Source organism: Carettochelys insculpta, chromosome 5 (genome assembly GCF_033958435.1).
Source record: "Carettochelys insculpta isolate YL-2023 chromosome 5, ASM3395843v1, whole genome shotgun sequence".
NCBI classification, from domain to species: Eukaryota; Metazoa; Chordata; order Testudines; family Carettochelyidae; genus Carettochelys; species Carettochelys insculpta.
The window spans coordinates 88,311,010-88,365,891 of record NC_134141.1 but is presented as its reverse complement, the minus strand read 5'-3'; the positions used below and the strand labels follow the sequence as shown (position 1 = coordinate 88,365,891).

General features: G+C 43.3%; 1 protein-coding gene across 2 annotated transcripts; it reads right to left on the bottom strand.

The window, feature by feature from the left end:
* Window positions 1–1,424: 1,424 nt before the first annotated feature.
* THBS4 (thrombospondin 4) lies at window positions 1,425–54,496 on the bottom strand. Of its 2 annotated transcripts, none has more exons than XM_074995473.1 (21): window positions 54,406–54,496; window positions 48,313–48,556; window positions 47,116–47,221; window positions 41,599–41,681; window positions 40,679–40,730; window positions 38,728–38,900; window positions 32,652–32,789; window positions 26,638–26,715; window positions 24,386–24,538; window positions 21,604–21,708; window positions 21,250–21,357; window positions 16,850–17,009; window positions 14,983–15,101; window positions 14,004–14,056; window positions 10,425–10,618; window positions 8,518–8,696; window positions 8,114–8,162; window positions 7,806–8,002; window positions 6,579–6,751; window positions 4,873–5,012; window positions 1,425–1,635 (listed from the first exon to the last, which is right to left on the bottom strand). In XM_074995473.1, the coding sequence occupies exons 2-21, from the start codon at window positions 48,409–48,411 to the stop codon at window positions 1,574–1,576; spliced, it is 2,421 nt and encodes an 806-aa protein (XP_074851574.1). In that variant the 5' UTR covers window positions 48,412–48,556; window positions 54,406–54,496; the 3' UTR covers window positions 1,425–1,573. The 2 variants fall into 2 exon arrangements, with proteins under 2 accessions (XP_074851574.1, XP_074851572.1); XM_074995471.1 differs by lacking the exon at window positions 54,406–54,496 and adding an exon at window positions 53,415–53,472 and having other exon boundaries at window positions 48,313–48,560.
* Between the last annotated feature and the right edge of the window lie 386 nt (window positions 54,497–54,882).

Here is a 54,882-nt window from a genome sequence, read left to right as displayed (position 1 = left end):
TGCAGACCCTGTGCCTGCAGCATAGATCCTCAGCTGCCACAGAAGCAGCCAGAAGCCCTGGGCTAAGGGCTGCTGCCCATGGTGACCATAGAGCCCCGCAGGGGCTGGAGAGAGCATCTCTCAACCCCCCAGCTGATGGCCGCCATGGAGGACCCAGCAATTTCGACGTTGCGGGACGCGGATCGGCTACACGGTCCCTACTTCGATGTTCAACGTCGAAGTAGGGCGCTATTCCTATCTCCTCATGAGGTTAGCGACTTCGACGTCTCACCGCCTAACGTCGAAGTTAACTTCGAAATAGCGCCCGACGCGTGTAGACGCGACGGGCGCTATTTCGAAGTTGGTGCCGCTACTTCGAAGTAGCGTGCACGTGTAGACGCAGCTTTAGAAATACGAACCTCTGGTTTTCTTTTCCCTCCCGTGGAATGGATCGTAGCCAAGAGAATGACCCACAGTTCTAACAGGATCCTTGCTGACAGAGAGGGGGAAAGGGGTTGTGTAACATTCAGAGGAAGAGCAGGGAAACCGTGACCATGCCTTCACAGTCTTGTGAGTTGGGCTTAAACCCTCCCCATAAGAGAAATCTTCAGCAATTGTAGAAATGTTCACCAATGCGTATGGATTAAATGCTGCCCCCTTGTGGGCAGTTAAACTACATGCTTATCTGCACTAGGAATTTTCCCTTAAGGCTGCTGTTTTGAAGATTTTTCCAAGTGATCCACATGGGATAGCTGAGCTCCTTTTGAAAGCAGACCATTCTCTGTCCTGTTTTGTCCTTTGAACAGACAGCAGTGAATTTTGAACTATGTAAATGCCTTCCACAGGAGCATGCAGCTCAGAAGTGAGAGGATATGTGATTACGGCTGTTTGCCAGACATCTTGGAGGATGCAGAGCCTGAGGCCAGGCCCAATTGTTAGTGGAATTATTTTGACATTTTTGTGGGCAGACAGCTGGATTTTCATTGATGGAATCAGAAAGAAAAGTTAGACTAAATTAGGAAAAATTCTCAGAGCAGTCCACTGGGGAGTAGTCTGGAATCCAAAAAGGGGAGGGGGGCACTATTCTTCCTCAGTGGACACACTAAAATCCAGACTGGAAAAGAGCATGAGAAAGCTACCCTGGAAACAAATGTGCTGTTATAGGAGTACAGGCTACATGACCTAACACTTTGTCTCAAGCTTGGACTTTTATGACTGAGAACCATTGATTAGTTTTCTGCTGGTTGCGTGTACGTGCACAAAAATAGTTCCTCCCAAACGTACGAGACGTCTATTGTTTCAGCTTACCAGTCTTTCAGTATCTGAAACCATGGTGGCAAGAAATTCTAATCCAAGGTTAGGATAAAAACTTTGTAACATAAGCATTTTTAACATTAAACTCCATGAGACGGACGCATAGCAAGCAACTTCCAAAGAAGCCCCAGCCTACTTTAGCTCCTTTTTATTTTCACATTTACATTAAAAAAGTCTGACAGTTATATCAACCAGAAGAAGCTGCAGTGTGCGTTCTTACAAAAAAAAAATATAAGTATTGCTTTGCGTTCAAAATAGCAACATCAGTTTGCTTTCTGTGTTAAATATCTCCAACTCCAAGCCGCTGAGCTTGAAATTCCTGAAAGTCCTCTGGGATGGTATCTGAAAACAAGAAAATATGCAAAGGTTAGTTCTCTTCCAGTGTAGCTGTGTAGCATGTTTAGAACTAGAGCAAGGTGAGTAATTGGGAACGAATAGCTTATTGGCAAAATTATGGGGTTTTTTTTTCCCAATCAGCAGTTGCTTGTAAGCAGACTGTGGATGTTCCAAGCTGTATTGTTAATTTGATGAACCACTTCTGTGACTAACTTTGGGTTGCAGATCATTCAAGAATTGGGCAGATTTGTTATTTGTGGCATACACAGAAGGGACTGTGTAACAAATTCCTGCTATGTTATAACTGAATGAGCAACTGGCAATTTGCTGCCAGTGATGAGTCAAGCTTCAGGTATGTGTGGGCTAACCAACTGAGTATTCAATTGCTTAGAATCACAGAGCCATAGGATTCTAGGGCTGGAAAGGATCTTAGAAGGTCACCTAGTCCAGCCCCTTGCCTAAAGCAGGATCAACCCTAACTAAATCATCCCAGCCAGAACTTTGGCAAGCCAGGACTTGCTGGCTGGGAATGCGGTTGAAATAAAATACTCTCTCAAAAATGATGTGGACATTCACAAGCAGTTTTTCTCTGTTCTTTACCCAGCTGTAGTTAGATGCTATGAAGACCATCTGTCTACTGGGTTTAAGTATTGCACAGGCTTTGTTAGTCTGGGGCCAGTGAGAATGAGGCAGTGGGTCAAAGGCCCTTGCAGTTGTGTCAATTTCAAAATAAAATTTTTCTGAAAATGACCCCCCCTTTCCCTTTTTACAAACTGCACCTCACTGAGAACATAAAGTGACAAGAAGGCAAATGTGTGTCCTTATTCTGTGCCTTTGTTAGCTCTTTGTACAGGCAGGAGCACCGCTTCCTGCATAAAACCAGCTGGCGGTCTCCGGTAGGTGTTAGCTTGTCACACAGGTACATACAAGAGAAGCATTAAACCAATATGGTAGAAATATTTAAAAAGGGGGTGAGTCCATGTTGCGAAAATAGCTGGTTGGTTGGTTGGAACTAGACTAGTTTCACATGAACAGTGTCTCCTTAAGACTTGTGCAGCTCCCTCAAAGTACAGTGGGAGCTGATGCAAAAGCCTCATTCTGCAGAAAAAAAACAAAAAACACTTATCTGAACGAGCAGTTTGGGCCACTGAGCTGTATGGGGCCTGAACACAGGGGCACGGGAAGCGTTTTTAGAAGGGGGATGCTGAGCTACACCTCTCGCTTACCTCACTGCTCCTTGGAGCTAGCAGCTGGGACCCCACATGCAGGGCTGGTGGCCAGGTGGGAGCTGGGACTAGGAGCACAGAGGCTGACATCCAAGCCCATAGCTATCAACAGGCCTGGCCACCAGGGTTTCCGGCAGCAGGGGCATGCCTCTGTTGCTCAGGGTCTTGGCTGCCTGCCGCATGTAGCTGGGATGCCCAGTATCTGGGTGTGCTGTAGTCCCCATGCCTAAACTTGAGACCTAAGCCAGGCACCAGCTCCAGTCCTGCAATGTCAGCCGTAAGTATTCAAAAATCATGATTCAATCACAAATTTGGCTTAAGAATAAATGAGAGCAAAATGGGTGGGAGGGGGCAGGGTTTTGTGTGTTAATGGGCAATTTGGGTGTGTTTAGGTTTCACTGGGGTTCAAGCTGACCTGACTCCAGCAAGTGAGGTGTGAGGAAAAACATTGTGCCACAAGTGTTACAACTGTGAGCCTTGGCACCACAGCACGTGCCCATGTATTTCCATAAGGGAAGGGGCCGCTGAACATGTGGCAATACTCTTTTCTTGTGGAAGAGGTGGGGACTTAGCTAAGGAGCCCGGCTGTTGCCAGTCGGCAGTGTAAGCCCGTTTACTCTCCACCCTCCTCGCCCTCTGCCAGTGCTACAGCTGCAGGGGAGCAACGCTTTGTGGAAAAATCAAACTTCTGGTCTCTTTGTGAAACTGCCAATTACACTTGCCCCCACCCAACCAAACCACAACATTTCTGAACACAGCCCTATGCTTTGTTGCTGATAATAGAGGCAGAGCCACTGCAGCAAGGGCAGGCAACTGAGAGGCCTGTTCAAAGCTGGCAACTCTCATTAAACGTGTGACATTTCACTGTAGTTCTGGGCTGTAGCTTTGTATTTAATCTCACAAAAATTGGAAGTTACCAGCCCAGTACATGGATTTTCCTCAATACAGCAGTGGACTCAATAGTGATATTAAACAGTGGGCTGCAGTGTCCTGTGGCCAGGCAGAGAGAGACAGAGTCTGAAAAGAGAGGCATGACCGTGTTCCACTTCTCTAAGGCAGATTGACAGAAGTTGCCTCATATGAACAGCTCCTCCAAAGCTGTGGTGTCCAACCCACTGGCCACATGTAGCTTTTTGGCTGGCTGAGTGTGACTAGTTGGCTTGAACAATAAGTATGTTTTCCAGATCAGTTGGCTAGTTTGCAATTGCAGTAGGCACTATAGACACCATGGCTTCATGCGATGAGAAAAAAGTGCAGTTGTCATCTAAAGAGGAAGCACAGCTGTGTAAGCGAGGTACACAGGAGCAGCAGGATAGGGTGGCGGTAAAGGCAACGTAGGGGATGCAGTCAAGGATTGTGTGTTATTGTAAAATGTGCCCAAGTTTTAAAATTAATTCAGAGATCATCCTTCTGATTCACTACACTAGAGAGCTGAGTCTGCTTGAAAGCCCTGGCGAAAACTCTGGAGAGGTGTAACCTGTCTAAATTCACTCTGCAGGTGAAGCTGCCCTCTGAGCCATGGTGCCAAGCAGAGAAAGCTCCCAGTAATTACTGTAAAGAATGGTACAAAAACCTGTTGACTGATTAGGGCAGCAGCAGAGTTCAGGGGGTGGGGCTGGGTTGGCTAACATCTTGTATATTAGATACATGCGCATATGCAATGTGGGCTGAGACACATTTAATTTACTGAGGACAGTACCCTCACTTGCTGTGCGGTTAGTGGTTCATCTTATTTAGTAACATTTCTAACTGCACTTATGTGCTATAATTGGTATGTAATGGCAGGACTGTGCTGGCAGATTACATGTATTGCAGAGTGGAGGCAGCTGAGCTGCTCATTCTACTTCCAGCTGGATGTGTGCTGACCCCTACTAAGACAGTCCACATCAGGCATCATGTTTCACAGATGTATTTGCTGGTGAAAGGAAAGGTTGCAAAGTGGTTAATAAAGCAAAGCCGAACTACTTATTCTCTAGGACAGCAAATAATGTGGTAATCATGAGTTGAGAAATGATACCGTTGCAGCGATATTTCAGGTTGGACCAGATGATGTTTTCCTGAGAGAAGCAGAAAACACCAAGTCTTCCTCCACGCATGGTAGTGTCTACAGTTACTCCAGAATCTGCCACCATTTGAGTACCTTCATAAAATCTTGCCCTTCAGAATAAAACAAATGCAACCCCAGTTAGTTCTCACCTAGCCACTCTGGCTTTAAAAAAGTGGTTTGCTGTTATCCTATTCTGTAACAAGCTCATTAGATTGGTCTCAGGACCATCCCACCATAAGCTTGAACAGAAGCCATAGCCATAACCCTGAGGTGTGACAGGGCTGTACTAGTGGGATAGAGAAGGCTCCAAATTAGCTTAGCTTCTTACAGCTCAATAAGAAGCCTTACACATTTTGACTACACCCACATCCCAGCATGCCTCTCCCACAGGGGGGTGTCAGCGGGCTATCCTAGCTCTATATCAGCTGTACCAAATGTCCACGTGTGTACTTGCCTGTAAATATCTGTATTTATTATTTACATTCACGTAGCGCCCACTGGGACCCAATCAGGATGAGGAGTCCATAGTGCTAGGAGCTGTACATGTGTACACACACAGAGTCCTGTGGCCTGACTGGTGGTTGCTTGTAAGATTGCTGTCACATTTGTGTCTCTTTTTACATTTCTTAGACATTAACAAGCTAATATGCCCTGTTTTAGGAGCTCTGCAGTCAGCCATAGATCAGCATTGCTCAAATTACAGCTGTTAATCCAGATCTATTGAAGAACCAATTAAAATCAAGAGCAATTTGTAAAAGCTTCTCACTGACTGAACCATGTACTTAGGAGCTGGGCCATCCTCTCTTTTGCCTTTTAATACTTAAACAGCTGACTATAGTAATGGATTCACTATTTCCAGACTTTGCTCAGTGTGACTTGTGCAATCATAACTCATCACTGGCAATTTATAAACGTCACAGGGACAAGAAGAACTTCTAAGCTAGCACGCGGTTAGTGAAAATACTGAGGTCCTGTATCATCTACAGAAGGTGACTTGAAGAAGAGCTCTGTGCAAGTTCAAAATCTGGTGTCTCCCACGAGCAGAAGTCGGTCAAATAAAGGATATTACCTCACCCATCTTGTTTCTCTACCATCCTGGGACCAACACAGCTACTCCCACACTGCTTACCCATTGTATGTCATCTTATCCTACTTACTGAGAGTTTTCTTTTTTTTTTACCATCTTTATGCTTTCTGTGTAAGCAGCTTTGACTGATTATTTCTGTCACTGCTTACGTATATAGATAAACTGTAACAGTTTATACAAATTCTAAGGGCTCAAATTACAGAATATTCATACAGAAATCGTATCTGTGGAATGTTAAGGTTTGAATGTGTTTGTGTGTCTTAGTGGTATTTGCAAACACTTCTAAAGTAACAGTGAGCAAGACAGTGTCTTAGCTATAAAACCCAGAAAACATTTGAAAGTATTTTTAATTATATGTGGGGTTAGTTTTTATTAAATAAACATACCCTCCTGCTCCTACTAACTAGAATTTCACAAAGCTTTAAAAAAAAAAAAAAAAAAAAAAAAAAAGAAAAGTTGTTTAGCTCCACAAAATTTTAAACAAGCCAATGAACCCTGAGGTTTTTATACAGTCTCAGTCTATCATCTAAAATGTCACAAAGTAAGATAGGCACGTTTCTATTCATTGTTCCTGGTCCCACAGTCCTACCTGATATATCCAACCTGGGGTCTGTGTTGCAAGAACCAGCGATAAGAGACTTTATCTTTCCAGCCTACATTTCTGGGGTCTTTCCATAGCAGTCTGACCTGATCATTGGTGTCCCCGGTGTGCCAGAGTGAATTCCGGAGGTGTTCTCCAGGACCAGTCTTAGATTTAACAGCCTAGACAAATGTGGCATTGTTTAGAAAGTGAACAAAGAGAAAATCTCCTTTAAGGCAGCTTCTGTTGACAGAGAAATCTCAGCAAAACTTTTGTTGACAGATTGCGTCTACACCCAAAAGCAGATTAAAAGAGCAATCCACTTTGTTGACAGAGTGGCCAGGTTCCCTGCCCTCTCAACAGAATGGCTGACCAGAAGCTCTTCAAACAGGGCAGCCCAGGGAACTGGAAGCCTTGTCTGTCGACAAAAGTATCTACACAGGCACTCTGTCGGCAAAACATCACCGACAGAGGCATTATACCTGATTTGGAAGAGGCATAACACTGCCAGCTAAACAGTGGAGTTTCGTTGACACACTCTCAGAGTGCTTTAATGGTGTTGACGCTTGGTGAGTTTTGGCAACAAAAGCCCAGCTTTGTCGACAGAAGCTGCCCCTGTAAACGCAGCCTAACTGTTAGATCATGAGCTCTAACTCTTTATAATGTGGACCATATCATATTAGTGGAATTGCCTTGTTCACACGTCCCCTCCATAACATCATAGCTCATAACATCCCTGCCAACTGCTTAGAAGGAGACACACAAGTATTTTATATTTGCTGTCTGGTCCTATAGCAGCTAGGACCAAAGAGGCACCACGGACCACATTTGGGGAAGTTCTGTTTTAGACACTGCACAGCTTCTTTGAAATGGTCACGTTAGGCCATCACCAGTAAATTAATAGAGCTCTGCGTCCACGTTTGATTTATTTATGGTAATTGAAAAGGTCCACCTCAACTCCTGGTCAGTCAATGAAAATGCCTCATTCATTTGTAATGAGCATTGATTAGCACTCAAATTTTGAAAGAGTCGGGCTATCCTCTGAATTTCCATACACTTATTGGAGTGATGAATCTATGTAAGGCACCACTCTGGCACTAAATTAACCTTTTCTTTAGGAAAGAGCTGCTTGTGGGAGAAAAGCACAGGCATTATAGAGGCAAATCTGGGTATGCGTGTGTAGCCATTACACAAAGAAGGCTGGTCTATCAAATTGGATGTAACTTCAGCAAGTACCTTAAGCTGAATGCCAGGCTCTGCAACAGCTCTGAATGGAGTTGCTTGCCAGTAGGTCTGTTCTGTCTGTTTCCACATTACCACGTAGAAACTGGAACTGTCTTGATACCCAAAAATAAAGCCAGCATAGTCGTCATCTGTCATTGTGTTCACATGAAAGGTGCCTTCAAAGTCAACCCCATTGAAAGCCGTGTAACCTAGGAGCAATAGATATGCATTATGTTAAGACCAATAGTTGGCAGAAAATGTGACTGCTTGCCAAAATATTTTCTATTGCACAACATGAGCACAAAAAAAGGTGTCCATACCAACTGCCAGGCCAGGGTCACTGTTCATGGTCTGTACAATCTCCATGCCCTGTGAGGGGAATATTAAATACAGTACTGAGGGTCACTAAGCAATATGGTGATACAACACTGCATTTACAACAATGAGATGTTGCAAAGTGGTACATTGACCTCACGCTGGCCCTCTGTGCAGCAGTGAAGTTTTCCCAGAATGAGATGTCTACAGCTGCAGTTACTGTAGCCCAGGTGATAATATGTGTAACTTCAAACTTAGCTGAACTTCTTCCAAAATATCATATTTTGATTTCTTTGCTACAACAGCATTACTGTCTAAGTTCAGCACCGCTTGGGTTATTTTTTTTTTTTTTTTTTTAATTTTCAATGATTTGTTTCGGGCCGCAAAAAGGTGTAGAATGGATTTTTACCTGGTTCAGAACCACCCAGTTAGGATCAATCTGAGCATCACCTTCAGGATCCAGAACCACAGTCTGATAAGCCCTGAAATCTGTCAGGGTGATCTCAGCGTTCTCCGGGCAAATATCAATTCGATCAATTACAGTATCCTGGTCAAAATCCGATTCACATATATCGCCAACTCCATCAACTGAATGTGTCAGTGAAACAAAAAGGGATTTATTTACAACATAGCAGCAACCACTTTAGTCTTAAACATGGAACAAACTACTAAAGGAACTGATTGATTCTGCATTGCTTGATGGCTTCAGACCTAGACTGGGTGCCTTCCTGTAACATGAGCTTTAGCTAAACACAAGTTACTGGGCTCTGTATAAGGGCAACAGGGTGAAATTTTAAGGCCTGTGTTATACAGAAGCTCAATGATGACCGAAGAGTCCTTCTTGCCATAACATTTCTAGTTGCAAAGAACCTGCAGAAACTGCTTGAAATTTACAGCAAATTTGACAGGCACAACAGGTGTTTCATTGGGATTTAACAAACACATCATTAGCTGTGCACTGATTTGACATGATTAACATATCCAGCAAAATTCAGAATACAAGTGTATAGCACTTTTGATAGACTAAAATGACTACCACATAATGAGACATGATGGTGGCCTTTTGACCCTGATAAGCAAAGATTTAACAGTGGAGTTCCACACTGAGCTCTCAACTGACCAAGACACCCATTGTTTGTAGATGTGATTGTGTATTTTCTAGTTAGGTATAAAAATACAAATATCCAAAGAAACAAAGAAAACATATTCAGCGTTCAATTCTCCCTGCTTTGTAAATCATTTAGTCATTTGCTTTTATTGAAAGATTCAATAAAGTGCAATAAGAATCCTCAGTCATCAATGTGAAGTAGAGAGATTTTACAATAGTGGCTTATTTTGAAGATTGTTTTGTACTTTTGCTCTGGGGAAAACAGAAAAATCTTCCAGGGATATTGTTAGATTAAGACAACTGAGACAATTAATTTTACTGTTTTGTGCTGACTCAAGTGAAGCCTAATGTGAGCCTGTCTTTCACAGCTGAGGGCTTGGCTGCACTACGGACTACACCTGTGGGCAGCAATCGATCCAGTGGGGGTTAATTTACCGCGTCTGTACTAGATGCAATGAACTGATCACTGGGAGTTCTCCTGTTCACTCCAGTACACCACCAAAACAAGAATAAGCAGAGTTGATGGGAGAGCATCAGCTGTTGACTTACTGTGGTGAAGATACCGTTGTAAGTAGACCTAAGTACACTGACTTCAGCTATGTTATTCACACAGGTGAAGCTGAGGGCCCACAGTAGTTTAGACAAGGCCTGAATAAATTTGGTGAACGTCACATTTGTTCATGAAAGTGAGATCCAAGGGCCAAATTCTAGCCTCTACTGGCACCTCTTCATGCCATTGCAGCTCCATGAGGGATACAGAGTACCCCGAGGGAGTTCCTCGAAGGTAGGACCATACTCGGACAAGAAGGAGGGTATCAAGGGGGTGACAGCAGCAGCTCACATGCAGCCAAGGGAAGCTTCTGAGAGATGGAGTGGGCCCAGGGCTCCACAGCCCCCAGAGTGGATTATAATCTGGAGATCCAACGGTGGCTTAAGCTTCCCCCAACTCATCTGAGCCTCCTTGAGAGATGCAGCACAGAAGCTGGCCCAAAATATGGGACAGAGCCTGTGGCTGCTGCTATGTGTAATATGTAACAGTGCTGACTTGGAAGTAACAGGGCTCCCTCCTGTACAAAGGGGAAATCTGCCTTTTAGACTGTGGACAACAAGGGCCTGTGTGGACTTGGCTGCCCTTGGTGAGAACATGCTACCTCACACTAAGTGTACGGCAGATTGGCTAACCGCATAGACGGGCAGAACAGACTTACTGTTGTCATCTTCCTGTCCTGGGTTGGGAACCAGTCGACAGTTATCAGGACCTGGGGGGAGGAGGTCTGGAATCCCATCATTATCATCATCATCGTCACACTCGTCCCCCAGGCCATCCTTGTCCGTGTCCAGCTGGGAGCTGTTAATGACCGTGGGGCAGTTGTCTGTGCTATCCTGGTGTCCATCTCCATCACTGTGAATTAGCACAAAACAACAAACCACGTGCAAACATACACACCTCCAAAAATCACTTCCTGCCCCCAGACTAGAAGCCAGCTTCTAAGCAATCATGAAATACAATGGGCTGTTGATGCCTTCAGCTCGATCCTGAAGCAGCACGAGGAGCAAGTGAAAGCTCCCACCAGGATCGTGAAATGGGATTTCTTGGACTGCGGCACTTGCTCATAGTTAATCTGGTTCTAGTGGAGTTTCAATTTCTCAATGGGAGGACACTGAACAGAGGACGTGGTTATCTGCCTTGCTTCTCCTTGCCGTGGTCTAACATTTCACAACCACTTCCATATGGCTAAATATAACCCTATTATATTAAAAAGTCTTGTAGTAGGGCATCCTGGGTTTCCTGATGACCTGGGCTACGGTACACAGCACTGACAGAAGGGTGTTTTGTGATATGTCCCTACAGCAGCACTGATGACCAGATAATTGGATACAGCTGCACCACCAGAGGGGCAGCTTAGCAGAACCGGATTTTTAGTTAAATCGGTGTTTGTTTTTAAGCTTTTTTTGCTTTTTAGCTAATTAAAATGTTTCTGTTGTGCGAAATTATGGGAGGAGGCTGCATCCTCCAGGTAGGGCAGAGACACCCCACCCCCACACCGCCCCCCCCGGCTATACCTGACCCTGGCTGCATCCTAGCCTTAGAGCCATGCCTGTTCTTAAAATTAACACATGAAAAATCAAAGGGGCCAGGCTGTGAGGGAGAGAGAAAGCAGAGGAACTGCCCTCCCACCCTATCTAAATGGCACCCACACAGCCACATGTGCTACACACGTTCAGGTAGGCCTCCAGTGAAGGTTTCAAGTAGCCTTTATCTGTCTTTCCATAGCTGTACATTTTTGTTATTGGTGACGGCAATATTTCGTTCAGCGGGAGTTTGGTGAAATCAACCCTAGTCCTTCCAAACCTAGTTGTGTGAGTTCTTGACCGTGGTGTAGCAACATCACCATAAGATACAATGGCTCAGTCAGATGCCATCTGAAACCCTTACTCCAGGTGCTGCAATGCAACTAATCTGTACAGCCCATACTGGTGAGGCACCTGGGGCTGCAGCTGAGTGGGGGGTGTAAGGTGTCGCAAACTTGAGGCATTGCAGCAATGTTTTGTTTTGTTTTTTTTCCTGAATACCTTTTTGCCTAGGATCGAGAAGGTGACAGTGAAGTGCAGGCAGAGTAAGGAACAACTGCAACCATTAACAAAGGCCAGTCATGACTTATTACTGCTAAAAAGGTGTTTTCCCCCTCTGGGTCATACAGGTACGAGGTATCCTGAGGTAAAACCACAGTGGAGATAAGTATGGGAGACGTAGCCGAGTTAGTCTGGATCTTCAAAAAACAAGAAGTCCTGTGGCACCTTACAGAACAACAGACATTTTGGAGCACAAGCTTTCACGGACGAAGCAGGTCTTTGCCCACGAAAGCTTATGCTCCAAAATATCTGCTAGTCTGTAAGGTGCCACAGGATGACTTCTTGTTAGTAGAGATAAGGCACTTTAGTTTTACCTCAGGTTAAACCAGGTGAGGTCAACTGCCACTGGAGGAGGCCTCACTCTCTTTACAGTGAAGTTTCACTCCCTGATAAAGGTAATCCCTTCAGGATTGAGGAGAGAGCAGGACAGGGTAATTTCAGGAAATATTTAGTGCAGACCAGGCCTCCGTGGAATCCACTGTGCTAACTAATGCAGCAATTATCTTCCCATGAATGGGGAATAGTGTATTCCTAAGGGATTTAATCACTTTCCCTGACACAAGGGCAACCACTAGCCACTGTTCAAAGCATAGCAAAGGGAAAGAGGAGTAAAATACAATGTGTTAAACTTGGCTCGCAGGAGCTGCTCTCAGCATCCACTGAAAGAGAATGCAGCTAATTGGCATCCTTGGGAGTAAAGAAATAGCATTTCATGGATCCCCCTAGCATGCCCTCAGTGGCTGCTCAGCCCACCTATTATCTTCAAGGGAGTCTTTACTACTAAGCAGATGTACATTGGACAGCCGGGGCAAAATCTTTGCCAAAAAATGGACGGACACAGAGCAGACATCAGGAATCTCAATATATGTAAGCCAGTCAGTGAACACATCCATGGAATGAGCTATTCTGTTAAAGATCTGAGAATTTGGGTCTTAGAACAAAGGGACTTTAAAAACAGATTAGATAGAGAAAGTTCTGAATTGGAATTCATATTCAAATTCGACACATTAACACTTGGTATGAACAGAGACACCAACTACCTCACACATTACAAGGACTGCTTCCCTTCCTTTGATGCTCATAATTATCTCAGGCAGGACAATTAACATCCCCAACTCATCAGCCCCCTCCTTCAGTCCTATGTACTTGATTTGTCAGTTTTTATTGCAATTTTTTTTGGACCTGATCTGAAGAAGTGGGTCTGTCCCACGAAAGCTCATCAATGAATAAATCATTTTGTTAGTCTTTACAGTGATACATTAAACAAATTGTTTAAACCAATTAAACTGAGTCCTATTATCAGCACCAGAATGGTGCTGGGAGCTACCCCTGCCGCACTTCATGCTGGGGAGCCAGAGGGAACTGCTGCAGCTGTGTGGGGAAGGTAAGTGATACTGTGTTTGTGGGGGGAGTGTTAAAGCTGGGGATGAGGGGTGGCAGTTTTGGGCTGCGGTGGGGCAGTTAAGCCACCAGGGGTAGTTGGGCCCTGTGCAGGGCAGGGCATCTTGGGCCCCATGTGGGGCAGCTAAGCTGCAGGGGAGTGCTTAAGCCACTGGGGGAACAGCTTGCCGCCCCCCCCCCCCCCCCCGCCACCAGGGAGAAGTATGGGCCCTGCATGGGGGGGTTAAGCTGCTGGGAGTGGGGGTTTGGAGCTTGAGTTCTGCCACCTTTTGTTCAAGGGAAAAAAGCACTGAAAACACATCACTCTAAAATTGTTCCTTTTGTTACGTTCAGTGTTAATTTGATGACAATATAAGCACTGCAAGGAGCTTGCCAGTTTTATTTCTATGGAATCAGTTGTGAATCATGCCATTTACCTGTTTTCTACATCCTTTCTTGACCTGACCTCATGAAATGTGCATACATGCATGGGAAAACATGAAAGGGATAATTTATCTACCATTATAGCAGCAGTAATTGATGACTATGACTATGAATGATCGATAGTTATTTTAGAAGAGAATTTTATGTAATGAAATATAAAATGTGTTCTTACTGAGCAGGAAGTACCAGGAATAACCTATGGCTGAATTATGCCCTGGTGGCAGTATAGTGCAACTCTACAGTGACTGATGGAGTTAAACTAGCTCACACCATAGCTAAATTTGACTCAGTATCTTTCTCCTGTTGATATTACATAAAGCGTACTGTACCTGTCTTGATTGGTGTCACATGAGTCTCCAATCAGATCATTGTCAATATCTGACTGTAAACAGAGAGAAAGTTGTAGTGTTAACTGCTGAGAGAACATTAAAGTGACAGTACTATGTTGGCAGGATCAGTCTCGTTTATAAAATTTATCTTCTGGCTATGTGGGTGATTCAGAAAGGAAAACCTGTTTTTAAAAGTGCAGAACAGCAATCTAGTATTAAATTGGGCACAATACTAGCGTTTGGGTTGTAGCTGAAGGAATTTAAAAAGCTGCCTGAGACAGTGAAAATGAGTAAAACCTGATTTTCTAAGCGAGATTCTCCTTTCATGAAATTTAAAAATAAAAGTACAGTATTACATAACTGAACAAAAAACCTAACAAGTCTTCTCTGTTTACTCACTTAGACTGTGTTGATAGGGGGTTTTGGCTGACTAAGGAAATCACGATTTGACCCTAATGAAAGAAAGAATAAATGATACCAACTAGTACTCCCAATGGAGTCCTCTCATCGACTTTCATAGGATTGGGGTTTAGCCCATCATGGATGAGATCTGTTGCAGCACATTGATCAGTGGAAGATACACATGCCTAGTCTGAAAAAAGCACCTATCTGGTCCTATTTCCATTCTCCTTTTCCAAACTCAAGCTTTGAAAGTTTCACCCAATTTTGTACATACCCTTTAACAAAATGGGAGCAGCTGATCTCTGCCTAGAGAGGTTGTGGAATGTCCGTCACTGGAGATTTTTTAAGAGTGGGTTTTACAAATGCCTGTCAGGGATGGTCTAGATAACACTCAGGCTATCATTAGGGCATGGGACTGGATTTGACGACCTCTTGAGGTTCTTTCCAGTTCTGATTCTGTGATAGCTGCAATTGTCTCCTCCTCCAGTTATTTAGCTCTCACAGCCACTTTTCACTAACCCAGTGGGGCGCATCTGAGGTTTGTAGTACCCTACAGATTCTTCCTCCCCTCGCTAACCTGACTGGGGTTGCTGATAGTGGGGCAGCTGTCACAAACATCACCAACACCGTCATTATCCCCATCCTTCTGGTCCTGGTTGGGAACCCTCTGACAATTGTCCAGCAGGTTCTTAATACCTGGAAAAAATCATTGATATTAGTCAAAATTATTCCATAGGTTTCCAACTGGGGGCATCTTCCAAATGCATCTGCTGATGTTTTATCACAGACTGTTCAGTCAATCAGCAATGCCAGCAGCAGTTCACTTGGGGCACAGTGTGTGCTTCCATCATGAATGTTAACAGCAATTCTGTTTTGTTTCTGTGCACGTAGCACTGAAGCAAGGATAGAAGCATCTCACTAAAGACATGGCCGTCCATTTTGTTTTCCTGCACACCTCACTGTGTTCTGTCCCCCACATCATGTACTTAATACCTTAATGTAATTTTCTTTCAAACCTTATGCAGCAATAGAATAAAATGTTGCACGACAGGGATTTCCTGGGTATTCAGACAGGAGGCAATCAGATGTGCTGGCATGTGGCTGATCCTGTGGGCTTTTGTGAAGAGCATTTTTTTCCTCTTAGTACTTTAAAATGTTCAATAGCCTTTTAATTATTGTATGAATTATGGTGGCGTTTAACTGTTGCAGAGTGCCCAGAGCTTGATGGCATTAAAAAAAAAAAAATCAATATTTTCATTCAATACACAAAAGCAGCTGTGACTGGGGTGGCATGCAGACAGCATGTGTTCTCTCCCACAAAATCTAACCCAAGAAGACGTGTTTCACTAGGGGATGTCACCCAGTTCTGACACATTGCTGCTGTTGGATTCCGAGTCATCATGCTATGCGGTGCTGTGGATTAGTTAGACCCATTTCTACAAGTCTTGTGTCCTCTGCAGCAGTCGTGTCTACTGCAGGGAAGGAAACAGTCAAAACTGTTGAGTTTTTACAAGGGATCTTTGGACATTGGTGACATGGGGGAGACAGGAGGGGTCACACACACTCCTAGATGGGTCACGTGTGCCCCCCTCCAGATTTTAACTGCTGAAGCTGGGTGCCCTGACTCTGCCCCATTCCTCTTTAGGGCACTGGTCACCACCCCATCACTGATGGGAACTAGAACTAAAGTATTCAGCATTAGAGATGTCTAAAAGCTGGCGATAAGCATCCTCTCTAAGGTTATGACTACACTACAGCTTATGTCAGCATAACTTCTGTTGCTCAGGGCTATGCATAAATACACCCTGAGCGACGTAAGTTGCACTGACAGAAACACTGGTGTGGACGGAGCTCTGTTAGCAGAAGAGCTACTGCCACTCCAGGCGGCTGGAATACTAAAGCTTATGCCTCGTTGGCTTAGAGCAACTACAGTAGCGAGTGTATCCAGGATGCACCTCTGAAAACTGGCACTCTCTGGACCGACAACATCCCTCATCCACCAGGACCAGGGATGCTTCTGGATCAGACAGCTGGGGCAGGATGACAAGCCCAGCCGGCCTCCTGGCAGCCCCACAGGGGACAGCAGGGCTGGAGGTGGCATTCCCCAGCAGCCCCACAGGGGGGTGGGGCTAGAGCACCAGCATCCCCACGGGCAGTCACATGGGGTCGGGGCCAGAATGCCAGTGTCAGGCGTCCCCTAGCTGCTATGTGGGGCAGGGGAGCTGGCTGCGGCGGTGAGCTGCAGCCAGAAGGACAGCAGAGGCAGCCAGGGACTGAAGCGGGAGGGCATTAACCTCCCCTGGCCCAGCAAAAACAGAGCTGCAACCTATAGTTGTGCAGCTGTGCCCCTGTAAATTCTCCAGCATAGCTGTGGCTGCAACACACAGCACGTGCTGAGTAAGTTCAAAGAATAATACGAAGGTACGAAGTGAAGATTTATCCACCATCTCCATCCATGTCATCATCACAGGCGTCTCCTTTCCCATCACCATCCGTGTCCCTCTGGTCATTATTCAAGACAGTGCGACAATTGTCACAAACATCTCCAAAGATATCTTGATCACTGTTCCTCTGGTTAACATTAGGCACCAATACACAGTTATCCTAAAAAGGAGACACATGAAGATTCCCTCCTGTTAAATTCTTACTGAAGTCAAATAATCCTAACTCTCATTTATGTGCTGTAAACTCTTTGGCAGATGGAAACGCAGTATTGGAAATTGTTTGGCATGCCAAGTGGACAACACATCAGGACCAGATTTCACTGGTCCTATACCAACTTCCAGTGTTTGTATACGGTGTATGTGGATGAGAGGTAACACGGTGTTATGCGCATGGGGGTTTGTTCATAACCATGAAGTTTAGTTCTCATTTCATTTAAACAACCTGCCTTGAAATGATGGTTCTCTTATTTACTGCATTCCATTTCAGGCCGCATACTGCTTCAGTTCTTTAGACCCGTGGTTTTCAACCTGTGGGCCGCACACCCATGAAATTCCCCAGATTATGTCTAAGATTTCCAAAGGAGCTTGCAACACTGACATTTTTTAGAAGTCCATGATTGAGAAAAAATTTGAAACTCACTGCACTAGGAGAAAAGCAGGCTCCCTGGCTCCCCCCAGTGGCATATCCTCAAGCTAAGACTCAGTGAAATGCTTGGCTGTTTCACTTTCTGACCCAGAAAAGCCTAAATTCCAGATTTAACATGTCTTCTAGTTTGGTGTTAATTCTTCAAGGCCCAAGGGGAGGAGCGGTGGAGACAATATCATGGAAGCAGCACTCTCCTCTTTTGTGCATCCCTCCTGGGTACTAGGGTTTTCATCCTCTCTCCACCCAGAGATGGCCCGGCAATAGGGTCCTATGTTAGTTTACAGGAACAGCAGGTTCATGCAGGTGCCAAAGTAATTGCATAGTTAGAGCTGCATTCAGATTGGCATTTAAAGTGGGAATTATATATATTTTTATGCACCGATAACAGTGAATTTTCCCAAACTGATGCTTAAGGAACCAGGCCTGATCCAAAACCTTTTGAAATCACTGGGAAAGCTCCTGTTAACTGCCATGGGCTTTGGATCAAGTCAGGTATTCAAAGAATCAGTTTGGAAAATTCACTGTGCAACTGGTGCATAACAAAAGAGAACTTTCAAACTGAACTGTTAATTATTTGAATTATTATAATTTTGAAATGGGCTTCTAAGTTCTTTTTTGGGGATGAGACATAGTTGGTGGCTGCTCCCTCTAGCAAACAGACTCCTGGGTTTTTCCAATTTGAAAGTTGTTTCGCTGCAACAAAATCCAAAACATACTTTTTGAATTCATTAATGTTAATTTTCAATTTAATTAGCATTGTTAGTAGAGCTGCCTGTGATGCAGAGTAAACCTAAGGAAGGGCTGGAAGGGATTAAGATAGCCAGGTAAACCTAAAAATTCCACAGGCTGCACCAGAAGGAAGAGCCAGGGAGCTGAGAGCAAGCAGGTACAGTAGTGCAGGAACTAGGAGGGCTATAAACCCAGCAAGCTAGCAACAGACTGGGGCTGCTGCTGGGTAAGGGCACTCAATCCCTGAGAAGCGGGAAGTGTGCTTGGAGCTAGTACATCTAGCACAAAGAGGGGAACCAGAAGTTGCAGGAAGCAGTTCAGGGAAGGAGCAGTTAGGGCTAGAGAGGAAAGAATTGATGAGTTGAGTTTTCCTGGATTAGAACCCATAGCAGAGGTCTGGCCTGGGTTCCCCTACCCACCACTGTGGCAGTGGCACTAGTGGGGCAGTGAAAGAGAACAGCAGCTTTGAAGCACTGTTCCTTGTAAGAGGGGAACACTGAGTGAGCTGGCCAGAGGGCCAAGTCATGAAGTGGATACTGTGGTTCCGGAAGCAAGACTGGACTGCAGACCGGAGAGAAATATAGAGTGAGGGCATACAACCACAGGAAGGGCTGTTGACCTTGTGAACTAATCCTGAGCAGGAGGAGGTACTGGATAAAGGGTGAGTGGTGAACCCCATGATACTGCCATTAAATGGATGGTAGAGAAACTAAGCCTCCAAACTAGAGTGCCTCACTCTCACGAGTCATAAAAAAAAAAAAAGAGCACATGTAAATAAATGCAGAGGTGTCTTCTTCAATATGTGGACAGTTCATAACAACAATTCTGGGAAGTGAAACTGCACAGTTCACAACAATGGAATTGTTATGTTTGAAACATAAAGGTGATGACAGTTTCAATGTGAACATTAACTACTTCCCTTCTGAGACAAGGTGGCCCAAGTAATATACTTTATTGGACCACCTGTTGGTGAGAGAGAGAAGCTTTTAAGCTGTACAGAGTTGCTCCTTAGGTCTAGGAAATGTGCTCAGAGTGTCACAGCTGTTAAATATGAGGGGAAACAGATTGTTTAGCATAAATTTAGCAACCTTAAGACAATACTCACCAGCAGCCACATACATCATCATAGAAACACTAATCCAGGAGCCTATCCCTGCAATAAACCCCACTGCTAACTCATTCCACACATCTATACTAGTGACACTATCACAAGACCTAACCACATCAGCCACACCATCAGGAGCTCTTGTACTTGCACAGCCACTAACGTGACACATGCCATCATGTGCCAGCAATGCCCCTCTGCCATGTACACTGGACAAACTGGACAGTCTCTGGGCCAAAGGATTAATGCACATAAATCTGAGATAAGGAGTGGTTACACATACAAACCTGTAAGTAATCATTTAACCTCCCTGGACATTCAATAATCGATTTAAAAGGAGCCATTCTTCTACAGAAGAATTTCATCACAAATTAGGAAACATCTGAATTGGAATTCTTTTACAAATTTGACATTTTTAACCTTGTCTTGAACAGAGATCTTAACTATCTTGTGCATTACAAGGGCAATTTCCCCACCTTTGATATTCGCAGGAATGAGAGACACCCTACTTAATTTGCTGCATTAGCCGGTCCTACTAGTTACAGGTAACTTTCCTCCCTCCCCACTCTCCCTGACTATATAGACCCTGGATTCTGTTTTTCCTCTTCATTTTTCATCTGATGAAGTGGGTTTTACCCAAAAAATCTCATGCTCAAACAAAGGTGTTAGTTTCTAAGGTGCCTCAGGACTGCTTGTTATTTATGAAGCTATGAACCAACACAGATATTTAGAAAAAGTAGTTAACACATATTCCAAGGGACCATTACAGGTGAGGTGGTCTGCTAACACCCCTGTTGTCATAGCACACAAAAAAAAAGGTTAGTAAATTGAAGGTGTTTATCATAAGCCACAATCCAATGTCTTTATTAAGACCATGATTTTCAGTGTCCAGCAAAGTTATGAATTTAAGCTGCCAGGCTCATCTTCCGCAAGTGTTGTGCAGATTTCTCTTGGGTAGAAGAATGCAGAAGGTCACTGGGATGGGTGTGTAGAATTCTGCTTGGAATTGTTTGGGGACGATTCGATGATATCCTTCAGTTCCTGGGTAAACTGTGGTGTAAGATCTTTGAGTTCTTTATAATATGTGTTGTGTCAGAGGGTTGTTGGTTGGCCTGATCTTGTATTTAGCCATGACACTTTTAGTGCCTGTAGGGCTACATCTACACTAGCCCCAAACTTCGAAATGGCCATTCAAATGGCCATTTCGAAGTTTACTAATGAAGCTGATGGGAATAAGGGGACTACGAAGTAGGCGGGGTCCTTTCGAAAAGGAGCCCCGTCTGGACGAGCCACGCGGCCATGAGCCGCGTCAATTTCGAAGCGCCGCGGCCGCCCGCGTGCTAATGAAGCGCTGAATATGCATTTCAGCGCTTCATTAGTAAACTTCAAAATGGCCATTTGCGTGGCCATTTCGAAGTTTGGGGTTCGTGCAGACACGGCCTAGAAGTTTGAAAGCTTGTCTCTTTCACTATTTGAAGTTAGTGTAGTAAAAGATATACCCTCCCTCCGCCAACCTTGTCTCTCTTAATATCCCAGGACTGAACACTACTATACTAACACTGAAAACAACAATGGAAAACATTTAGTTACACAGTTATGTGGCATTATTTCCACAGGAAATTTGACATTAAATAATTATTGTAATTTTAATTACATTAAATTACAAATACTATAGCATTGGTAGCTTGGAATTAAGGTTGTGAAGTCAGTGTGATTTTTCAGGGCTTTGAATGTGAACCTTATATACATGAAAATGAGAGCATCAGAGAAGGTGCTATTGAGTTAGTGTATAAATGTAGTGAGGGCATGGCACATGCCTAGGAAAATGGTCTGTAAATGTTTCACCTTGCACCAGCTTCATTCCATCCTATTTGAGAGGGATCTCAAACCTGAACCACATACAACATCTGTGTATAGTACCTGCTCATTAGGAATTCCATCTCCATCCGCATCCTCATCACAGGCATCTCCAATCCCATCACCATCTGCATCTTCTTGTCCCGAGTTGGGAACAAATCTGCAGTTGTCCTAAGCAAAAAATAAACCCAAGAGGTAGGACCAGCATTCCACAAGATGACTTGAATTCTCTCTCTCCTGTGGCTCAACTGACTCTCCTTGCTGTCAACCTGAAAACTTTCTCAATTAAACATATTTTAAACAAAATACACAGAGAAAAAAAACAGGCAAAAGTTTGTAATGTCCCCTCCTACACACTACCTCTCCATGCTACCCACTATCACCCCTCTGGGTGATTAAAAAGATAAATCTTCCTACCTTTCTGCAGCTATCTGCAGAGCATGAGAGTTCTTCATCAGGGTAGCCATCAATATCTATGTCCTTTCCACAGATATAGCCATCACCAGCCCAACCAATGCCACACTACAAATAAAAACAAAGTTACAGAAAGATAGAAAACATGTACAGCACTGCTCAAGATGGACTCTAGGTCTGTTTTAGAAAGGATTCAATATGCAACGTAAGCAGCACCAACACTTATAATGATACACTCAACCATATAGTGCTATCCATTGAAGCAGATATTTAGTTCCAAATGTAAAATGTATCTGCTAATTTTGGATGGCCAGCTTCAGACATGTAGAATCTGATTTTTGGAGGTGCTGAGTATCCACAACTCCAAATGATTCCAGTGGATGCTCAGAGCCTCAGTGTCTCAAGGTGGCCATTCAAAATTAGTGCTTGCTTCTGAAAATGTAGGTCTTAGTGATCCGAGGTGAAGCAGAGGTTGACAGTCTCCCTGAAAGATAACAAAATGTGAACTCCCTGTAAAAAGAGAGCCAAAATATATCATCTAAGAGCCAGACTTTCAGAAAGAAGTCTGAAACCTCTCTGGAATATATTTCATAGAATTATTTGACTAGCAAATTGGGGGTTTCTGCACATGAATGTTTGTTAAGCATCTAAATGCTATTTGTTTTCACAAATACCTAGCCTGTGAATGCAATTGCTGAAATTGCACACACCACACACACACACGTCTTGGTAAAATTGCATGTGGATTTCTGACCTCTCTCAACTATCCACGGGACCAATATCTAGAAATCTCTCCGTTACAGATATAGACTTGGAATACCTTTTTTTTTTTCTCTGAAAGAAATATACTTAAAAATGAGATGCTCCTGGAGGTACAGAAAGGGAGGTGACAGCAGAAGAAATACCAGGAACAATGTCTGGTTTAACTTCAAACCCCAGAAGACAATTGCAGAGCATATGTGGTACTCATATTCAGGGTGCAAGATCAGTCACACGCTTCCAGGCTAAGGAGCTGAAAAGACTGAGGTTGGTTGAGGGAGCCCCTCAGGTCATATTCTACCAGGGACAATTTTCTCCTGCGTCTCTACCAATTCACTGTAATCATGGTTCAAAGTTGCTATCTCTCAAGGGTAGAAAAGGCAGCAAAGCCTGTAAGTAAACCGAGAATACTAGCTAACAAGCCAGGTAAATACCAGCTATCTTGGTGCTCTGGGGGTGTTGAAACTTATCTGTGGAGAATTAGAATAAAACCACCAGGTTACTTCCCAAAGAGAAGTGAAAACAGCAGCATTCCATTGGACAGCCCAACCAGATTAGTCATCTCTCTAGAGAGACAGAAGTTTTGTCAACAGAGTGGACATCCGGACTGCAGCTCTCTCAGAAGAGATCTGCTGGTTGGGAGCATTCTGCTTACATCCCTGTACACTTTGTTCCACAAGGAAGACAAGATGTCTCAACAGACAGGGGGGTTCTGACATTTGACCCCATGTGGATGAGCCAAATGTCGGAAAAGTCTCTCCTAACAGAACTGTCAGCAAAAGATACACAAATTGCAGTACACAATTTGCGTATTTTTGCCGACAATTTTTGCAGTCTAGACACAGCCACACAGAATTTAAACAGCCACGCTATGGAAAGGGGCTGTGAAATACTGCAGCATTCTAGAGATCCTGCCCATACAGCTGATATCTGTAAAGACGCAGAATTGAGCTCTGCTGCGGTGAATCTCCAGAAAGCTGATTCCTTCTACTGTACCTCTTTAAACAAAAACACATAGGTTTAGAATGAAAACTTTTGCCATAGCAGCGAACAGTCTTCTGGCATTTTAGATTATCTTAACCAATACTGAATTTAAATGACTCTTTCACTATCAGACATTTGCATACTAAAATGGAGTTACTCATAGGTAAATAAATCCATCCAACACTTTTATTACAAAATCAGGAAAATTCCCCTCCTAATCCCACAGAGAAGAACAATACAGATCTTTATTCAAAGCAGCAGACATCAGTCATGATATTTTCAGGCTTTTAGAAACTGCAGGGGAACTACTGTTCCTAGTATATGAATTTTTTGATATTAGCCTTCCCCGTGGCAAAAGAAGTTAACTTCACTTGAAAGTCTGCCTGCACCAAGGCTAGTTATTAGTCCCATTCTATTTAAGATTACAATTACACTTAAAACCTTTGAGTTTGTACCTATTTAGTGGCTGCATTTGTAGCTGTTTAGGGGCACAGTCTGTGCCCACACATAGCATGACTAATAACTAGAGAGTAACCGTTGCCAGAGGTCTAATCTGACATGTTCATTCTCAGATAATTTAGTCAGAATACTATTATTTCATTATGTACACAGGAGCCCATAATCACATCTATATCCCCAGAAAACCTTCCCTCCAATTCACCGACCAGCAGAATATGCCCAGAGATCCACGATAACATGCTCTGTGTGCATGGATATTTAGCACTCTTTTCTGCTGAGAGAGTACACAACAGCTGCTCAGATAGCAGGGGAAATCTTTCCAGAATGCAATCATGTAAATGCTTCTAGGCCATCCAGAGGGGGTAGCGCAGAGACATGTTAGGGGAGGGGGAGTCTGCTATCTGGATGCAATTGAACTGTTAGTTACCAGTCCAAATGAATGCATCACTCTCTGGTTGCAAACATAGTTTTGTACTGATCAAAGTTTACACTGGTTTTAAAACATACTGCTCATTGCTTCGCTAGGACTGCTTTTTCTAGTTTTTTCAGGAGTGACCTAAAATACAGCCTATCATCAACTTACAATACATGAAATCTCTCCACGCCTCTCTTCAATACACCGTGCATAGACACTACATGGGTTCAAGGCTCGATTTCTGCAGCTTTTTTCAGCCTTGCATCCTTTGACCTGGTCTCCAGTGTAACCAGATTTGCATGGGCCACAGCGGTAAGAACCCTGTAAGGACAATCAATCGTACACACAGATTTCACTGCTTTACAATAAAACTAAGCAAACCTCTTTCAGCAACAGTGTGTCTGTAAGTTGCCTTGCACTGTCTGCTTATGATGCACAGGCTAAATTTCATTTTCTCTGTGGCTTCTTGACAGTTTTGTGAACAGAGACATTTCATGTGCATTTAGTGCTGTCAAACACGCAAGACTGACAGTGGTGGAGGAACCAAAGTTTTCTTTTTAATCCAGACAGCACACAGAATACTGGCAGCAGAACAAAATTCTCTACTTTGCCCTGCCAATACTCCTAACTCTACTCAGGATGAGACACCTTTAATGCCTGATCATTCTTTGTTAAGTTCTTATCTTCACAGAGATTACACCAGTTTAACTGCACCAATTTAACCAGTACAAAGCATGTACAGACACTCTTATTTTGGTATAAGTCAGCCTTGGCTTGGTTTAGTTTAATTTAATTGGGAACAAGTTTAAGCTAAACTGAAACCAGCAGCTCCATAGATCAATGTATCCATCCAAAGGTTTGCCCTGTTTTTTTTCCTTCTGTTAAATCAGTTTTAAAAATGATGTAAGCTAAAGTGATATAGCTTCTGTTTGTTTACAAGGCCTAGGATTTGACATACTGAAATAAGCTTTGTTTAAACTAACGTGAGTGTCCGTGCAGCTTTTTGCACCAGCGTTAACTATATCAGCTTCAAAGAACACTGTATACTACACCAGTGTGACTTTCTTATGCAAACAAGCCTAGAGATTCCAAGCAAAAATATTGCAGTTAGCGCTCTTACTGGTGACAGCAGGTACTGTGATATTTACAGATTAAAAAAGGCCAACACAGGCACTTCACTTGGTCTTGAGCTCTCTGTTGCTCACGCTTAGTTATGTTAAATCTTTTCCTGCTTAGTGAACACACCAATGAAATATGAGTTAACACACACCCTAATCAATAACTTTCAATATTTTCCAAAGACAGAGAAAGGGAACACATATATTACATGACTACACACGCAGCCCTGTGTGTGAATAGCAAATCTTCGTTTTTATTAGGTCCAGATGACTTCCTAACTCTTAAGCACTAAAGCCCCCCAGGTGGCCTGTTTGAACTGACCTAGTCCTGGTGGATTGGAAAAGCATACTTGCAATCCACATATGAAGTATTTTGTCTGGACCAGGAAGTGCATGGTTTTGTCTGGACTTGTTCAGGATTTTCACCATCTGTGCTGTCTGATTTCATGGCAGTAAGCTACACAGTTTGCAAATGGAAATAGATGAACTGCATAAATCAAATAATTAATGAGTGGTAGTTTAGAAAATTAGCAGCTAGCTGAAATCTGCACGTGCTTAGGATGGTACAAAGCCCAGTCATTTGTACAACTCTTTCCTCTTTAATTCAAGCTAATGGGTTCAGTTCACCCACGCTGACAGCTCCTGAAATCAGTAGTTACTTTGGATTTGCACAAGGTTTTTGAAGCTGTATTGTGGCTCTGAATGAGTCCAGTGGTGCCCACCCTGATTACACAGGAGAGCCACAGAAACCTAAGCACAACCTTGTGGGGGCCAAAACGATTCTATGTAATTTAATAAGATTTATATTGATTTATATTTTAAATTCAGTTTGTTTCATACATATGCTTTTAGATAATACTGTATGTAAAAACAGCATAATTATATACCTGTGTGAGCTGACATGATGTAAACAAAAGGATAATGAATCAGCCATTAGTGTACTGTGGTGAAGCAGGCTATTGGCCTTATGAAATGCTCTGGCAGGTTGTATATGACCTGTGGCCCACAGGTTGGGCACCCCTGTTAAACCACCTTTAATGCAGCATTTTCTGACCTAGGTGTTACTGAAGGGAGGCAGGATAGACTATCTGTTTAACTGATGAGCTGCTCAAGAATTGGCTGACCCAGAAGGCCACATGTCTCCCTAAAGACTGCATGAAAATAGGATAGGGTTCTTTATGTTTGTTTAGAGAGAATCAGAAGATATAACACAGAAATGATCCCAAACCTGAACCAGAGATCCAAATCACAGCCTGATGTAAATGCTCAGTTTTGAAAACAGTAAATGATTAGGATACTTACCAGGGTGTTTATACACTGGGAATTTGGAACACATCCTCTATTTTGGCCATTGTTACATTCATCAATATCCAAGCAGACCTAATGCAACAAAACAAAAAGCCTGTAATAAAAAGCTACTGAAACTCAGACCCAAATGTTATGGGAAATCATCCACTAGCCATCAATGGCTTTTGAAAAGTGAACAAGAATTTTCAAAATGGCATTCAATCTAAGTAAAAAATGGTGGAAGGAAGATCGAGGCGTTAGGATGCTGCCCTGTGATCCAGATGCTCTGGAGTCATGTCCCTGCTCCAGCACAGACTTCCTGTGTGCAACTGCAGAAAAAGTCTTTTAGCCTCTGTGTGCCATCATGCCCAGTCTGTCAGATGAGGATAATGATACTTCCCTACCACACAGGAGTGCTATGAGGCTAAGCCAGTTTTTGACTGGCCAAATACAGCTGATACTTTTGTAAGGAATGTGCCAGCAGGAACTCAATGCTGCTGAAGACTGGGAGGAATGTGTCTTCCAGAGATCATTTGAAGGAGAATGCAAAGGTGTGCATATGTGATACCTTGCAAACAAAGCCTGATGGGTAGCAAGGAAGAAATGAGATTTTGTCTATTGTAAACACATTGTTGTAAAATCACAATTTAAGCTAACATTCTGTGTAAGAATTGTGAAATCTTACCAATGCTCCAAGTCGTTGTGTGGGAGAGGGCAGTCATCATAACTGCATAAGACATGGATTACACAGGGCTCCCCTGGTTTAAAGCATTGTAAGGCAGAAGGGCAGGGATATGGGTTGAACCAGCTAGCTGACTGCCTTGGCCCTGCCTAAGCTTTGGCCATATATCTATAAGCCTGGTTTGACTAGCCCTCCCCACCTGTTAAACAATAGAGTTGGATACTAGTGTTTGTATCTTGTATGAGACTCTACTTTGATAGATGCTGCAAGCTGAAATCACAGTGTGGCAGCTAAGGGCATTAAGAGCAGAAATCACAGGGTTTTGCCTCAGGCCAAACCCACAGCAGACAGTGCAACGGGTGGACAGCCAGTAGGAGGAGCAGCGGATGAACGGCGTGACTGGTGGCTGGCCAGTAGGTGCAGTGGATGGCTGGACAGCACAACCGGTGGCCAACCAGTAGGAGGAGCGGTGGATGGATGGCGTGACCGGCGGCTGGCCGAGCGGAGCAGCAGCGGACGGACGGATGGCGCGACCGGCGGATGGCTGGTAGGAGCAGCAGCAGATGGATGGACGAACAGCTGACATGACCGGTGGCTGGCCGGTAGGAGCAGCAGCAGATGGACAGTGCGACTGGCGGGTGGCCAGTAGGAGCAAGCAGAACACTGGACCAGCACAAAGGTGGCATTCTCTCAGGTTCCATGAGGGAATGCAGCAGTGTGAGCTGTCAGTCCCCGCACGGACTGGACCAAGTTATAAGTGGGACATTTGAATTGGGGGAGCGGAGAAAGTTGTGTGTGTGGATTGGCTGTTTACAGTATTGGACTGGTGAGCCTGAAAGGCCAAGGACATTGCTCAATGCCTTTGAGCTGGGACAGTTACTTGAAGATTGGTTATGAACTCTGGGTGTGGTATTTTCCCAAGCTTATACTAATTGACCTTTCTGCCTCTTTTATTAAAAGTTCTTTTCTACATTCTGACTCTGCTACTGGTATGGTCAAGATGGACACGGTGCTGCCAATTGCCAAAATGAAGAAAATTCCAGCTTAGTTTATGGGAAGATGAGGATTAGTTGGGAAAAAGTTGGGAAACAGCCATAGAGTTTGGAAAAAGAGCTGCCTAAGCTTTCAGGAACTGGAAGTTCCCCTAGAAGAGACAGCCCCACTGCAATCCCACAAGGACCGATAGAGCCACGAGCAGAGGTCACTGTGAAAATAGAAGGGATGGAATGTAGAGCTATGCTGGACACAGGACCTCAAGTGACTATTATATTCCAGTCATTTTACCAACGAATGCTTGGGCACCTGCCTATTCAACCACTGACAGGTCTTGGTCTGGGAGGACTCAGCATGTATGAATACCCCTACACGGGATATATCATAGTGCCCCTAGAGTTCCCATAAGAGGTGGCAGGGGTAAAAGAGTAGGTAGACACAACCGCCTTTATATGCCCTGACCCCAAAGGGATCTCTGATGTCCCTGTACTAATAGGGACCAACTCCAGTCTCTTTAATGGGAGCAGGCCAGGCCAGAGGGTGTGGAGGGAGCTGCTGAGCATGGCTGGAAGCACCTGGACACATGGCTGTGGGTGCCCAGCCATGCGGCCAGAGCTGTTTAGCAGCACATAGCCGTATCTGGCCCACCATGTGGTGGGAGCCGCTTTTCCATGCACAGCTGGAGGTACCGGCAGCTCCTCCAGGCTGCACCAGCGTTAAGTCCTTAACTTACCTGGGGGGGAGTGCGCGGAGTGACAGACCGAGGGCGTCTGGGGACTGGGCCAGGGTGGGTGTGGGGAGCAGGCTGAGCTGGGCCAGAGGGTGCAGGGGGAGCTGTGGGCCAGTGGTGGGTGTTGGGAGTGGGCTGGGCCAGCCTGGAGGGTGTGAGGGAGCTGAGGAGTGTGGCTGGAGGCACCTGACCACATGGGTGTGGGTTCCCCACCTCACGGCCAGAGCTGTTTGGCAGAATGCAACCATGGCTTCCCCACCATGCAGCAGGAGCCGCTTTGCCATGCGCAGATGGAGGTAGGAAGTAGTGGCTCCTCCAGACTGCAACAGCAGTAAGTCCTTAACTTACCGGAGGGGCGGGGGGGGATGGTGGTGGGAGCAGGATGAGTCATGGAATGCAGGGGGAACTGCGGGGTGGGCTGAGCTGGGTGATGCGGGAGGGGCTGAGACCAGGGAATGATGGGAGTGGGCCTGGCCATACCAGGGGATGCAGGGGGCTGTTGGGAGCAGGCTGAGCCAGAGGGTGCAGGGGCAGGGGGGGGCTGTGACCAGGGGGGCGATGGGAGCAGGCTGGGCCAGACGTAAGGGTGCAGCGGGGGGGCCTGCGGGCAGGGTAGCGTTGGGAGCAGGCTGGGGGAGGGGCTGCTGGCAGGGAGGAAGCTCAGTGACAGGTTGGCCTGATCCTCCCTGCCATTTGCCATGTGTTATTTCTTCTTGCTCACATGGTCTTCCGTGAGCCCACAGCAGGGGCAGCAGCAGCCCAATACCAGAGATGCATTGACATGCTCTGTCTTCGAAGATCATCTCACTTGCAAAATGGAACACAAACCTGACCAACAAACTGTTGGTGAAACATGGTCCATGCTAAGAGATGCAATGTACAAATGTGCCAAATCTGCCTTTGGAACATATATATTCTCCAAAAAAGACTGGATCAATGACAATGCAGACATTCTTAGGCCTCTTCTTTAAGAAAAGCACAAGGCACATCTGAATAACATAAAGAACCCATCTCAAAGCACAAGAGATCAACCTTGACACACAAGATCTGTTCTTCAGAGAGAATCCAGGTGGCATGCGAACAAGTATTGGGCTGACCAATGTTCTAATATTCAAAAATGCATCTGATTTGGGTGACCTGAAAACCACGTATGATAGACTGAAGAAAGCACTTGGACCAAACATTACCAAAGTCACCCCACTGATGCATTTAAATGGACAGATGATTATAGACAAAAAGCTGCAGACATCCAGATGAGTAGAACACTATTCAAGTCTTTATTTCCATGAGCGTACAATACAACCTGAACTGACCACCCCAGCCCAACTCTTCCAGAAATGTCTGAGCTAGATGCAGAGCCTAAGGAGGAGGAAATTTCTCAAGCTCTTGATGCCGTCTCCAATGGAAAAGCACCAGGAAATGACAGAATCCCAGCTGAAGTCCTGAAGGCAAACAAGGCTGTACTCCTTCCCCTTCCTCTATTTACTCTTAAAATGTTGGAGAGCAGGAGATGTCCCACATGACACGAAGGATGCAAATATCATCACTCTCTATAAGACCAAAAGGCAACAAGGGTGTGTTGTTGTCCCTACCCTCTTCAGCATATTCTTTTCAGTTCTATTAAATTGCACATTTCAAAACTCATGCAGCGATGTATTTCTCCACAGAAGATTAGATGGCTCTCTCTACAACATGGCAAGACTCAAGGCCAAAACTAAGGTGAAGAAAGTCCTCATTAGGGAACTCTTCTTTGCAGACAATGCAGCTCTCGTCACTCATAATGAAGACACGCTACAATCACTGATGGATTCTCTATCCAGAGCCTGCAAGTTGTTTTCTCTTGACATAAGCATGAAGAAAACTGTTGTATTCACTCACAGTATACCTCATCGACCCAATGTCATTCTGGATAACAGCCCATTAGATGTGTTCAACAATCCTGTTACCTTGGATCTACTGTCACCACAAACCTATCCATGGATGAAGAACTGAACATCAGAATCAGGAAGGCAGCTACTATTTCTGGCAGACTTACGAAACGAGCATGGAACAATCCTAAGCTGACAGTGAAAACAAAGATACTAATCTACCAGACATGTATATTGAGTATCCTGCTATATGGTTCTAAGGCATGGACCACCTACTCAAACCAGGAGAAAAAACTGAACAGCTTCCATCTTCACTGCCACCGCAAAATTGTGAATATCAACTGGCAACATAAAGTTTCAAAGGCAGATGTCCTGTCAAGATCTGGCATACCTAGCCTCGTAGCGATCCTCAACAGCAAAAGACTACGATGGCTCGGTCATGTGAGAAGAATAGGTGATGAACATCTTCCCAAAGAAATCCTCTTTGGTGAACTGTCATGTGGGTTGAGAACAAGAGGAAGACCAAAGCTAAGATTCAAGGATATATGCAAAAATGCCACCAAAAAATAAAGCATTGATCCAAAATCCTGGGAATCTACATCATCAGATTGAAATACTTGGTGCATGTTAGTGTGTACTGGTGACAATTGCTACAACAGGGCACTTCTTCCTTTGATAGGATATGTGCAAGCCATGCAAAAGAACTTCACCTTACAAGGAAAAACTCCCAGACTCAAGAATTCAGAAACAGCCTGACATGCGGTTATTGCAATCGACCCATGCAAATCTAATATTGGACAGATAAACCAGGAGAGAAGCTGCAGACTCAAATACTGCCCATAGATCATCACCACCACTGCTAACCACGGTCTCTCAAGACGAAAAGGGGCCATATTATGCTTTGGTGAGGTAACTAAACACATTGCTATGTACAGAGTGGAAGAATGAATTTCCATATTCTCCACTTATATGCTCTGTTGCTTGTTTAGTTTGCTTCTGAGAAACTCCTACAGAATTTAATGGGATCTCAACCAGTAGGGTTCTACAGAAATTGTACTAAAAACCTATAGGGCTGCATCCTTGTAGGAATACAAAACAGCCATGAACCTGAGCAGTCTGGCCAACAGTGGACTCCCCTGACCTTGAGGCAACCCTGTGTGGTATAGTTGTCACTAGAGTGAAATTCAGGATTCAGCCCAGAATCTGGTCTATACAGTTTTATGGAAGATACCAACTTTTATGCAGGTTTTGTGATCCATCCTATAGACATTTACAGAAGGGACATAATTCTCCATTATAAGACATCAGATGGACCTACAGGAAGTATGGCATTTTCTATCAAATCCATAGGTATCTCATGCACTGCCTCCCATGCTCCCACCAGAATTTTAACTGCTAAGTGGGATACCCCCATATGCTCCCTCCCTGCCCCTCTGAGTGGCCGTCCCCTGCATCCCCATCCCTGCAAGCACCAGCTGTCTCTGATGAAATCATACAGGACATTTCCCACTAGCTAAGGCCTTCTCCTGTCTTCCACTGCTCTGCATTAACCCATTGGTCTGGCTGTTAAAGCCAAAGAAAAGATGAAGTAGCCAATAACACTACAATCTCTGCTTGCACTGCCCAAGACACTTGTCATTTTATTGACTGAAAAATAATTAGATTGTTCAATAGTTTTGTTGAAGCTGTATTTGGAAAGTGAGAGCAAACCAGCGTCTCACGGGGGGAGGTGATGGTGGGCATGGCAGCCACTTACCTGCTTGTTGTTCTTGGCAGAGTAGATTCCTACCCCCTGAACTGTCTGCCCTGTGTATCCTGGGGGGCAGGCCTCGCATCTGAAGCCTGGGGCCATGTTCACACAGCGCACTCCCGGGAAGCACGGGCTATAGCGGCACTAAAAAGACAAACAAATCATGGAACCTGCACCGGTGATTTGATACTACTGTGTTAGATCTCAGCTTCCAAAGCCTGACCATTTTAAAACAGCACTGGCATAATACCGAATTGCTTAACAGTGCTCAATGCCTCACACCATGAGCCCACCTCTTCTCTCAGGTGTATGGGCTCAATGCCCTGTGAAATAGTACCTCTTGAATGGACGTGACCGGAACAAGTGGAAAGTGCTGTAACTGCGGCAGTCATGAGATCACTAGAGACTGTCTGCCCAACTCTGTTCAATGCACATAGGAACAAAAGCACAATATTGCTAGTTATATTTGATAAAATATGGGGTGGGGGTGGGAAGGTGACTGGAGTTTAAATGGTCTGTGTCCTGTTGCAGTCAGGCCTCGGCTCAGTATCTGTCAAATACTAACACCACTAATTAACAGGCAGACAAATTCTGAAAATGTTCATTTCCCATCTCCCGACATGCGGTTCAAACAGAAGTCTAAGCAAGTACTTGATAATATAAAATATTTTGAAGGATGCCAGTTCTTCCCATCATTATCTAGTGGGAAACCACAGGGGTCTGTGCTAGATCTGGTACTAATCAGTATTGTTACTGATGACTTGGATAACAAAGTGGAGAAAACACCTGAATCTGCAGATAACATCAATCTGGGAGGGGCTGAAAGCACTCTGGAAGGCAGGATTAGAATTCAAAATATCTTCACCATCATCATCAACAACCATGTCTGATGCCTCTCTCACTATTCCCTTCCATCTTTCCCTGTCCAGTGTAGAGTGGCTTAGTTTCTGTAGACTAGCTCCACACCAATCTACTATAAATTCAAAATAGCATTGATAAATTGAAGAAGTGGTCTGAAATCAACTAGATGAAAGTCAATAAAGAGAAGTACAAAGTATATCACACAGGAAGGAAAAAAAATCACATGAACAAATACAAAATGGGGAGTATGTGGCTAGACTGTAGTATGACTGAAAAGGAGCTGGTGGTTACAGTGGATTACACATTTAAAAAAAGGCTCATTCTGGGTTGCATTAGAAGTAACTGTTTTGCTTTACTTGATGTAGGTGACATCTCAGCTGTAGTATTATGTTCACCTTTAGAAAAGATGTGGACAAATTGGAGAAAGTCCAGAAAAGAAGAATAAAAATGATAAATGGTTAGCTGTGAGGAAAGTTAAAAGAAACTGGGCATGTTCAGACCCGAAAAAAGATGACTTGAGAATACCCAAAAACAGTCTTCAAATATATTAAGACTGGTTATAACAAGGACTCTGACCAATTGTGGTCCATGCAAGGTAGGACAAGAAGTAATGTGCTTAATCTTTGGTAAGGGAGATTTAGGTTACATATTAAAACGAATGTTGTTACTATCAGGGTAGTTAAGCACTGGGATAGGTTACCATGGGAGGTTATGAAATCTCTACAACTGGAGGATTTTAAGAATAGGCTGGACAACCAAATGTCCAGGTCACTCTAGGTTCACTTGGTGCTGCCTTAATGTGGGGGTATGTATTAGATGACTTCTCAAATACCCTTACAGTCCTACATTTCTTCAATTCTGTGATTAACTCAGTTTAGGCATATGCAGCTGAGGCAAATGTCCATAAAATGACAAAACAAACCAGAATAATACACACTGAGCTATATGAATTTTTGTTTATCTCAACAAGCAAACATCTATCACACGTTTTTAATGCTATAGCAACAAATTGCTAAACACAAAATTATCTTAAGGAAGAATAAGTAAATCATGCTTTAGAGTTTCATTGAATAAAAGATTTAATACAAGCATAATCTGCAACATGACCTTAAAATGTAATACAGAATTCTTGATCATTAAAGCCAATATAGCTCTTGATTTGAAAAAGCAAATTTTTTTTAGCCATCAGAGGGAGCTCAAATGATACCATTGTTAATGGAAAAGACCTAAGCAGTTCAAAATACGTATTAAGGTAACGTTTTAAGGCAATGAGGTACACCCCCAAACAAATCAGCAACATCTCCTTCTGGCTTGGTGTTAGGCGGCCTTGCTAGCCAGATGTTAACAATCTCAAGGCTGACAGGCCTAAGGATCTTTTTAACAGTTATTGTGTACAAATGCCTATTAAAATGCTTTGGTTCCATGAAGTCCAGAAACAGTTAACTTTTACCTCCTGCTGTAGATGTATTAGATCCCCACAAGGGTGTCAGAAAGCTCTGTCACTTTTTGTTCCTTGACATTTGGACAATTTGTGAACGGATTGAGGCCATAGATAAGACTTCCATTATTTCACATGTAGCCCACAGTTAGCCAAGGGTGACCACCCTGCATAACTAAACAAGGCAGCCCCAAAATGTACATTTCAAGTCCTGGTCCTGGGCTGAACCACTTCAGGACAGCATATCTTTTGGACTCCTGCAGTGTCACTCCATGCCTGACTAAGGCTCAGGGGCAGCACCAACCTCTTCCTAGGGGTGCTGAGGTGGGCCGTATGTGCCTCCCCCGACCATGAAGGGCCTAAGGCCCACCTCAGCATCCTCCTCTTCTTTCTCCCAAGGGCCTACCCCTTGCCAGGCCAGAACCTGAAGCCAGGCAGTAGTAACAGTTACCCAGGGAGCCCAGGCTGCTGTGGAGGGCGCCCGAGTCCCAGACCTTTCATCTGCCCCAGTTGGTGCATCCCTGGGGCAGGAACATGGGCCAGGGGCTCACTGCCCTGAGCAGATGGAGGGTCTGTGGCATCCCACAACAGCCTGGGCTCCCTAGGTGGTTGTTACCCAAGCCTGACTCCAGCTTTTGGCCCAACCAGGGGCTGGGGCTGTGGGGAAGAGGAGGAAGGGGCATGGGACCAATGAGTGGGTGGGGCTCCAGCATGTGTCCCATTTTTGCATTGTTAAAAATTGGTCACCCTAATTTAAAACCAGTGAAAGTTGTTATCACTTGAGAGCTGGCGGTCTGCATGAGGTGAGTTGTAGGCATCATTCCAGTGTTAACAGCTGTGCTCTTGTAAAGGAAAAGCTCCACGTTAGCAAGTAATTTATCGGCAGTATCAGTATAAAAGCAAACGTCTGACTGGACATAGCCTATTCGTATTCTATCTGTTTTGGGCAAAATTTTTCCAACTGTTTCTGATGCTAACTCAGCTTCAACAAGGTAGGGGCACTACTGCTTGTGTTTTTAACGTGTAATCTGACCATGTCTGAACCACTCAGCGCGGAACATACAGGAGACCGGGCTGCGTGGGTCTTCCCAAAACTTCTCTTGGAGCTGCTCCAGTGCTAGTAACTGGGAACTGTTTGCTTCACATCACCAGGGCAGGGAAAGGCTGTAGAGACTGCAGTACCCCTGCACATCCACCATTGGTAAGTTCCCTCCAGGTCTGGGCTGAGTGAGGATAGCAAGGGAATGTGAGGCAGCTCAGGCAGCTGTTGTTTGTGCTATATGTATTAGACCCAATTCACAAACCCAGGCCTCCATTTTTACACTTGATATAACAATGGGCACAAGTCACATCAAGTCATGTTTGAGTGCCTGACTATCTACAAATGAGGTACCTGCAACATTCAATTTATTCAGCTTCATTTTCCCCCCCCATGAGATTTTTCATAAACAGCCACACGTAGACTACTCTCTCTGACATGCCCACAAAACATCAACCATCAAGTAAAACAACTATGACATTCTCAAGCCACTCCTCCTACTGGCTGGGGAGGAAGAAAGAGGTTGTTATTTCTATTTTTAATTACTTAGGAGGTGCTTAGATGTTATGATGTACGTCTGTCAATTACACACTTCAGGAGGATGTCTACACAGTTGTTGGGAGGTGAGATTCCCTGTGCAGGTAGCCAGACTCATAGGAAAGCTTGCTGCATGGGTGGCAGTTCAGGCTAGCCCACAATGTGCAAGCACATTCAACATCCCTGCTCAGACAGGTAGCCCAAGCCACCACCTGCCACCACATCCACATGGTTATTTTTAGTGGGCTAGCTCAAGTCAAATTTGCAGAGTCTGTCAACCTGGGCAGGGAATCATAGTTGCAGCTCCCAAAAGGTATGCCCCACTGCAGACTCTGGCTCAGTTTAAACCCAAGCTCTGTTCTGTTCACATACACAAACCAGTCTGACGTGGCCAGCAGATAATCAGATCCCAGGTCCACAGACACTGCTAGTAGTAGGGTGGGTGAGAATCCAAGTCCCACAGTGACTCGGGTCCAAATGCTGCTGTTCTGCAGCGTGGATGCACTTCAAAGTGAATATCTGAGTCAGTAGATTTATGTAGTGCAGTATGGATGCATTAGCAAGTGGTGTGCATTTATAAATGCAGGTTTACCAGGCAGCACGGATGCTCTAGCATGGTCTTAGAAACAGAGTCCACAAGCCTTGGTCTCACAAAGGATTTATAATGCAGTGTAGAAACACCCTCTGAGGCTCTGTCTAGATTGCCAAGAGCTGTCAACAAAAGTTCTGTTCAGTTCAAAAGTTCATTTCTGTCTGGAGAAGCTTTCCTGACATTTGGCCCAGCCACCTGGGGCCAAGTGTCAGGAAAACCCCCTCTGCCACGACATCCCTGTCTTCTTCATTCCATGAAGAAGAAAAGACATTGGCAGGACACTCCCATTGTGGCAGTCTTCTGTCAGGAGACCTCTGGGCACCCGACAGAAGCTTGAAGTTTAGACGTAGCCTAAGTCATTAGGCAGTCTGCAACTAACTGCAGACATAAATCTGCAGGTCTGAAACCAGATGCCTGTTAAATATTGTCAAAAATGAATGTTTTTTATAATGCTCCTTTATGGCATACAAAGGAGGCATAAAATTTCAGTCCTGCCTTTGAAATATCAGGAATAGGGAGTGATTTTTTATTTTTATTGATTGGTTTTTTGAAAACATGGGTTGGAAGATTGTTCAGCCCTCAGTTGAAAGGTAGTGGGAGTGTTGAATCCTTAACAAAGGAAGCTCCTCTCCCACCATACTGTTTTTAGTGAAGTAGGTGCTTCAGCCAACCACAATACAGAGAATCAGATGATTCTGTGCTCCATTACATGACAGTCTTCCCCCAGAACAATCAGTACAAAGCAGTGGAAAATCAGGACCAAGGAAGTGTGGATAGTGAGGGTTACTTTGAAACACATATTTAATTCTTACTTCCTTTTTCAATTAATCAAGTTTCATTTGCTTGGTTTTACAGATGTCATTAATCTGCTAATCCTCAAATCTCTGAGAGTGAACAAAACCTGAATTTCTAATGTAGAACCACTCCTTCTCCCCCCAAATTAAAAATAAACCTTTTAGATTTTCTTTTTACATCATAACAGAGTGAGAAAGGGCAACAACCCAATGTTCATTCCTTTGCAACTAACCTTAAGGCTGAATTGAAAATCTTGCCACTTTAAAGGCTAAAAAGTCATTTTAATCACAAAACTAAAACTTTTTATAAAAGTGTTAAAATCCAGAGAATAAAATCAAAATCAACAGCGAGTGCTTCTAGAATTCTGCCCCATAACCGATGATATTTAATCTTTTTGTGGAATCTGAATAACTGTGTCAATAGCTCTGCCCTTTTGATGTAATATTCAGAGAGGAGCAAAATGAAAATACATTCTGCAGATACTTGAAAAATAAATACAGTTATCTTGAGTCACCACAGCGCAACTCCAAATTTTCACCAATGCAACTCCACTGACAACAGTGAAATCATGGCAACATCTCTCTCGTGTAATGGAGTGGAGAACTGGGCCCAGAGTGCATTAATATTCACAGTGAAGTGGGTCTGTCCCACGAAAGCTCACCACTAAATAAATCATTTTGTTAGTCTTTAAAGTGCTATGCTTCTGCTGCTTTGTTTTCATGGTGCAGGGAGTTAGTGAATGCTACACAAAGCACGAGCCTGCAGCCATTTATGTGACAAATGATATGGCATTTTTCTTTTTTACAAGTCAGTATTTTACCTCATCGATATCCGAGCATGTAATTCCATTTCCTGTGAACCCTTCTGGACAGGGCCCACACTGAAATCCATCTGCTGTCTCTGTGCACCTGACCCCTCTGAAACAGGAGTTGGCTTCACATTTAGGTTTAGGAGGCTCTGGGGGCTGAGTTGGAAAGTTTACAGCTCCCAAACCTTTGAGAAGAAAAAACAGCAGTTTTAGTGACTCTATGAAATGTCCATCACGCACTGCAATTGGCAAGAGTTCTAAGGAGCAATCAAAACCACTATTGAGCACTGGAATTGTGTTTCTGCATCATAAATATCCTTTACGTCGGCTGGCCTAGGGCTGCTGCAGTAGCAACTTCTTCGATTGTGACTGAGGAGACTTTTGTTTGGGAACTAATCAAGGAACTGCATAATAGTGGAGGTTAAGACTATGCTGCATATGTCACAGGGATATAGATGTCTTTCTGCTGAGTTAGTCCCGGAGCAGACTTATAACATCTGCTGCTGGCCAGAGGACAGCAGTAAGTGCAGATTAGAGTGACCTACCAAATACAAATGGAAAAGAGGTCCCAGAGGAATAATAGGGGGATGGTACTCTTGGAAAGATAAGATGAGCCATTACTCTGGCTAAATCAGCAATGCTGCCCTCAGCATAAAAATCAGAGCTATTATTTCACCTCAGAGAGTTCAGAATTAACAAAGAGTGAAAAAGAGGAAGGAGAGGGCAGCAAGTGGCAGCATCTGGAGTATGTGGCAGGGTACCAGAAGATTTTTTCATGTACTGAGAGACTAACCACGGAGGGAAAGGAAAAATGTGGGAGAACAGAACAGGTGCCAAAAGGTTAACAATTCATAATTTATCCCTTTGGCTTGTCAGCACTGCAGTTTTTAAAGAAATGTCCTTTGTCTCTAGTCTTTGTCGCACATTTATGAAACTTAAGCTAGCTGAAGCTCAGTAAAGGTGAAATTCAGTGGAGGGAGGCTGGTAGGTTGGGAAAAACCATTGGAATAGCTGATAATTATGTCTATTCCTCTGAATAAGCAAGTGAGTCCTCTGCTCAGCAAAAAAGTTTGCATGAGGGGATCTGCTGGATTCCCAGTGGTATTACAGGACTGCTCTCTGTTTGGCTAGGAGATTGGCCATTTCTTTTGAATAGAGACCTTGTGACCATATCTACATTTTTACCACTTCAGGATTAGGTTACTTTGATGGTTCCATACAGATTCCCTCAGTCAGCCTGTCAACTTGAGCTATCGCCAAATGTGGCTGTCTAATTATTCATCTGTTTTACTAAAGTTCAAAGTACCATGAACAGTAAGCAGTTTATGTCCCAGAGACCACTTGGCACCAGAGGTCCATGATCTGCATTTGGGTGGAATCTGAGAGGATGAGGGCCCATAGAAGGTTTTATCTCTACTTCACCCAACTTTATTCTCTTTTATCCTGGGACCAACACAGCTACAACAATACTACATAAATAGTAGGTTTTGACTTTCCTGATGGGGATTCCCTTCTACCTCTCCTCCCACAAAATACTGCCAGAATAGTGGTCACTGGTGGTGCTGGAACACCATCTCCTTAAAAGAGAGGGAATCGTTATCAGGATAATCTCTTTGATGGGCTCTCAGTTAGAACTTAACACTTGGTCTGAAATAGTCTGAATGCAGTTACCTCTCTGGCATGTGCTTTACAACCATGCTCCTGGGCTGGTTGTTTTGGGTGAGGTAGAGTTTGGTTTTGACTGTTTTATTTTCTGGTTGGGGGACGGAAGCTTTAGACTTTACCCCCCATTACAATCTATTTTTAACTTGAGTCAAAGATGCCAAGAACCTAGAAGAACAGGCTCTTTTTTCAATACTTCCTATACATCATATAATGACAATCCAGTGAGAATTGTTTTTAAAACAACTGAATATCTTATCTGACCCTAAATTAATTTTATAGGAAACACAAGAATACTTACCACATGCCTGGCATTCTGCTACAGTATTTCTCAAATAAGTCGTTTCCTTAATCTTTAGAAAAGAGACAATATGTATTAGTTGGGGACACTAATTTGTACTCAGCTGCCCACACACAACACCATTATCTCTTGTACAAATGTCAGTGCAATCACTGAACATTCACAGAGTACCTTACAATGATAAAGTCTGATTCTGCCAGTGCTTGCTCCCAAGCCTGGAGCATATTAGCATGAGTAGTCTGTCATCTTCTACAGTAATCTACTCTGCACAGGCTTGTGCACTGATTTCCATAAGGCCACTTATGGTGGTGAGATTTATGGCCATGATTCCATCCACCCCTATTCAGCAAAGCACTGAGTAGGTCCTTAAGTTCAGGCATGAGCTTAGAGCCTATTGACTTAAGGGACTTAAGCATGTACCGAAAGTTCAGCGTGTGCTTGAGCACTTTGCTGAAAAGAGGTCGACAAGCACATGCCTAAATGTTTTTCTGAACCGGGGGCCAAGTACCACAGAAAGTGTTTGCAGAGTCAGGCGCTCAGTCAGTAAACAGTCTAGCAAATCAGTAAAACAACAGTGAATTCACACAATGAGGCCAACAGTGCAGTTAATTTAGTTTCCTTTATTTATGCAAGATTATCTTTATCTAGCCAGTGGAATAGAACAGTAGCTGCATCTCTTCTCCACCCAGTCTATATGCAGAGGTTTCTGACCACTGGATCTACATAAGTGAGCCATCTCCCATGGCCCGTCCACAACATGCTGAGGAAGCAGGGCCCCTACAAAGTCATTTCACTCCCAATGCGCAAACAGAGAGCTTTACACGAGAGCAACGCACTTGCATAAATTCAGCCCAAATGCTGCCCAAAGCAATGCTTTAATATGGATTTAAGGAATTCATGTTGAAAGCCTCATACGGTACCTGCTGTCTGAGAAGGTCTTTCACATCTCCTAGTATTTGGTTCATTTGCATCATTTGACCCATGAATTGCCTATTAAAATCATCTGTAGCGACAGCAAAAATGAAAAAAGGCATGTACATCATTAGTAGCTTTTTGTTCATTCGCCAACGTCAGCATTGAAATCTGAACAGAAATGGTCTTAAAGGATGCGCTAGAGCAGATAACTCATAATACCTGAGCATCAGTAGGAAGGGAACACACAAGGTAAATACAACAGCTTGGATCTTTAGGAAAGCATCTGTGTGAAACTAAATACTCTTCTAAGTTACTTGATTTTAAGGCATTAAAGGTTGAACTCTTTTATATCCACACTACAGGGAGAGAGCAAAGGCAGAGGAAAGAAATTCTCCACGGTGGTGCCACACAGTCAGAGAACCATCTTCAAGAGCAGGAGGAGAGTTCTAGCTCTCTGCTAATTCCATGTCTAGACTCTTTGCTAATACTGTCAACAAGTACACCCACAGGTGCTGGAACTAGGGGTGTGTGTTGGAGTTAAAAGTTTTATTCTTTTTATATTTTTACTTTAGATTTAGTAATGTAGCAATGTAAGGTAACTAACACATTTAGCATTTTATTACTTTTATTAATTAATTTTACTGAATATATGCCCCTTGTTTTAAAGTTTAGTAAGTAAAGAGAGTTCTGATATTGTGTCTATGTTAATGTGCTTAGAGAACTGTTGAAGGCTGAAGTCTTAATTGCTTGATTTACAATGTTCTTTGCTTTGCCCAATATGAAATACTGTGGTACAATGCTTTTCTTTGAAAGTCCTTGTATCATATTTGTTTATGTGTGAAAGTGGCGTGTCAGTGTCAAGATAAAGATATGAAGGTTATCCTCAGAGCAAAATGGCAAAGAAAGGAGGGGTGAAGTGAGGGCAAAGACAAATTTAATAGCGCCAGAAAAGAACCACCAGTACAAGAAATGATGAGATTGGCAAATTAACAACTCTAAAGCATGGAGCAGGCACCCCTAAAGAGGACTGATTACAGAATAAGCCTTTTGAAAATGTTTTGGGAATGACTGATAGCGAAAAGATAACACACTGGTCACAGACTGACACAGCACAATCCATAGACTTCAACAGAGAAAAAGAATTATAAAAGCAGGGTGCTTTGCCATGGGACTTTGGGTTTGTCTTGCCACCAACTCCAGGAGAGCATTGGATCGCAACTGATAAGGCCCTGCTCACCCTCTGTGATCGATCTAGCTGGCCACTAGATTGATCCAGACTCTGGACTGCTAACTATAACGTCATCTGGAAGGACTGTGTTTATAACGTGTGTGTGAAACAGAGTGATTGAAAAGCATATGCTACTGTTGTATTCTCAATAAATGCAACATACTGCCTTTTCCCCTATAAAAGATCTTGTGTGCTTCATTTAAGCATTACATATTTGGTGGAGAATGCGAAGGGGGAGAAGTGCGCTATAATTACTGACAAGTATTGCAGAAAAAAGGTGCGCACACCCCGCTCAGGAGATACAGGTTAAAAAGAAGGAACTAGTTGTAAAATGTATTGTTTGTATATGCATCCTTGGTCATAGCAGGGCTGAGTAACAGGAGAGAGGGTTAGTATCCCTCTTTCCACCCTGGAGACTATGGGGGCCTGTCTGCCTAGGGAAATACCCTGAGTACATACACCCTGGTCGTAGCATGATCAGGCGGTAGGAGGAGGATTTAGCAATCCTCGCTCCAAACTGAAAAATACTAGGTGCGTACACTTTCAGCTGTAGTAAAGCCGAGCACAAAAGGAGAACTTAGTGCTTCTCTCTCTGACCCTGGAAGGGATTTATGTTGGACTGACTATGGAGGGTCTGGGGGAGTTGTCTGTCTGGGGAAATACCCTGAGTCTAACTTTGGTGTATGAACCCTTGGTGGTAGTCATGCCAAGCAATAGAGAGGGAAAATTAGCATCTCTCCCTCTGGCCTGGAAAACAGGTTAAGTTATTACAGGCTGGTCTCCCACATCTAAAAGTATATTGTCATTTATGCTTCACCCATTAATGATCGTATTAATATTGTCCTGTATTTTCCTAATTGACATAATATGTATATGTTGAAACACTCAATATCTCCAAGTTAGGTTTTTCTGACTCATTTTGCTCTTATCAGTAGAGGCTCTAATACCTGCCACCCCACAGTGTGTACTCAATATATCAACTCATACATCAACTTTCCCTCAAATTTACTCAAAAAAGTTCCAATTCATTTAATCATTTATTAATCTAGACATCTGTGCAAGATTTACAAGATATGCATTGATTTTTATTTTTTTTAATTCTAAGCAGACAGAGTATTTTGAAACTTTAAATAAATAGTAGCTATATGTGAGTTCACCTATAGTTTGCTTGCTGCAATATCAAATGCTTACACAGAAAACGGTCTTGCTAATGTTTTGTACTTCAAAGAATTTCTGGGGCAATCCCAGGCATGCTCAGAGGACTTGACCAGTTTGACAGATACTGCCTTTTCTTCAGTTTAGATTTTTCTCATCAAAATAATAAAGAAGCTGAGGTAACCTGGAAATACTGCATTTGCTGAGTCCCAATTTTTATTTTTTTGGGAAACTTAATATCTTGCCCATTTCAAAAATACTTAACTCTGAAACTTGGCTTGCAAGCTGTCAGGACAGATGTAATAACTTTTCTTCACTAAGAATTGGTTTAGTCATTATTGATTGAGCTCTGCAAAAATGTAAAACTCTGAAGGTTTCAGAGGCTGCATTGTTGCCAGCCTCTAAATCAAAAACAGATCAGTTCTGAACATTGAGGTTTTGTGGATGTTTAAACCTGAAGGTGGACTAATGGTTTTTAGTGCTGTGAATTGTACAGGAGGGTTTTGAAATGGCTGGATGTCTAAATTTGCATGCACCCAAAAATGCCTTGCGGAACATTTTTTTCCTCCTTTTCTTTCTTTAAACAAATCCAGACCCCCAACTCTGCAGCTGAAGTAGGTCCTAAATGTAGATCTATCAAAGCTCCACTGGACAGAAAAAAAAAAAAAGGCTTCAGAGAAGCTGTTAACCAGGCTGTTTAGCCACCACATGGCACAAGTGATGTCCCACGGCAGCATGTTGCAGGAGGTAGCTGGAACAAGCCAGGGGTATGGAGAGTCATATGAAACTACATAGGTCTATTAGCCTAGTTCTGTGTCATTCAACAACCAGTGGGGCTGTTATTAAATGCCGCACCCTGATTTTGTCTACTATAAAAATCTGGGTTTTGCTTTATGTCCTTCGGTCCATGGCGCCCATCCAGCCCTTATCCAGAGTCTCTGTATTCCCATCTCAAATCAACACTGCCCAGGTCTCCTGGCCACCAACGGTGGAACTTGAAAGGATACCACTGTCATAGCTGGTGTCTCTGAGTCTTAGGGCAGGCTGTTAAGACCACAGACAGTTCTTTATCTTCTAGACTCTCCACCACTCCCATGTTCAACCCAACTAAAATGAACCTCTCCTCTCAAAAATATATGGGTCCTGTACTCACAAATGGCTAAGCATTTCCATCCTTGGAAATACACAGTTAAACATAGTGTGTTCCCTTAAGACAGTGAAACACGCATGCTGTGCAATGCAGCTGAGTTAATATTGCTGACGGAGCATTCACATCTCTTTTTCATTATTTTAATAATGAAGATGTTACAGTCCCATAGGGTTTTTTGCATTTGATACTACATTAATTCCAACTGAATGTGACTATGTGATTGAAATTGGAGGCCAACACAAGCTCAGACAAATCTCATAAAAGGCCGTATCTAATTACTACACAGGAAAGTGTTTCACTCTTAAATTATTGATATTTCCGAAAGGGAATAATTGCAAGGTCTGAGTTTGGAAATTTTATTCACTGTCTTTGTATCTTAGTAGTGATAGCACTGAATTAATTTCCTGATGTATCTGTAAGTGCACACCAATTTAGGAGAAGAAAGATCCTCAGTACTAAAGCCCTCAGCACTTGTACAACTGAAAAAAAACCCAAAAAACCAAAAACAAAATATCATGGGAATGGAAACCTGCAACAAGGGATTTCTGATAATAAATTTGAAGCCTATCCAGTCTACACTACTAAGGATATGACTCTCTCACAGAAGCAGTGCTTTTTTGTGTTGGTACTTGCTGGTACTGAGTTCCGGCACCTCAGCAACCCCAGCCATGGGATTGGCTGGAGGGTAGGGAGCTGTATGAATACCAGTATCTCTCTCTCTCTCTCTCTCTTTTTTTTTTTTTTTTTTTGAAAACAAAAAAAAATAAAAAAACAAAAAAAGGCACTTCACAGAGGTCATAGCAGATAGGAAGAAGGGCTTTCGAAAACTTGAGGGGGGGGGGCCTTTCGGAAGGTCCCGTCTCCACAGGCAGCACGTAATTCAAAAAGCTGCACTTTCGAATCGCTGCAGCCACCGTTATGCTAATGAGGCACTGCATATTCATTGCAGCACCTCATTAGCATCTTTTGAACCTGCTCATTAACATGCCCCTTCAAAAGGAAGGGGCACGTGTAGACACAGGGTATGGCTACGTCTACACTACAGAGATCTTTTGAAAGAAGCCCTTCCAGAAGATTTTTTTCTGAAAGAACTGCTTTCAAAAGAGTGCATCCACACGCAAAAAAGTGGATCAAAAGAGTGATCTGCTCTTTCGGAAGAGACTATACACACAGCCCCATATCTTTTGAAAGAATGGGCCAGGGACCGAAAAATCAGGTGCCATGAAGACTGCTCTTTTGAAAGAGGGGCCTGCAGAGTGTCTATATATATTTTCTTTTGAAAGAAGCCTTCGGAAGAAGGCATTCTTCCTGAAACAGGAATGGGAATAAGGGAATTTTGAAATGTGGCACTTATTTTGAAGCACCTGCATCTATACAGCCAGTCTGCATTTCAAAAGCAGCACTTTCAAAGCACAACTGGCTGCCATTATGCTAATGAGGCACAAAATATGCATGTCAGCCCCTCATTAACCTGTTCCAAAGTGCTTCATTAACATGCCCCTTCTGAAAAGGAGGGGTACGTGTAGACACAGCCTTGGAGAGGAATCACAGCAGATCTTATCTATTTTGTTTCTGCCTACCACTGGTGACTCAACAACCAGGAACCATCTTATATGTAAAAAATCTATTTGAAACCCCAAAACAATCAGATCCTCTATTTCAAGCAGAGCCATTTCATCAGCTGAGTGGGAGCCTGAGCTAAAGAGCAGTGGGACTGGCCTAATGCCCTAGAACATCCCTTCAAACCAGAAAAGCCCTTTCCAGCACCACTGACTCTTCCATTACTATGTCAGGGGTGTGTTTCTTTGTTACATGCATCTCTGACTGTTCTCCTCTCCACCGTGTGACATTTCTTAAAAATGTGCATCATGGCCATGATTCCATCTGGCTGTGCTCATTAAACTGAACGGTTACTTCAGGTGTATAAAGACAGAGTGTAATTGATTCCTCGTGATATCTTCTGAAGGTGGAGTATTTTAACATATTTACCTGTGTTCTGAGCAGCAGGCTCAATTTGCTGGAAGAAGCAATCTTGCAGACTTGCAACTTGGGAAAGTGAGCCTTTCACTACCAGTTTCAACTCATCCAAAGTGTCCTGCAGCAATGAAAAATCCATAGTTCCATTTCTGGTGCAACAAAGAACAAACATGCAATCTGGAAGTACAGCAAGCCTCTTTACTGATGGGTGGACAGCTTTAGACCCATGCTGGGCAGGGCAGCTTAACAGCTATGCTACTGGACCTTTCAACTACTTTGGCCAATCCCTAAAGTCATTTTGACAGACGACATTGCAATGAGCTGAGCAAAAGCCCACATTTTGGTTCTGTAGTATTTCATAAGGGCTTATATTTTTGCCATTTTGGATCACACAGTCTCACACAATACCTTTCAACAGTAGATAGCGCTGTAACAATAATACAAAGAATTTTTCTGTGATTTCAATGCAAAGTCATTTTTTTTGCTTGAAAACAAAATCATGTTCACTCAAAAAAACAGGGATACATTAATGTTCAGTGTATCATAGAAACAGGCTCCTTTCCAAGTTTGCAATAAAATAAAGAGAAAAACTATTTTTGACTAGTTTTCCATTTTGTCATGAATATTTCCCATACAACTATTTGCAATGATGGAAGATGTTCATGCTGTGTTCCTGAAAAACACTGCTTTCCTAGGATGGTCGATGTGGAAATCACAGAAATATGTCAGCCCCTGCTTGGAATAGCCAAAGAGAAGTAGATAGTAAGATTATACTCATATAGCTGGGATTTTGACACCAGACCATTGGCGGAGTGGTTTCCCTCCTATTCCTTCAATTTCTAAATCACAGTCTTGACAGAGATTGAAGAATCAAACTGCATATTTCTTGTATGTATGTACATTGAGCATGCATGCAGCTTATCTATTATTCCTACTGAAAATCTGCAGTAGGTAAAAATTTACAAATAATCTGCCCTCCAAGTAATACCTATACTAAAATATCTTGACGAAGTAGACTGCGAGCTGGGCGATATCCCAGTCCCTTTGCAAAATTCCCACTGACTTCAGTGCACCTTGAATTTCACTTTATATCTAGAGAATCCATCCTAATTTCCATTACTTTTTACAGAAAATTGTAAAACTTTCTCATTGTTCACTGACCTTCCTTCCAATTGCTCTGCTTGCTCTCAGGCTTTCAGTCTTACTTACCTGTGCCTTTTTCTGTAGGGTGCGAACTTCCACAGACTCTGAGCTCTGGGGTAGACCTGAAAATGCTTTAGGCAGACCTTGAATGGCATCCACCTGCATGCAGTCCAGATACAACTCTGCTGTGATGGATCCCCGTTGCAGACCACTCAGCCTCAGGAGTACTGCATGGCGCTTACCATCAGCCAGCTGGATGTTGCTGAACGTCACAGAGTTTAACTTCCCATCATTCTTCAAGTAACGCAGGCTGACTGGTAGAAAATACACAACATGACTATCAGATAGTAACACAAAATGTGAGGCACGTCCTTATAATTTGATGGCTGGAGACTAGAAAATCACTGTGAATACTTCTCACTGCACTACTGTGTTTTATCACTTCTGCTTTAACAAATGTATCCCATATGCAAGTGTATACAGGGATAATAAATTAGAATTAGGCTGCATCTACACTATGAGATAAAATGGATTTTATTAAAATCAATTTCTTAATGCTGGGTTCTAGGCATTTGCTTTTGAGCATCTTTACTTTCCCACATTCTCCCCACAAAATCAACTTACAGCTGCCACACACAAGTAGCTTAAATTGAGTGCTGCAGCAGTGCATTGTGGGAATCTATCTCACAGTTCCTTGAGCCCCGAAGCATTCTGGCCCGGCAAGTAGATGTAGGTATATGATGATATTTTCCCACATTTCATTCCCCTCTTTCCCCTGCTGTGTTAAGTACGTTTAAGTAGACATGGATGCTACACTGAAACTCAAATGAATCATTCACAGTTATTGCTTGGGGCGGCTAAAAGACACCAGACTAGAGCCAGATTTGGACCTGCCAAAATAAACCCTCAGAACAAGGATATTCTCTGCTTCAAGCCTACTTCAAGAACTGTGGTAATTGTATAGCTACTACATTGCCTTCACTGAAACACGTACGACTCGGGGCAGCTAAAAGACCCCTGGCTACAGCCAGCACCCGAAAATCATGATGTCTGACAGACTTGAAAACTTTGACCACCCAAGGAGACCCACACCCTGCCCCCATGAGCAGCAGGCCTAGGCTTTATTTTGGCCTTGGATATAGATTTAGGCCTCCTGGGAAAGAGGACTCTAAGTAGACACCGGGGCTACACTGAAACTCGAATGAATCATCAGTAACGGCTTGGGGTGGCTAAAAGACAGCACACATTTGACAGCCGTGAAAACTATGTCCACCCATGGAGACCCTTGATTATGTTTGGACTGAATCTGGATTTAGGCCTCCTGTAAAAGAAGAACCATAGAATAAGAATATGTTTAAGCAGACACAGTTGCTACACTGAAAGTCAACTGTTTCAATGATTCATTTACAGCTCAGAAAGCTAAAAGACCCTTGAATAAAGCCAGCCCTTTGGCCCTGATAAAGCCCATATAAAAATTTTGGCCCCCCAGAAGACAGTCACTCTAGTGACAAAGTATTTTCTTCCACTGACTGAAAATCATGACCATAGAGGGAGACATCCCCAGGCAAATAAAAGACCCCCGACTATAGCCAGCCCCAAAAATCATGACTACCGAAGGAGACTTCCAATGGCCGCCAAAAAGAACCCAGACTACAGCCAGCCCCCAAAAATCATGACTGCTCAGGGGGACATCCTCCGGTCGACTAACAGACTCCCAGCTACAGCTAGGCCCAAAAATCATGACCACCAAGGGCGACATCCCCTGGGCAGCTAAAAGACCCCTGGCTACAGCCAGCCCCGAAAATCATGACCACTGAGAGAGATTTCCCACAGCTGCCTAAAAGAACCCAGGCTACAGCCAGCCCCCGAAAACTGTGACCCTCACCATGCACAAGCTGCCTGGCACCTTGCGCAGCACGTCCTTTTATTGGGTCAGGGTAAAGCCAGGTGATGCAGCTGGGCACAGGAATGTTCCAGACTGTGTGGCACCTCCATGGGGAGGGAAGGGAAGGGATGTGTGGGTCAGAACAAAATGTAAATGGCTGAAAAGAAGTTTCTTGTCCAAGCATGACCCCCGCCTACAGAGTAGCTGCCATGTGATGTGTGCGAGGGAAAGTTCCAGAATGTGTGGTACCTCTCGGGGAGGGAAGGGAGGGGATGTGGGGGGCAGGACAAAAAGTAAGTGGCTGAGAAGAAGTTTCTTGTGCTACCAGACAAGCACGACCCTCCCCCACCCACAAGAGCCTATCTGACACATGGGGAGGAGGGTGCAGCACAGAAAAAAAAGGCAGCTAACAGGGATATACACAGAGGCACAGACCCCACAGCCACACTATTAGCAAAGAGACAGAAGATTTTTTTAGCCTCTTGTGACCCTACAGCCATGTGCTTCCAGGTGAAGAATTGTAACAGTCCTCCTGTTGCTTAATTCCTCCGCACCTGAGAGCAGTGGAGATGGAAGAGGCCAGAGCAGAGAACGGTGGGGCACTGTGGGGCACACAGGGGACATGTCTAGAGGCTAATGAATTTGTTTTAAAGACATGGCACTTCCTCACTACCCTTCGTCCAGAATTTTAAATTCAAACTGAACACTACACTCATCAGGTTACTACGAAATTATGATATTGATACTATGTTGATTTTAGTACTCCATAAATCGAGCTAATGGAATTTACAGTAAGGAGAGGCACTTGGAAAAATCAGGCTAGCTGACTTAAAATAGATTTTATTTCATAGTGTAGACACAGCCATAGACTAGCAGGAAACGCGGAGACAAAAGAACTCAGATCCAGTGGCTTTTTCAGGCTTGTTTTAAATGACTCAGATGATGGCACTTGTGTCATCATAAGAGGGCACAATGTAATAAAATACATATTAATGTATGTATAGCTAGTAATCTGCAATTCATAGTATGGCAGAATTATATAGGTTGCACCTCCTAAAACCAGCACTCTCTGGTCCGGCAACATCTCTCATCCAGCAGGATGGCACACATTACATATATGTCATGTTTATGGTCACTACCCTCTAGAATTGAAGAAAGGAGACTGGTGTTTAAACTCTTTGGTTACTTATAGGCAGTTATTCAGACCCTTCTAGTTGCCATTTATTGTAAGATTTATGTTTTCCACTATTCTATTTATACTATTAATGACTCTTTGTGCTTCCTATTTGTTCTGAAATTCCTTAGAATTTTCCCTGGACATTTATGCATTGATATATATTTTCTTGCGGTCATTTCTTTCAATCTCTTTAATATAAAGGACAGCTTTTGTTATGCTTTACCAGTATAAATCCATAATAATTCCAATGAGTCTGATTAAGTCATTTCTGGCCTCTTCAACCTATCTTTAGTTTATATATCCTTTCTGGAAACCTCAGCAACTGCAATCAATGACTCAATTATTTTCACCTTTGTCTATATACAAAAGCAACCAGACATGAGGTCATCAGTCACTTGACAAAAGGTGAGTCTGCTTGCTGGCAAATGCTTAGTTTCACTTGCCAACTCAATGTTGCAGGCATGTACTTATGTGACTGCTATGTGCACAGGGGTATATTAAAGCAGCATCTTTGGACCTGGGCCCTGCAGTCGGAATAACTCACTACTGTGTTTGGTCAGACAGAGCGTGAAACCAGAGGCAGTAGTGGAGCACACAACTAATTATTGGCCTTCTGCCAGGATAGCTTTAGGGCAGCTGAACAGTCTGACTTGAAAGGAAGATCCAAGGATTCATTATGGGGCCAAAGCCAAAAGTTCTTCGAGGGAGCTGGAACAGTCTGTTGAAGATGACAGGGGCAAAATTTTGGTGGACTATAGCCGCAGTTTACGCTTTAACCACCTGTGATCCTGCACATCCCCTCCCGCCATGGATGACCTGCAGACAGTGAAGTGTTCAGTTACTTGCACTGCTTAAAATTAGATTCACTGTCATTCTGGCCCCTGAAAGCCAATACAATGGTTTGAGCTTAGAAAATATTCAGTGAAACTACAGCTCCAGCATAGTAATAGACTGTAGCTCACAGAGCTGTTTTGCTATATCAGTTGTATTAATTCATACTTTAAAAGAAGTCACTTTGTTATGTGAGAACAATTTTGCTCCAAATGCCCTTATCAGACAGCAAGCATGAAAAGTCTGCAGGTCTATTTTAGTTTTTTTTCTATGAAAAATGCACCAGTTTAACTAGACCCAAACAAAAAAAAAAATTGACCTAATGAAACAGGTGCAAATGTAGATACACTTCAAATGGTTCACCACATGCCTGTATCAAATTGCCTTGCATCTGTAAGACTGACCTACATGAATTTGATATAAGCAAGATTTAAACCAGTTACAGTACATTGACACTGGAAGTCCACAACAGCTTGATTTAATTAATTAAACCAGTGCAATAGACAAAATGTCAGTGTAGACTTGGCAAATCTGGGGGGAGGGGAACCATGTCCAATTATTCTGCTGTAAACCCACACAGACACTATTTTATTTGCATTAGAATCCACAGAACAAAACCAGAATGTGTGCAAAACATCGGGATCCCACTTTCCAAACACTGCCCAGTCACAGATAACAAACTCCTGTGTTGGGTTGCTTAGGTCAACATTTGGTGCCTCAGTGGAAATATTATGATATTAATATTACTAATAAGAACCTAATTACTAATATTATTACTATATTGTGATTCAGAAGTACAAATGTTTAGATTGCACATCTTGGCTAAGTGTCTATTTGGCATCTTGGCCCACTGCATGCATAACAGTAAAGTCTTTCAAATAATACTATATTCACTTTTAAAAGGACACCAAATCGTCCCCGGATTTTGTGTGATCATCTAAGATGAGCTGTTGTGAAAAGTCCAACTCAAATGAGCATTGCTTTGTAGTACAGCTATTGAGCTGCACACATGGCTTTTTCAAACCACTTAGCAAATATTAACAAATTATGCATGTGCACATCCAAAGCTAAGAACATTAAGACAATGGGGGAAATAGATCACAACGGACGGCCCTGCTGAGAAAGCCCTCTTTCTTTCACTTATTTTAAATCTGAACTTAACATACAATGGTGCTAAAGTGGCAGCCTTGTAGATTAAAGTTCTCTATGTATTCAAGGGTTCAAAAGGAAATTAATAGAGGCATGCAAGCTTCTCTATGATGCCCATCCATATACCTCAATCCTGAGATAGAGGGACCATCTATAAAGCTGAGACGCTCTTCTTCTGTGTTCCCTGTATGCAGTAGAAACATATTAAGAACCGACAGAGAACAATTTAAACTTTGTCTATGTTGCTCAAAAGGTCTGTTCCTTAATTCATACCAAGAATGATCTACAGGCTTGCAAAAGTTCTTGCAAACAAACACAAGTGTGACTTTTTGTGTTTCAACAAAATGTGTGCATGCGTGCGTGCGTGCATGCATGTGTGTGTGTACATACATACACTGTGCCTAATCCTCCAGGAGTAGGTTTCCAGAGCTCTAGGACCAGAACTTCGGTTTTGAGGCTTTTTTCTGTATGCACCTTTGTAGTTTTAATTAAGAAAGAAAAGATTTTTTAAGTGACTGGAAGAATTTTCCTACTTTTAGCTTAAAATTTCTCAACAAATATATTTTTAACTTAGCTCACATTTGTACAGCAGCTCTTGATTAACTTGATTCCAACAGACAGAGAACAGACATTCTCCACCACCTGAAAGATTCTATGAGTGATAAGCACATTTATCTTGCATGATCAAATCTGAACTTCACGTCCCTGGCATAAGTACCCTTCTTTCATGTGCAGGAGGCAGTAGGTATGCATGCGTCTGTCACAATCTTTATTAATAAGAAGCCCTTATTGTTCCAAAGCAGAAAAAGGAAAGGAAACAACTTCACATGTTCCTTTAGAAGTCATTCAGCACTGCTTGTAGCAAGCTAGTTGGTAGAAAGTAGATACCCCAGTTGATTTGTCTCAGCATGCTAAGAGGTGTCAGGGTAGTAGCTGTGCTGTTCAAGGAAGCATAAAAGGGGAGGCAAGATTGTTGACCACTCTTATGTCTTCCTGAGCAGTGGAATAGGCAGGTGATGAATAGTGAAACAAACAACAAAACTGTTTGTAATGTGCAATTCAGACATGTCAGTAATTGTAGAGCCATGAAATACGGATGTTGGTGCAACTGACTTACCTTTATTCAGTCGCCCCACCACTGTGAATTCAAAATACTTGCTGTTGTCATCTGAAGAGTATAAGCCAAATATGGTGGCTGTATTCTTTGGCTGCAGTTTGAATGTGGAGAGCACATACACTTCGTTCAATGTAGGATCAGCAAGTGCTTGCTGCAGAATGTATACCACTCTCTGGCTGGGAGATGAAAGAAGATCAAAAACTGCAAAATAAAAGGATTTGGGAAGCTGGTAAGTAGACCGTTTATCAAATTATAGTACAATAAAGACTCTGCAGAACTTCATCTAAGATTTCTTCCAAGACCTTTCTTTGAGGGATAAGTATCAGAGGCATAGCCATGTTAGTCTATCTGCAAAAACAACAAGTCCTGTGGCATCTTATACACTAACTGATTTTTTGGAGCATAAGCTTTTGTGGACAAAGACCACGAAAGCTTATGCTCCAAAAATCTGTTAGTCTGTAAAATGCCAGAGGACTT

Bases quoted from the DNA above. Each gene is read 5' to 3' on its own strand.
- THBS4 (XM_074995473.1), bottom strand. From the start codon at position 48,411: ATGCAGGTGGATGCCATTCAAGGTCTGCCTAAAGCATTTTCAGGTCTA. The intron at 40,731-41,598 runs GTACCGTATGAG...TCTTTTCTAAAG, and splicing joins AAGACCTTCTCAGACAGCAG to ATTAAGGAAACGACTTATTT. The intron at 8,163-8,517 runs GTAAAAATCCAT...TTCCCCTCACAG, and splicing joins ACTGGGTGGTTCTGAACCAG to GGCATGGAGATTGTACAGAC.